The 60,948-nt window shown below is 39.6% G+C and overlaps 6 protein-coding genes, 1 long non-coding RNA gene and 3 pseudogenes across 9 annotated transcripts; 4 read left to right on the plus strand and 6 right to left on the minus strand.

Annotated features, from left to right (window-relative positions):
- Positions 1-16,362: 16,362 nt before the first annotated feature.
- LOC147522226 (uncharacterized) lies at positions 16,363-23,559 on the minus strand (annotated as a pseudogene).
- A 5,997-nt stretch (positions 23,560-29,556) lies between these two features.
- LOC147522227 (uncharacterized) lies at positions 29,557-31,656 on the minus strand. The gene is made up of 2 exons (XR_015195186.1): positions 30,895-31,656; positions 29,557-30,007 (listed from the first exon to the last, which is right to left on the minus strand). It is a non-coding gene; the product is annotated as an uncharacterized LOC147522227 (long non-coding RNA).
- Positions 31,657-33,786: 2,130 nt separating this feature from the next.
- On the plus strand, positions 33,787-36,067 carry LOC147522228 (xylan glycosyltransferase MUCI21 pseudogene; annotated as a pseudogene).
- A 1,900-nt stretch (positions 36,068-37,967) lies between these two features.
- On the plus strand, positions 37,968-40,853 carry LOC147522229 (xylan glycosyltransferase MUCI21-like). Its single transcript, XM_086592030.1, has 2 exons — positions 37,968-38,343; positions 39,578-40,853. Exons 1-2 carry the CDS (start codon positions 38,205-38,207, stop codon positions 40,783-40,785), a joined length of 1,347 nt encoding a protein of 448 aa, XP_086448156.1. The 5' UTR covers positions 37,968-38,204; the 3' UTR covers positions 40,786-40,853.
- Positions 40,854-41,940: 1,087 nt separating this feature from the next.
- Positions 41,941-44,850, minus strand: LOC147522230 (uncharacterized). 3 transcript variants are annotated; one of them, XR_015212656.1, is made up of 3 exons: positions 44,423-44,850; positions 44,027-44,172; positions 41,941-42,522 (listed from the first exon to the last, which is right to left on the minus strand). XR_015212656.1 is itself a non-coding variant. In XM_086592048.1 (3 exons), exons 1-3 carry the CDS (start codon positions 44,490-44,492, stop codon positions 42,147-42,149), a joined length of 519 nt encoding a protein of 172 aa, XP_086448174.1. In that variant the 5' UTR covers positions 44,493-44,844; the 3' UTR covers positions 41,941-42,146. The 3 variants fall into 3 exon arrangements, 2 of the variants coding, with proteins under 2 accessions (XP_086448174.1, XP_086448166.1); XM_086592048.1 differs by having other exon boundaries at positions 41,941-42,449; positions 44,423-44,844; XM_086592040.1 differs by having other exon boundaries at positions 41,941-42,452; positions 44,423-44,842.
- Positions 44,851-45,363: 513 nt separating this feature from the next.
- On the plus strand, positions 45,364-46,638 carry LOC147522231 (putative nucleoredoxin 1 pseudogene; annotated as a pseudogene).
- Positions 46,639-47,133: 495 nt separating this feature from the next.
- Positions 47,134-48,840, plus strand: LOC147522232 (putative nucleoredoxin 1). Its single transcript, XM_086567359.1, has 4 exons — positions 47,134-47,272; positions 47,531-48,379; positions 48,457-48,541; positions 48,696-48,840. The coding sequence occupies exons 1-4, from the start codon at positions 47,134-47,136 to the stop codon at positions 48,838-48,840; spliced, it is 1,218 nt and encodes a 405-aa protein (XP_086423485.1).
- Positions 48,841-49,281: 441 nt separating this feature from the next.
- On the minus strand, positions 49,282-51,480 carry LOC147522233 (uncharacterized). Its single transcript, XM_086592062.1, has 3 exons — positions 51,289-51,480; positions 50,620-50,756; positions 49,282-50,042 (listed from the first exon to the last, which is right to left on the minus strand). Exons 1-3 carry the CDS (start codon positions 51,359-51,361, stop codon positions 49,617-49,619), a joined length of 636 nt encoding a protein of 211 aa, XP_086448188.1. The 5' UTR covers positions 51,362-51,480; the 3' UTR covers positions 49,282-49,616.
- A 1,565-nt stretch (positions 51,481-53,045) lies between these two features.
- Positions 53,046-56,102, minus strand: LOC147522234 (uncharacterized). The gene is made up of 3 exons (XM_086560027.1): positions 55,912-56,102; positions 55,665-55,822; positions 53,046-54,543 (listed from the first exon to the last, which is right to left on the minus strand). The coding sequence occupies exons 1-3, from the start codon at positions 55,967-55,969 to the stop codon at positions 53,338-53,340; spliced, it is 1,422 nt and encodes a 473-aa protein (XP_086416153.1). The 5' UTR covers positions 55,970-56,102; the 3' UTR covers positions 53,046-53,337.
- A 290-nt stretch (positions 56,103-56,392) lies between these two features.
- Positions 56,393-60,270, minus strand: LOC147522235 (uncharacterized). The gene is made up of 3 exons (XM_086592073.1): positions 59,453-60,270; positions 58,952-59,062; positions 56,393-57,786 (listed from the first exon to the last, which is right to left on the minus strand). Exons 1-3 carry the CDS (start codon positions 59,495-59,497, stop codon positions 56,749-56,751), a joined length of 1,194 nt encoding a protein of 397 aa, XP_086448199.1. The 5' UTR covers positions 59,498-60,270; the 3' UTR covers positions 56,393-56,748.
- Positions 60,271-60,948: the final 678 nt, after the last annotated feature.

Raw genomic sequence — 60,948 nt, forward strand, 5'->3', positions numbered from 1 at the left:
GTGGTTGTAAGTGAATGTGGTTGGTTGGAGTTATAGATATAAATGAGTGTAAGTTAATATAGTTGGTTGGAGTTATGGATACAAATGAGTGTAAAAAAGTAACAAGTGATAAGTGAATGTGAGTCTCCTCTGTGATAAATGATAAGTGATAAGTGATAAGTGAATGTGAGTGTAAAAAATGAGTGGAATGTAACAAATGAGTGTAAAAAATTAACATCACATTCTTAAAAAATTTGCAGAGTCTCCTCTGTATTTTTGACATTCTCATATACACAAATCTTGTCATAACCTGAAACAAACATCTCATGCTACATATTCTAAAATGTTACCAAACTAACATACATCTCATTTCTCAAAAGTTACATATGCTTATACATTACAAACCAACATCATCTCTGAGCTCTCTTCTTACGCCCCTTACAAGTCAATGACTCTCCTCTGCCCACTTGGAGGCTCTGAACCTGTCACTCTAAGATATCAACCTGAGTAGTAAGATCTTCTTTGTATGTACGAATGTTAACTACCTCAGCCTGAAATTCCTCATATGCCTGATGTTGTTGAGTGTACATCTACTGAGTCTCCTCATATGATTCACGAGTCTCCTTATATGCACGTTGAGATTGCTGATATGTCTGAGAATATGCGTCCTCTCTCTATTTGCTGTAGTGATACACGCCAGTCCTCATCCCATCAAGCATACGAAGATTGTACTCGTATTTTTGCCGCAATACATCCTAAAAATCCAAAAATATACAATGTGAGTACATATTATATTAATAGAGCAGATAAATAAAACCACTAAGATAAATAAAATAACTAAACACACCAGGGTAAATTGATCAATTTGCTGCTCTAACTCATATACACGAGTATCTAGTACCTCCGGAATGGGAATGTAAGTAGGCTCCCCATTAGGTCCATACATGGCATATATCATCAAATCAGTAGCAGACACAGGAGCTGGATGATATACATTAAGAGGTTGTGGGTTGTAAATAGGCTGTGGTGGGTAAGGAATATGTAGCCCACGTCTCATCCTATGTAGACCCACAAACTTGAAGTTGCTACCCCGACCAACAGGGGGCAACAATAGACCCATAGAAACACACTGCCACCATCTAAAATACTGATCATCAGTTTGCTCAACAACAAATTGAGACGCATCTAGCCAAAGACCACCACTAGCATGAACTTCATGAACTTTTGCTAATCTTCACGACTTAGCATCACTAACATCTGGTAGGGGAGAAGATGGAACTCCAAAACGTCCAGTCAACTGTCTCTAACATCTCTCGCTACAGTACCAAACCTTACAGTCACGTGCAACAAAAATAACTCTGTGACGTGACAAAATACAAGTATGTCGTACAGCTAGATCGCTAAAGGTAGTATACGATCGCCAAGGTCTCCACTCAATAGATGACAGCGATCTAATATCAATCTGACCACGATCCATACACACATTATTTTTAATCTGCCTTCTGTTACGAGTCAAGTAAGGCCCTGGCCAACTTGCAAATCTAGGGCGAGTGTCAGCAATCATGTCTATGTTAGGACAAAGACAACGAAAGTACTCGTAAAACCAAACCTCCAAAAGTCCTGTGAATCCTACAATCTGTGGATTTTTACTTTTAAATGTCTGTGAAAATTTGTCTAATGCCGCTATATACAGAACTACCAAGGTCATAATCTTTCATACGATGCAAATTAGACACGTACGCATAATACCTAAGTCGTATAGTAGAATGACCATTTGGAAAAAGAACATGACCAAAGAAAAACATAAAATAAAAATCTTGACACACATCAGCACTCTCACTACTGGGTAGAACAATCAAAGCTAAATCCGCTCGTGTATGAACATCCAATAGAGGATCTATGTATGCAGTTTTAATGTGAGAAAGCTTAATCCCAAAAAAACATATGCATTCGAGGCAAAAGAGGAAAACATGTCATCATCTATGGAATGTTCTCGTAGTTTGTACTAACGGTTGGGCTATACCAATACTCAACCCAAAAATTATGGTAAAGTCTAGTGGTGCAAACCCCAACTCCGCACAAGAAAAATGAAATGTATGAGTTGTATTCCACCATCTTTCTACTAAAGCAATCACTACTGCCCAATCAGCTCTTTCATAATCTACATCTACCAAGGGATCCAAAGGTGCATGCAAAATATTATCTCTAACATGTACAAACTCATCCAAGTTCTTAAGAAGGTTCCACCACTCTCTTACACCATGTAAAGCTGATCTAACCCGGTAGTCTACTACTCTCTGGTGTTATAAAAAAAATGTATATAAGATAAATAATTAATTTAAACTTAAATATTTAAATTAATACGTAATATTCAAAATATTTAATCCAAACTAATTACTTACCTGAGAATTAGTCACTACACTCAACATGTGTTTTGGATCATGTGTAGAAGACACTACTTGCATATCCACCATTTCATTCATATAAAATTGCCAATCGAAGTTGTGCATTTGGTAGTCAACGACATATGGATGTAAATCAGTCGGCTCTGCTTCCTCATTTTCTTCTCCCTCATTGTCTTATGCTTCCTCATTTTCTTCTTCCTATACATCATTTTGTTATATATATATCATCGCCAATATCATTTGTGTAATGCCAATATTCATTATCACCGTCGAAAGGTTCAAAATCTAATGGATCCATAGAAAAAAATTCAAGAGTTTCGGTTTTTTATAATGGGGTAGTATTTTTTTTGCTAAGGAGATGAGTTTACTAGAGAAGAATGTGAGAAATGAGGAAAATCACGCGGTTTTCCTAACTTATAAGGTGATAGCACACGGTGTACCCAACACTGCGGGCGGTGTTCTGGAAGCCACGTGGGTTTGGGCCTGTTATTTGGACTTATATGACGTGGTTTTCTTAAAGCCGCGTGGGCTTTTCTCGCGGTGTATCCAAAGCAGCGAGATTTGATGTCGAATATTTGATGTCTGGGCGGAAGATGTTTGGTGTTTATTTGTTTAAAATATTTGGTGTTTTTTAAGTCTCACCATTAAAAATGCTCTAAGCAAATGATAATATACATTTCCATTTTACCCACAGAATCAGACATCACACTTATGTTCAAAATGATGAGACTTTATTATATTGCAGCGATGATGCAAAAGATAGCACGGTGGCACCACAATTTTATAAAGGGTTAGTTAGACTTATCCCCCTATTAATAGTTGTAATTAGTGTTATTCCCCATTTTCAAAATATTAATGATACCCCACCCACCCCCCTTGTAAAATCCAACGGTCAAATTTCTTAATCTGAAAAAATTAATTCATCGGATCTTGCAATTGAGGGTATTACTAATATTTTTGAAAATGGGGTGTAGGGGAGTGATATTCTCTAACCAGCACGCGCTTAACATGGTGGAAATAACACATCGATCTATGAACCGCAGTCGCGTTAAACCACCGAGAAACGCTTCTGAGGCGGATCGCAGTATAATGCGAACTACGCTAGGAAGTGACGCAGACCCCCTATCCATAAGCAATCATGACTAAAGATGTACTTGTACATATCGACCGTCGACCACCGGTCCCGCGACGCCAAGCTACTTGTGCAATTGCCAATCCACATCATTCACAAAGACCTATGAAAAAACAGTTCTCCGCGTGCAATCCTAATCTCCACCCCTCATTTAGGACATCCTTTACACGCGGGAGAGCAAGGATACACTCTCAATCTCTATAAATACCCTCCTATGAACTCGCCCGGACGATTCTACTCTCCCCTAAGAAACCCAGAGTAAGATACGTAGGCAGTTCGCTCTTAAGTCGAACTCGGTCTCATCCAAAAAACCTAATCCAGTCCTCTAAAGACTGTTTGTAAGGGAAAACCAAATCACACCTTTACATTGGCGCCGTCTGTGGTCTCGATTTCTTGAGAAACCACCTAGTAAATCCTAACTCCAGAAACCAAAAAGTCTCAAGCCCACGAAGCATGGCAAGCCTCGAAGCTCAACTCCATCATCTAGCAGGCCAACTAGGAACAGTGAACGAGCAAATAGCTGAGCTCCGACAAGAAAACATCACACTCCGTGCACAAGTGGACACACAGAACCCACTAGGAGTCACCACAGATGACGACGTCATCAACGTCAGTCAACAGATCACCGAGCTGAACCAAAGGCTCGACAAAAATGCGGTCAAGAAAGATTCCACTCAGATAGTGCAAAAGATGTTGAAAACATACCGCGCATCTCCGTTTGCTGCTGAAGTACTTCACAAAGTCTCTCCTCTAGACTTTGTCCAACCACGATTCGATGTCACGGCGGCCGCTTTTTGTCGAGCCCGGCACATAGCACGTTATGCTCAAAGTCTTGCACTTTACAGCGCACCAGAGTTCGACCATCTTCGTTGCAGACTGTTTTCGGCGAGTCTAAAAGATGGCCCACTCGATTGGTTCTTCTCCCTCGAGGCAGACTCCGTAAAAGCTTGAGCGACTCACCGACTGTTAGCAAAGCCCGATCATTACACAACCGGGCGTAAGAAGGGTGACCTCAACTCACTCTTCCAGCTCGCTCTTGGCAAGGAAGAAACCTCACGACTCCTTCCTAAGCGGTTCAAAACGAACTCCCGGACATGGAGAGCGGCCTCAAGGAATCATTACGCCGCGGTGGCTTTCACAACCGCCGCCACCCGCCCGAAAGACCGACCTAACCAGATCGCTCACGAAGACCCCGGCCCGAAAGCGGCGGTATCGCTTCGAGTTGATAAATACATCAAAGCCGCAAAGGCTATATGCAACCGCAGAACCAAGAAGAGGAAGAAGCAGAAGAAGGAGAGGTTTACGAGGTAGCATCATCCTCTAGGAAACGACCCCGACAACAAGGGCAACCCTCTAGACCCAAACCAAGAAATGATCGAATTGCGTGCTCACCGGATCTCCTAGTTACATACTAGAGAAGATCAAAGCGAGCTGCTTTCTACCGACACGAGATAAAGCTGACCCGCCAGACGTCGCCCGGACCCACCTTACTTCGCTGCGTTCCATCGAGCCAATTGCCATGAAACGGCGTATCTGGGGGCTCAAGCATTACTTGCAAGACCTGGTCGAAGCTGGGCACATCAAGCAATACACCAATATACCTGACGGCGACCTGCGCCACAAACTCATGGCCCGCAGAATACGAAGCAGGTCCCCACCCCGACGGAGCGATCTGAGGTCTCAAAGTCGCCCTCACAGCAGAGGACGTTCCAGAGAACGCGTCCGCCAAGATCGCCGTCAGCCATCAAGAGGTCGCGACCACGACAGAACCATCCACATGATCACACTCCAGGATGATCCCGTCTCGAGTTCGCGGGAAAAAAGAAGACGCGTAGGTGCCCTCCATGAAGTTTACAACTTCTCATCACAAGCTGCACCCGCGCCACGCAGTTCAGGGCGTGGAATAGGAGACATCACCTTCTCAGAGGCCGACCTCAACAAGGTTTGCCTCCCGCATAACGACGCACTCGTGGTCCACGTCAAAATCAGTGACTGGACCGTCAAGCGAGTTTTGATCGATCCCGGCAGCTCTTGTGATATTTTGTTCTACCACACGATCCAAGAGATGAGCTTGCCAAAATCGGTCTTCATAGACCCCATCGCACCCCTCTTCGGATTCAATGGCTCCAGGGCCGATCCAATAGGAGACATCATACTCCCCGTCTCAGTGGGTTCCAGGGAAGACAAGGTCAGCTTCAACACGCGTTTCAGCGTTCTAGATACCAAGTCGTCCTGGCGCCATTCTAGGGCGGCGGTGGATACATCGGATCGCGGCCGTCGCCGATCCACCACATTGCACCAAGTCATCCGTTTTCCTGCCCAAGGGGACCGATGGAACCGAAGCAACCATTTCGAGGCCCATCATTGTAACCGGATCATCGCGAAAGAAACAAGACCGCTTGAACCTCCCATCGCCCGTCGACAACGAGCCCACCAGCTATACAATGGCCAAAGACTTAGTAGCTGAGGTGAGAGCCAATGCACCCGACGACGGCGGGGGCTCCAACAAGAACTTCCGCTTCCCGGCCCGATCCCACCACTACCAAAGCAGGCCGGGACGTACCCGGCGCAAACCCATGAGGTTAAGCCCGATGGCGAAGGCCGCGTGCAAACAAAAGTATCGAATTCGCACCACCGGATCCCATACAACCCGGTAGTCGCGCGAACTACCCGGTTTACGTTGTCCGCGGCAACAATGATCATTCGACAATCTTGTTGTCATAACCACAGAAGACGTTCCAGTTCCTACGACCACTCCAACCAGCTATCAGACCAGCCCAGCATTGCCAAAGTGCAATCATCCAGCAAGCACTCAGAACGCACAGAACCAAGCACCGACCCCAAAAAAGCAGCAAGTGAATCTGGGAACCGAAGACGACCCTAAGCTCATCTATGTGGGAGCCAACCTCGACCCCACACTTAAGGCTCATCTTGTAAATTTTCTGTCCATGAATAAAGATGTGTTCGCTTGGTCGTATATCGACGTACCTGGTATCGACCCTAGCATTGCATGTCACCGATTAAATGTCAACCCTGGTGCTAAACCAGTTCGACAACGACCTAGAAGATTGTCGTTACGCTTTCAAAAAGCAGTCAACGATGAGGTAGATAAGCTCAAACAAGTAGGTTTCATCCGGAAGGTCGATTACCCAGAGTGGGTCGCAAACATAGTAGCAGTTCCCAAAAAGAATGGTACAGTCCATTTGTGCGTCGACTTCACCAACGTCAACCAAGAAACTCCAAAGGACAGCTTCCCACTACCCAGAATCGACCAACTAGTCGACCAGACTTGTGGACACGAGCTGCTCTCATTCATGGATGCATATAGTGGGTACAACCAAATACCACTTGCTGAAGAAGATCAGGAGAAAACCTCATTCATCACCGAGCAAGGAATTTATTGTTACAATGTTCTCCCGTTCGGGCTGAAAAATGCATGTCGCGACATATCAACGACTTATGGCGACATGTTCCAAGACATGTTAGGAGATACCATGGAGGTCTACATCGACGATATGGTGGTTAAAAGCAAAAAGCGGCGACCACCTCACTCGAGCAAAGCGTTCTCCGACTTCTGACGACGAACGGAATGAAGTTGAACCCGAGAAAGTGCCTTTTGGGCGTCCTCGGGAAAAATTTTTCGGTTATCGGGTCTCGCGGCGAGGTATCGAAGCAAATCCGGACCAAATCCGGGCGTTCCTCGACATGCCCGACCATAAAACAAAAAAGAAACGGATACAAAAGTTGTCGGGTATGGTGTTTGCCGCGACTCAACCGATTCATATCAAGAGCATCGGACAAATGCCGACCCGTTCTTACAAATACTAAAGAAAGGCGGCGGTTTTCATGGGATCGATCAATGCCACCACCAAGCATTCTCCACTCTTAAGGAATACGACAACACCCCGTCTTAGCTAAGCCCGACCAGGAGAAAACTCTGGGGCTTTATTTGGCGATGTCGGACTTCGCCATCGGTTCGGTCCTATTCAAAGAGGAACCTGATTCAGAAAAGCCGATCTACTTCACAAGCAAGACACTCACTCCAGCCAGAGAAAATTACTCCTACATAGAGAGCATTCCTTGCTTTATTATACTTTCGGCAAGAAAATTCAGACCTTACTTCCAAGCCCATCCAATCAAAGTACTTTCGGCGATCTCCGTTGAAGAGGATCCTTCACAAGGAAAATAAGACCACCGGGATGGCAATATGGGCGAAGAGTTGGCGAGCACCACATGGAATTAGTCCCCGCGCGTCGCGAAAAGGTCGGTCGTCGCAGATTTCCTAGCAGATTTTCCGGTCGGCGACCCCCAACCGGGAGTCGAAGCGAGGTCGCACCCTCAAAAGCAAACATAAAAGCGATTAATGGTCCCTCTAAAATCGATGGTTCCGTAACCCGGGAGGCGGCGGTATCGAGTCGTTCTAGTATCCCACGAGGGAGCTATGGTAGAAAGCGATCCGTATAGACTTCTCCGACTTCAACAACGAAGCGAGTCTGAAGCACTAATAATGGGAATCGCGTAGCGGCAATCCATTTCGGAATAAAGGAGATCAAATCTTTAGTGACTTCATGGCCCGGTGGATTCGCCCGGGTTGCAAAAAGAGTACTACCGGCCGAAGATAACCTTTCCAAAGTACCTTCAAGTTGTTAACGATTTGCTTCCTTCATTTAGCGAGCTCACGATACACCATTTTTTGTGGCGAGAACCGTCCACGCGGATAAACTAGCATATTTAGCAACTTCGGACACGAATTAAGCCCCTAGACAATAACCGACCATCGAAGTGAATCGATCGACCCGGCTTACCAAGCGGACCATGTCTTGGCAATCGGCGACTGTGCCCACTCTCTAAAGATCGGATGTGTCAAACATGGATGCGACCTATTATACAATACATCGGCCGGCACACTTCCGGAGGAAGCGAACCAAAGCGAAAAAGGTCCCACGCCGGCGCGTAGCTATTGTTTGTTGAATAACGGGTTATTCCGCAAATCCAGCGGGAGGACCTCATCGAGGTGCATCGATCGAGGCGAGTCGATTAATCTTATTGAAATCCATGAAGGAGAATGTGGAAACCATCTTTGGAGGTAAACTCATTGGCCCACAAAGCGATCTCCCAAGGATACTTCGGCCCGTTATGCAGATTGATGCCAAGTCATATGTCCTCGAGTGTGTCAAATGTCAAACATTTGGTCACAACATTATCTGACCGACCCAGCGAATTGATCAACATCGCGAGTCCTTGGCCGTTCCACATGTGGGGCATGGACATCATGGGACCATTCATCCCTCAGAAGAGCACCGGCTTCCGCTTCGTCCTTGCTGCCACAGACTATTTCACTAAGTGGGTCGAAGCAATTCCATTGGCACACGTCAAAGAGTCACATGTCAGGAATTTCATTTGGACTCATATCATCACCGGGTTCGACACCACACACATTAGTGATGGACAACGGCTCCCAGTTCAAAGGCAAAACGGTTAGAGAGTTCCTGGCCAAGTGGAAGATAGTTCACGCATTTTCCACTCCCGATGCGCCAAAGCAATGGTCGGGAGGCCGGCAACAAAGCTATTCTAGAGAATTTGAAGAAAAAAGATTGAAAGAACAAAGCCAATGGCCAAACCATTTCGAAAACATACTATGGGCTCACGCACCACGGCTTTCGCTCTAGCGCGGCGAATCGCCATTTTCCACATGCTATGGCACGCGAAGTCGTCATCCCCACCGTGGCTGATCCGCCGACAACCCGATCTGAGCTTGTCGAGTCGGGGCTTTAACGACTTCGATGTTAGCTCGAGAGGTCGACCTCCTCGAAGAAACGGCGATCTAGCGGCTATCGAGTAGCATCCTACCAACAAGTCCTAAAGCGATCCTACAACAAACGAGTACACCCCGATCTTTTCAACGGAGATCTAGTTTTGAAGAAAACTCAAGATGACTCAAAGCTAAGCCCCTCGTTAGGAAGGCCCCTACATTGTAGAACGGCGTCGTTGGCAATGGAGCATATTGGATTAAAACCGGGGAGGGGAAGTTCTTTGCCGCGACCTTGGAACACATACTTACTAAAACAATTTTACCCGATGGCGGCATTATCTATTTAATTCATCTCCACATGTATTACAAGTTCAAGTGTAAGCTCTCGAAGATTGTCATCATCATAAACTGCGGTTTTGTTTACTCAAGTCTCCAAGCTAAAGCCAATCGCACCCTGAAGCATCGGGATACACGCTCTCATACGAGCGAGCGGCTCGAGGGGAGCTTACGGGCTCATCGCCTCTCGAGTCTCTTCGGTTAAGAACCTATAATCCTAGGATCAACTTCGGTGAAGCGGCTCCGGGAACCTGGCGCCCTCCTCGGGGGCTATTTACGCTCTCATGCGGCGAGCGGCTCTCGGGAGCTTACGGGCTCATCGCCTCTCCGAAGTCTCTTCGGTTGAGAACCTATAATCCTAGGATCAACTTCGGTGAGAACGCTACCGAGAACCTCCCCTCGGGGGGGCTATTTACGCTCTCGGGGAGCTTACGGGCTCATCGCCTCTCCGAGTCTCTCGGTTGAGAACCTATAATCCTAGGATCAACTTCGGTGAGAACGGCTTCCGAGAACCTGGCGCCCCGGGGGCTATTTACGGCTCTCATCGCGGCGAGGGGGAGCTTCTGGGGCTCATCGCCTCTCGAGGTCTCTTCGGTTGAGAACCTATAATCCTAGGATCAACTCGGTGAAGCGGCTCACCGAGAACCCACACGCCCTCGGGGGCTATTTACGCTCTCATGCGGCGAGCGGCTCGGGGAGCTTACGGGCTCATCGCCTCTCGAGTCTCGCGGTTGAGAACCTATAGTCCTAGGATCAACTCGGTGAGAACGCTCCGAGAAAACCTGGCGCCCTCGGGGGGGCTATTTACTCTCATGCGGGCGAGCGGCTCTCGGGGAGCTTACGGGCTCATCGCCTCTCGAGTCTCGCTTCGGTTGAGAACATATAGTCCTAGGATCAACTTCGGTGAAACGCTTCCGAGAACCTGGCGCCCTCGGGGGCTATTTACGCTCTCATCTGGCGAGCGGCTCGGGGAGCTTACGGGCTTATCGCCTCCCGAATCCTGCTAAATTGAAATTATACTCCTAACGTCAACTTGGCAAAAGCGGCTCTCCGGTTGAAGCGGCACACCCTCGAGGAAGTCACAAGGCCGTGAGCCCCTAAATCTACACTAGGCGAACATCTATACCTCCTAGATGCGGCTCTTCCGAACAAGAGTAAACAAATTATAGCGGCAATGAGAACACATCTCGGTGACAAGCCCGATAAATTAAATACACGAGCAATAAGCCGCGATCGATCAAGCAAAAGGAAACCGTTAAGCATACAATTACCATGGAAATATCTGGCGGTGTCGGACAACCGGTTCAACCCACCGATCTGGGGTCTACCCGGAAATCCAGTCGGGCACAGAACAAAGTCACAAAATTAACGAATTTGCCACTTTCGTGAAAACCGGTTCGATTATCAAGTTAAAGCGAGCTGCTTTCGGGGCAAACCCGAAAGCCGCGGTTCTAGTGTTTAACCCTCGTAGGGCAAAAGAACAAAGCGAGTCGTTACAAACACATACAAAACTTACCAAGAAGCGGAATCAACATCATGCGGCATCAACCACATGTTTGTCCTCGGTAGCGGCTAGTCGTCGAAGGAACATGCCTCGCGACTCATGAACAACGCAGCGCATACCCGTCCGCTTGAGCCCCATCTGCCTTAGTCGGTGACAATACTTCTCATCCGACAGGCATATTCACTCTGGGGCCGTAGTATCATCGGCGCTTTGAGCTTTGCGAGCAACCCGCTGACATCGCTTAGCATACTCAGTGACTTCCGCCACTTCCATCTGCAGCTCAGCCACCGCAGCGACCAGTCTAGCGTTCTCATCCTCCGCAGCTCGGTGTTTCACAATCATCGCTTCCAGTTTCTTCTTGTCGGCCCCCCAGGCAGCTCGCATGCATCCCAGCTCGACCCGGGAGTTGACGTCAGTATCAGTACGTTGCACAGCGTCCTTGAGTTTATCGTACCCAGCCAGAAACTACAAGGCCAAAGTCATAGTCAGAATCACTTAAGGCCTTAAAGCGACAAAGCGATAGAGATGCTTACCAAACAACTCGCCATATCCATAGTCCCCAGCAGCGTGTCCATATCTTCATCTTCGACCTCAGCTCGATCCCCATCTAACACAATCCCCTTCAGCAAACTAGTCGCTATGGGCGCCGAGTGGAAGCTGCAGTCAGAACGTTTCACAGCACGCTTCTTCCCCGTCCTCCCAACGTAGTAGAATTCACTCCCTACGTCCCGGCCCAGGGCGAGCTCTTACTAGCGGCGGGGCGGCGTCGCCTCGGTCGTCGTCTCCATCGGCGTATGCGATGGGGACATTCCGCTTCGGCTCGCGGCGACCTGAAACAAACGCCGCCCGTCGGCGACCCGACCCGCGGATCGTTTGCTCGTCTTACCATCGGAACCGACAAACAACCTTCCTTTTCCCTTGGTCCCCACGCGTGAGGATGGAACTCCATCTCTTCCATGAGCGGAGGGAACTTCGCTCTTTACTCCGCTTCTCCTCGGCGTCGGCGGCACATACCGAGCCATAGCGAAAAGCTACAAGCGATAAACAAAATAGAGGCGCTTTCGAGCAAACCCGGCGGTTTTCTATGGCACAATCTAAGCGGAAGCGGAAAAAAAAAAAAAAAAAAAACCTAAGTAAAGGGGAAAGAAACGAGAAAAAGGCGGGTAGGGAAGAAGAAGCGGCAACAAAAGAAGAACAAGAAAAAGCAAATGCCGCCGTTGTTCTCCATAGGCCGGTCGTATTTAAACCCGCGAAGCGTCTCTTCCCAAGGCACACCATTATGACATCGAGACGCCAAAGCGCCCGACCACTGGCGCAGCCATCATTCACACCCCCGACGCCCGATTATTCCGACCCGTGCCCGCGCCGCGCAATGCGGCTTCGGACCGCGCAAAGTCTGAGCGTCCGGTCCTCCTCATGATCTGAGGCGACTGCACCATTTAGTTCACAAAAGCGGACCTGCGGCTTGCGAATATAAACATTCTTCTCATACCTGAAGGCAAGTCATCAAAGCGAAAGAAGCGACAAGATACACATTCAAATAGGGAGCGACCTAAAACAATGAGGACACCCGGTTCCGCAGTTATCCGTCTTTGCTGAGAATACTTTCGGGGAAATCCGGCCTGATTAAAGCGTCAAGTATCATAATCAATAGCAAAAGAAAAGCGAGCTGCCCGGTCAACCTAGGAAACCGGCTCTATTGTTTTACGACGAGGCCCACTACAACAACCGATATGCAAAGATAGTGATCCTAAACATTTTTATAACAACCGCCAAGAACAACATCAAAAGCGGACATGGAGCTTGCACCACCGGGAGGCGCATACGGCATGCATCGGCACCGGCCTTCTGAGGGGGAGAACGGCGGGCCCCGAAGCCGCTCACTAATCAAATCAGCTAGAGGGTGGCACAACTCACTGAGAAGCAGGCGGCCTCTTCGGGCAGGCCACTTTCGAGCTCGCCCGAAGCCCGGCGTTCCCGCTCCTCTTGCAGGTCGTCCATCTTCCTTTCCAGCTCCTCCACCTCAGCACGGATGGCGAGATAGGCCTCTTTGGCTTGCCGAGTGGAAGTCTTACGGCGTTGACATAAAGTTTAAGTTTTGCGGCTAGTTAATTCCTTCAGCGCCTCTACCTCATGCTTCAACTTCGGTCGACTCATTCACGCGGAAGGTCTTCTCGAGTCGGCCACGGTGGTGAGGCCTCGGTAGCATCGATTCGGTCTTTTCTGCCTCTTGCCGCGGCCCGCGATTTGACGGCTCGTCAAGTAGCGACTCAGCGTCCGCCTTTTCGGTTCACATCTGCTTGCGGCCGTTTTCAACCGGTAACCCGGCGATCGGTACGTGACGGATCGCATCTTATTTTAGATCATTATCAAGCGGCGGCGTTTATCATCGAATACCACAATAAAGAATAAGCGCCAAAAGACACATACCGAACCGGCGCCTTGTCCATCCCCTCGGGTTTCGACTCCGGCTCCTTAGCATCCAAGTCTTTCCTATCACCGTCCGGGGTCATCCCTCTAGCGAATAGCGGCTATAGGGGGCGCACTTGTAGCTGCAGTCGGACCTCCTCACATAGCGTTTCTTCCCAGAGACCTCATCAACGTACATCAAGTTGCGCTCCAGCTCGTCCTTCCCGATCTTTGGGCGGACCCCCTACCGATCTCTCTCGCACCAGCTTTTCCCTTCATCTTGCTAGAGGGATCCCCAACAACCTTGGGTCGAGCGACCTCCGGGGCAACCTCAGCCACGTCCTCACCTAGGACGCTGAAGTCGGGCATCGGCCTCGTCCTCGGGTTGCGAGCCGCCCTCCCCGATTCGCGCACTTCACCACCCGGTCGCGGTCTCGATACCCGAGCCACCTTCCCAGGTCGATACTGGGACGTCAAAGAGGTCGTCATCCAGTTCGAAAGGAGCGTCCTCTCGACCCCTCCCGACTCGGACCACGAAGCCCGGCCTTCCTGGCGGTTCTTCCCCCGGACCGACCCGTGACTGTCCTCCCGCGTCACCAGGTCGCTCTTCCGCTTCTCCATCACAGCTTTCTTCGACGTATTCCCACTCAAGTTACCCCGCTTCGGGCGTACGATTTCTACTCTCCTCTCGAATGGCGGGTCCTCCAGCTCTTCAAAGAAATCGCCAACTTCGGTAGCTTAGCCTGTTTTCCTCCCGCGACAAGCAAGCAAACTTCTCGATCACCTGTCGACTTGACTCCTTTTTCAGGCGGATATCTGCATAATCAACAAGACAACAGATTCATTATACGTTCTACAAAATCAAGATAACCTAAGCAGACAGCGCGCTGCCACCCACCAGTAAAGTTGCATACTTTATTGTTCACACTGAACCCGCTAGCGGTGGCGTCCTACAAGGAACAGCGGTCGTTTGTCCCACGCGACTTCGTTACTCTTTACCGTCGAGCGCCGGCAAGGCAAGCTTCGTGTTTGCAGGCTAAAGTTCAGCGACCTAGATCGCTTTACGAGGTAGTGTTCGATCACATCAGCGACCTCGATTCGATACTCACCACTGGCGTTTAAAAGGTCGAAAACCTTAAACAATCGCCAAGTGTTCCCCACAAACGAGCGAGCGCCTTGCCCAACGGTTCGAAAACTCACACACACCGGCTTGGAGAGCGGTATTGTCGTAATGCTTTTTCGGTGCCCCTCCGCGGATAATCACCCCATGATTGGGTGGGATGTACCTCGCCAAAAACCGGTAGCCTTCTGATCGGGCTCGTGGATCTCGAATTAAACTACGGTTATCCCATATTTCTTTTCGCGGATATGGGAATGCCCTCAAAGCATGTTTATCCACGATACAGAAGCGTACGCCGTTTCGAAGCAACGACCCTCACGCGACACGAAGTGCTAGCCCGGCTTCTGACGCAGATCGAGCCACATCTTCCTCATCTGCCGCCCGCCCCTTGCCGCCCCTTCATCATCACTCTCCCATCCCACCGCAGTTAGTCTTTCTCATCACCTTCGTCATCCCATCCAAGACACTTCCACGAACTTCATTAGATCGAGTGTCATCGAGAATCGAACATTTTCCCTTCTAAACCTAACAAATCTAACTACTAGTACCTAACGGTATCCTAACAACTCTAGTACAAGGGTTTAGCACCAAACAAGAAGAAGAGGTTCAAAATGGCGGAGAGAACTAACTTTGAAGGATGATCGCGATAATGAAGTTCTCTTTACCGGGAAAGCGACCAAATGAATGAAGTCTCAACGGGGCAAAGTAAAATTTTTGAGCAACCGCCCCTCCGGTTTCAAAGGCATCATGATTACACCTAGCCCTAGCTGCCCACGACTTCCAACCAAAATCGTCTTTTTTTTTCACATCCCGAAAATGGGGCTAAACCCGCGTTATCTTAAGCTGCAAATGCTTTCGGATCATCGCGTCTTTGCACCGCGTCAACCTTTCACACCCAGCTAGCTCACATGGTTGACCGCGAGCCGTTTCTCACCGATCGTTGGAAATTTCCACCTCTCACATAGTTCCGCAGCGCTACCAATCTCTCCGGTAGGTCGTTTCACAACCTACGGAGAGGGGTAATAGGGGAGTGATATTCTCTAACCGGCCGCGCGCTTAACATGGTGGAAATAACACATCGACCTATGAACCGCGAATTCGCGTTTGCGAACCGATGAAACGCTTCTGAACGGTCGCGCGATATAATCACGAACTTCACGCTAGGAAGTGGCCTTGACCCCTATCCATAAGCAATCATGACTAAAGATGTACTTGTACATATCGACCGTCGACCAGCGGTCCGCGACGCAAAGCTACTTGTCTGGCGCCAATCCACATCATTCTGGCCGGACCTATGAAAGCAGTTCTCCGCGTGCAATCCTAATCTCCACCCCTCATTTAGGACATCCTTTACACGCGTGGAGAGCAAGGATACACTCTCAATCTCTATAAATACCCTCCTATGAACTCGCCCGGACGATTCTACTCTCCCCTAAGAAACCCGAGTAAGATCGTGGGGTTAAAGCTCTTAAGTCGAACTCGGTCTCATCCAAAAAACCTAATCCAGTCCTCTAAAGACTGTTTGTAAGGGAAAACCAAATCACACCTTTACATGGGGGTAACACTAATTGCACCTATTAATAGGGGGGTAAGTCTAACATCAATTTGCACCTATCAAACATCAATTTGCACACTGAAAACAAATCAGGTGCTTTGTGGATATATAAGTAGAATACTCCATTCATATATTTGAAGGTTATACGTACTTATACAAGTATGCTGGAGTGCTTAAGAACAAAGAAAACTACATACACATGAGATCAATAGATAAGAGCACGCAAGGCATTAGAGATTTAGAGATATGAACATTCTGTCAAGTGTTAGTGTGGCATCTCCCTTTACAACTTAGGCATCATAGTAACTTAATTATTAGTAAGTACAATCAATCTAAGGTATGAACTTTGTTCCTTCTGGCTTTTTAAAGCAGTCCCAAATCTAGTTCTCTTTAACATTTTAAGCATTATTACATGGCCTTTTTTTGTCCCATAAGCCCCAATATTTCTTCCCATAGCCCTACGCTTCCAATACTATGCAACCCAATTACACTTGGCTACAAGCTGCAACTGTCCAATAACCAGTTCTAATCTCCTCTTTCAGTTGATCTTTCTCCCACCCACAATATCCATCAAAGAACCTAAAATCCCTTGCGTAGACAACATTCCTTTTAACCATTTCAGCTGCACACCCTACACTTCCCTTAGTACTATAGTACAACTCTTTCATAACTTCCTCAAACACTCCACTCCATCATCACCCTCAGGACTCAGTAAAAACAATCCTTCTTCCAAGGGTCCCCCAAAAAATAAGAGGCTATCTGAGAATGTCCCAGCAACATCAAGAGCTTTGATCTTATCTCCTTGATGGACATTAAGTACGGTCTATTAAGTATGATGCCGGTAGGACCAATTGGACCGGTAGAAAGAATGACGATTACCGTCCTTTCAAAAATGTGTACTCCGTCTAGCTTCTCCGTGGCTATAAGCAAGCAACCTCTCTCTGGCTCATGGAGGGGGTGCGCCCACTTTTCGCCAATTTTAATAACTGGTGGATGATCTTCAACTGTATCAGGATCAACCCAATTTGAAACTTTTTCTGGTCTTGATAAAGGTTCTTAAGCTACTAACCTCGCTCTGAATGATCGCCAGTCAGCATTAATTGATGGTGTGGAATCGTCTTGTGATGACGACGATCCAAGACGACAACCTGTTATTTTCAATCAGCAAAAAAATAGAATCATCATGTACGTTGAACAAATATGAAATTACAGAATCTAAGGGACAGTACTCTAGCCAGTCAAGTTAGAACAGCAATCATCGCTTGGTGCTTTTGCATTTCGTACACATTCTAAAGTACTATGAATTCGATAACTGGCAGGTGCTAATAGTCTACGAAACACTTCATGTAACAATTCATTCCATATTATTTGCGAAAGAACACCATTTCATGAGACCAAAAAATGAGTGTCCAACACATTAATCTAATATAAAAGCAAGTGACGTGTACAAAAGTAGTACTTCAAAACTCAAAACAACAAAGCCAAGATCAGACATCATCATATATATGCTTACTTTAAAATCACTTTGAAACGAAAGAAAAAAGTTCAGGTGGTTACATGCTTAGTACAAAATATCGTGATAAATATCGAGATTTCAATAAAAAATACATAAATATCACGATATGTTTACAGATATATAAGACTGCAAATATCAATGATATTTGTGATATTTAGAGATATTTGCGATATTTTTGTGTAGATATCAATTTTATTAAATATTTAACATTATATTTTTAATAAATATAAATTATATATCATGACATATCAAGAAATATCCACAATATCCATGATATTTATCGATATTTTGGATATATTCATGATATTTGCATATGAAACAATGTCAAATATCTCTAAAAAGGGAATATATCCACGATACATATCCATAAATCAGAGGACGATATTTTGCCATATCCGTATATATATCGGATAGGTTCCGTTTACAACACTTTTTATACAACGTTTTATACAATACCCCCCACCGGACCGTTCAAGATGTTTTAAGGACTAATTTTTTGTGGATAAGATGTTCTCACCATGGATATGACCTCCATAAAAAATCGGATCCTTTGAACATTTCTAAGTTTGCCAAAAATGGGTTACAAAATCTATATTTCTGGACCGTTGATAAAAATTCATAGGTTGAGTGCAATTTTTCTCATGGTTAGGAGTTTTCAAATGAGTTGAATTTTTGTGGAGATGATCTCCATGGTGTGAAGATCATATCTACAAATAATCAAGGCTTAATTCATATTTTCAAAGGGTATTGTATAAAACGTTGTATAAAAAGTGTTGTAAACGGAACCTACCCCTATATATATATATATATATACCCCAGTTACTTAATCGTCAAGCTCTATTAAAATTCCACATCATCATCTCCTATTAAACAGGAATTCTTCTCCTATTGAAAAAAATAATTTTAGACTCTTCTAATTAAAACGGGAATCATTTTCCTATTAAAATGGGAATTCCTCCTTTATTATAAAAGAGAAATTCTAACACTTCTGATTAAAACAAGAATCATTCTCCTATTAAAACGGGAATTCCTTCCCTATTGAAAAGGAAAAATCTAGCATATCTAATAAAAATGGGATTTTTTCTCCTATAGTCCTATTAAAATGGAATCACACTTTTAAATTAAATCAACTGTTAAAACAGGATCCCTTTCCCATTAAAAATGGGGTTTTAAACTTAATTAAAACAATTTGTTAGGAAATTAAAACAGGTTATTGACAAAAACAGAAATCACGATTTGTTAGAAAATTTATATATGTATAGTTATGATTGTTGAACAAGTTATTTTTAAAATAGTCGTTGTGTATGCACGGGCCTAGCTACATCAATATCTATCTATATATTAATATTAAAACTCCTACAAAGGGTATTTGTCTAGCTCTCTTAAAATTTCACATCATCAACTCCTATTAAAGCAGGAATTCTTCTCCTATTGAAAAGAAAAATTCTAGCACTTCTAATTAATCATTCTCTTATTATAATGAGAATTTCTCTTCTATTGAAAAAGAAAAAATCTAGCACTTCTAATTAAAACGGGAATCACACTTCTAAATTAAAACGGGATCCCTCCCCCAATTAAAAAATGGGAATCATTCTCTTATTATAATGGGATTTATCTCCTATTGAAAAAGAAAAATCTAGCATTTCTAATTGAAACAGGAATCTTTCTCCTATTAAAAACGGAAATCACACTTCTAAATTAAAATGAGATCCCTCCTCCAATTAAAAATCGGGAATCATTCTCCTATTATAATGGGAATTCCTCTCCTATTGAAAAAGAAAAATCTAGCACTTAATTTTTATTTTTATTTTTTGCACGCAAGTAGGGACTTATAAAAAGAATGTTACATCGAGTGGAGAGAGCTTGCAACTGTATTATGACTTGGTACAAACATCCAGTCCTAGTTAAAACAATAATAAAACCTGTAAAGGATTTCTAAAGGCTTAATATAACTTACTCTGGTCGGGCTCCAAAGACCCTCCCCGGTTCATAGATGAACCTCTCTTCGCAACAACATCAGCTCCAAAATTTGCTTCATGGTAGATGTGTGACAATCTCCAGTGAACAAGTTTTTGGGTTGCTCGTAGCCAACGAGCTTTAAGAACCGAAGGCATTCTATCCCCACTGAAAGCTTTGATTGCTGCAGTCAAGTCACTTTCAATCCATAAATGCAACCAACCATTGAGCACTGCTAATTCCGCTGCCAATACAATTGCAAAGCACTCCGTGTCGAAATTAGTGGTGACCCCTAGGCCATATATATGCTTGAACTCCTATTACTTAGGCAGCATGATCCCTAAAGATAATTCCAGCACCACTAATCCCTCTTGTAATTAAAATGGGAATCATTCTCCTATTAAAAATGGGAATCACACTTCTAATTAAATTAAAAAGAGGTCCCTCCTCAAATTAAAAAACATGAATTATTCTCCTATTATAATGTGAATTCATCTCCTATTGAAAAAGAAAAATCTAGCATTTCTAATTAAAACGGGAATCCTTCTCCTATTAAAAACCAGAATCACACTTCTAAATTAAAACGAGATCTCTCTTCCAATTAAAAAAATGAGTTTTTAAAACTTAATTAAAACTATTTGTTGAGAAATTAAAACGGGTTTTAAAGACTTGATTAAAACAATTTGTTAGGAAATTAAAACGGGTTAGCGAGAAAAACAAGAATCACGATTTGTTAGAAAATATTTGTATGTATAGTTATGATTGTTGAGCAAGTTTTTAAAAGAGCCAAATTGGTACTTAATTAGTTGGGGAAGATGAACACAAGGGTTCAAAAGTCATTTCTTTGGTAATTATTTCAAGAAACAAGGGTACGTAGTTTGGTTAAAATTTAGGGTATGTTACAACATGTTTTAGGGCAATGCAATTGTAACTGTCGATTAGAATCAACCGGATGTTAACACGTGTCATGTACTCCATAAACATGAAACTGTGTCTTGCAAAGTCAAGGGGCTATTTACGTAATTTTACAGTTGAAAAAATAGTTGGGGCATTTCAGCAGGAGATGATGGTCACGATGCAACTTTGTCTGAGATGGCGAGTTAGTCTGGGGGCAATGCAAGTCTAATTTCCTTGAGGGGACAAATCTAATTTCATTTTCAAATGGGGAGGTAAGTCTAATATTTTAGCTGTAATATTTGTTTCGTAAATTTTTATTGGTATTTGATGTGAATGCAATTACAATGAGTATTTTTTTAGCTCTCTTAAAATTTCACGTCATCAATTCTCATTATAATGAGAATTCTTCCCCTATTGAAAAATAAATAAAATCTAGCACTTCTAATTAAAACGGGAATTTTTCTCCTATTTAAAACGGGAATTTTTCCCTTATTGAAAATAATCGCATTTCTAAATTAAACGGTAATTTTTTTCCTATTGAAAATGGAAATCACTATTCTATTTAAACGGACCGGAAAAAATGGGTTATTAAAGCTCCCATTTAATGGGATTTAATCAAGATAAATATCGAAATAGTCTATGCATATGCACGAGAATTCATCACCTATTAAATCACACTTCTAAATTAAGTACAAATCTTTACCCTTACAAACGGGTAATTTAAACTTCCAGTTAACAAGTTTTAAAAATGATTTTAAAACTTAATTAAAATAATTTGCTAATAAATTAAAACGAGTTTTTAAGACTTAATTAAAATAATTTGTTATGAAATTAAAACGGGTTAGTGACAAAAATAAGAATCACAATTTGTTAGAAAAATTTTATATGTATAGTTATGATTGTTGATCAAATTTTTAAAAGAGCCGTTACGTATGCACGGGTCTACTTTCTAGTATATATATATATATATATATATATATATATATATATATATATATCAGCGCCCTGCTCTCGAATTTAACGTCTTTACTTTTACTTAAAACCGAAATTTTAAAATACGAAATATACTCTCACGAAGGGTTTTCTCATGACTCGCTCCTTCTCTCTCCGAAGTCCAAACTTACCGTGACTATTTCCCTCCCTCCTCCTTGTATTCTCTTTCTCTCTCTCATGGGGATCTTCAATCCATTAGGGAAGAACTCAGCTTCAGCAGAAATGTTACGATCTTTGGATCACTAAAACCAAGATGCATGTTGTCATTTGATCTCCCATCAGCAGTGATAGTGTTTTTCTAATTGGGATTAGGCTCCCTCAAAATGATATGACTATCTTGGATCAGTGCGCGTCCCTCACCAAATATGAAATCAATTGTGCCGGAGATTTTACAATTTTTGTAGAACTAACGGCAAGTATGATAGTATAGAGTGTCTTGATACCCTTGCATTCTGCAGTTGTACAAAGCGGAAAAATCTGATTTGGAGTGGAAAGCAACAAAATTGTTCACCTTCGTGGACCAAAGAACGCTTTGAAACCCATTGAACTCACTATGAAACCGTCTCCGACAACCGCTACAACAAAATGTGATAAGAGCATTTAGTAATTGAAAAGAAAAAAGGACGGAAAAACCTTACTCAAGGGATACCCATTCAGAATTGTATATCAGTTCAATTCACAGAAAGTGGCAGTCCTCCAAGTTTGGGTGTTATTGATTTTTTTGTTGTCACTCACTATCACAACTGTTTCACTAGGACCATGTGTTGTATGTGAAAAAAGAAAACAATAAAGAGACAAGGACAGCAGTAATAAGGAACAACCAAGGCGCGTATTAGGCTGTCCTTAAGAAAAGATTTTGCTCCTTCCAGTGGTGCAGAAAGGCAGCAGTGGCGTCTTCCTCACATGATTCAATGGTGTACAGTAGCTTGACTTTGTACTAAAACAAACTACTCTCTAAAATAACAATATAATACTCTCTGGTGGCTTAGTAAGAAGAGAAGAAGAAGAAGTGGGATGCGAGTTTTCTGTTTCTCTGAGATAGTGTGTTTCTCTGTTGAAGAAGACGAAGAAGACTTTTAATTGGTTAATCCACTACCCACTAGATACAACAATAAGCCCAAGCCCAAGCCCGAACCCAACCGACGCGGCTCGGTGTGGTGCGGGCGGGCGTGCGTATGTGGCTTTGGGTGAGTCCTCCCTCCTAACACAAAAGCATTTGTACCCTAAGGGCACACCCTTATGGTAGAGGAATGTTTCATATACTTCACTTGCTAGTGGTGGATAACCAATGTGGGACTATCTATTATGCACTAAAGTGGAGAGAACACACTTTGTTTCATCTCCTCCACTTTGCACACACACACACTAGTATTTAGAAATACTCAAGAGATCGATTCCAACACCATGCATCTTCATAAATGAAGATATTAATCGCTGTTTCAAGAATTGTTACTTTCTCATGATACTGCCCAGCCTTAACATAGATTATGAATCTTCCTTCAGTGTTCTTTGGGTAAGCGGAGATAGCCTCAGTAATAGTCTCAAATTGCCCACTTCCATCCTTGGCTACAACTACATTCGGTGTCAAGTGTGTGTTTTTGAATGCCAAAAGCCTACGGTCTGCTGTTGAGAACCAAGCAGGGTACCCATCCTTGTCGACCTCAACATTAAGAAGTCACCTAGAATTCTGGTTTATCTTAACTGGAAACTCAATACTATTGACTTTGCTAAGGATTTGAGAAATCTCATCGACGATGGCGAGTGCATTAAATGTTATTTGAGTAGCATTCATGAGCTCGTCTTGCATAGTTTTCTGCAGCCCTGGTTTTTCTAGCAGGTCATCCAAGCACGTTGTTTTGAGTGCAATAACAACACTCGACCAAGTCTTAAGATCATCAACACGGTCGCTCATCATGTCAAAATTACTATGTTCAACTACAGATATTGCCGCTTGAAGTCTGTAGGTGGTGTATAGTAACAATTCACTGCAACCATCAAGTAACATTTTAGCAAAGGAGGTGGTAGTGTCTTTCCCCAGTGCACCTCTAAGACCCCAAATTATTTTTATATTATTTTGTAACAATATTTAGTATTTTGGAATTTGATATTTATTTCCTGGTCAACGTGCTAGTAAATTAAATGTGGGTTTGACTTTTTGATAGAAAAAGAAAAGAGAGAAAACAAGTATTTTGAATTTTGAATGTTGTGTAGAGATTTTTAATATTCGGAAAGTTTCCAAGTAAAGATGAAACAAGATATTAATACAAGGTATATAATAGATATACTATTTTTAATAGAGAATAATATTCTATAGTTATGAATAGATATATTTGGTAAAATAGAAAGTTTCTAAAAAGTTAAGCATAATATATGGTAGATAATTTTTGGAATGGAATGGCTTATCATAAATTCAAGGTTTTCTTAAGAATTAAACAATTTTAACTAAAAGAAAGAAGAAGGAGAAGGGGCGGATTCGTGCGTCTTCGATCTAGCTAGCTTGGGATCGGTTTTCTTTTATATGCTAAATACTCTTTTTCCTGATACTAGAGGTGAGTAGTTATATTTTTAAATCTATTTCACCGAACCTACGAGAAGAAAAAAAAAAGCTTTACTGTCAGAGTTTCGTTTCCGCTCAGTATATATTTTGTTCTGCTTACTGTCGATATTTTCATCCCGTCGAATTGTTTTAAAAGTTAGCATATTGTTTTGCCGACTGTGAAACTCTGGAATTTTTATTTGTTGAAGCTTATGGGCTGTTAATGGCGGCTAAAGCCCAAAGAAAGAATCGCCATGTAAATGATTTGAACTTGTATATAGTTTGTTTTGGTTGATTGCATGGGTTGTTGGTTGATGTCGGGGGATTAAGGGATTGATGTTTGGTTGTTAGTTGGAGAGTGGGGGTTGTTGGGAGCTTGAAGAAGTTGTTACTAGCGGCGCAATCCAGTTTGGGGGAAGAGTGTTGGATGTAATGAAATCGAGTTTTGTGTTGATTAAAGTTGTAGGGTTTTTTGTTTGGATTAAAATCGATGGGTTTATGGTGGCCAGAGTTGGGTGTTTGATGGTGGCTGATTGGTGGAAACTCCACTAGGGCAGTAATGGAGTCAAACTCGGTTTTGGGATGTGAGGGGAATCGAGTTTTGGTTATGTCTACAGGTTGGGTTTTTCTGGTGGTTCAAATCCGAACTGTTCCGTTTAGTTTTGGGAGTGTCGGAGGGTGGAACTCGTGGTGGCTGGTGGTGGAGGAGAGCTGCTAGTGAGGAAGACGACCTCTTAGTTTAGTTGGGCCTTAGTTTGTTTCTTTGGGCCGAAACAAAATTAGTTTGTTTCTTTGGGCCGGTTTCTATTTTTGTTTTGGGCTGGTCCATATGACTTAAAATGGGTCCAATTGAGTCTTTAAGTTGTTTAGACTTTTGGGCCTTGTTTCGGTTAGTTAGATTAGGACCATGGGTTAAAGTGTTTTACATATGGGTTTGTGTCAGGACCTGTTTGGTGAACATCGGTTTGGGACTGTTGACTGTTGGGCTTGACCTGTTGACCCGTCAACCATTTGACTGTTGACCGTTGACTGTTGACTTTGTTTACTTTTATATATATATATATATATTAAATTTTATGGACTAATCAAATGGTAGCATGTTGTTGTGGAAGCATCTATAAACTGTTTTGACATTATCTAAGAAAGATTTGATGTTGATATTGTGAAATTGTTGACACGTGACAAGAGTGAGATTTTAAGAGACATGATATTCTTAAAATGCTATAAAAAATATATTATGCGGTACATTTGGAGCAATTGTGATATTTTATGGTATGTTGAAATTGTTATTCTGTTAAATGATATGATATGTTAGGATATATATTAAATGCAATATTTTTGATAAATAAATATAAACGCTCCGTCCTTTATCTCTGAGAGCTGCTGCTATGAGGTATTATAGTATTTGTGGATATTTCCAAAAGGATTGTGGTTTAGTGCAATATATTTTATTTGACACGTGAAAGAATGAAAATAAAAGGTATTGTGATATTTCCAAATATGGTGGCTTAGTGCAATAATTTTATTGGCACCTGATAGAGTGTGGAATGATTATGAGATATATATGTATGATACCTGAATAAATTATGTAATGAAAATCCTAGAACCTAGCTACCACAACTCATGTGATTTGGCATTTGTGTAGGGCGGATGTGATATGATTGGCCCTTGTGTAGGGTGTATGTGATGTTGATTGACCATTGTGTAAGGCAATCGTAGCCGAATAGTGGATTGATTTTCTCATTCGCAAAATTATAACGAAACGCACGATATTTTATGCCAAATAATGGCAGTACCCACATAATGGCATTCGTGTGGGGGGTTACCTGGTATGCGATATCCCGTTTAGGGTAACTATACACGGAATAGTTCATTATGTGAGGGGAGGCATGTAGATGTACATGTTCGGGATTGGAAAGCGATTGTGGTAGTCATAAAAATTAGGTAAAACATAGAGACGACGTGATTTTATAGACACTTGAAGAAACTTTAAACAATAATTGTGATGATATATCAAAGTGTACGTTAAATTTATAATAAATGATTGATTGTAGTTGTGAAATTGGTTTAATGGGACGATTGGGATTAGGTATATGATATGTTTATTTTATTGTAAATTATTTTGCATTCACAAAGGTTTTGCAGAAGGGTGGGTTGAATTGATTATTTATGCGGGTGTGACGCATTCTGTGATCAGGCCTACACCCATGTAGGTATAGAGTAAGTTTTAGTTTTGTTATTTTATTATTAGATGTAGTTAATATAGTACGGTTGGAAGCTAAGGCTCCTATGTGGAGAAACTGAATGTCTTATTATTATTGAATTAGAAGTTAAGGCGCCTCAGTGGAGGAACTACCTGCCTTAATTATTGTAATTAAGAATATTGTATTAGTCGTTAGAAGTTAAGGTGCCTCGGTGGAGGAACTAACTGCCTTATGGATTGTGTATATATATGTATAAGTACATTTTGTATTTTAGGGCTACTCATACCAGCGTTGTTTATAATGCTGACCCAATTTGCATGTTTGCTTAACGGGTGTGTTCATAAAATGAACACAGTTGATAATTAAGTCTTGACAGGATTAGTGGAAGAAGGTTGATTGCTACTTGTGGTTCGCGTTAGCGTCTTATTACAGGATATGTTTTGTTTTCCCTTGAGGTGCAATAGATTTTTAATTGAGACAATATTTTTGTATTTTCAGTTGTAATTATAATTAAAGAGTTGTTGAAAAGAAATTTATAAGTTAATCATATTTGTGAATTTTTGTAATGAAGATGACTTTTGTTTATTGGGTTAGTTAGACTTTACCCCCCCATTACTAGTTGCAATTAGTGTTATCTCCCCAATTGAGGTGATCTAACGGCCGATTTCTTCATCCGAAAAAAAAAAAAAAAAAAAAAAAAATCATCTCGTAACCGTTGGATCTTGCAATTGGGGGGGTATCACTAATATAAAACCGGGTAAGTCTAACTAACCCTTGTTTATTTTAAATTTTTTTATGGGTTGTTTGAAAGTTGAGAGTGCATCACATCTCGAAAATTGAAGAGTCGAGAACAAATATTGTTTTTCTAATTTTGTCGAAATTCGGGGTGTGACAGCACCAAACTTCTCCCAAGCCTTGGTTACCTCTTCTTAAGCAGCTTGAAAGGTAGCTTTCATGAGGTCCTTTAATTTAGGGTGATGTTGGACTAAGTGTATTCAAGAAAGTTTCTTTGTAATCCATTGGATCACAAAGAGTTTCAACAGCTTTCATTCCAGTTGATAAACCACCATTGCTTTGATGAGAGGTCTTGCCACTGCCATGATTTATAGTGACAACAATGCTTACAATAACACCAACAACAAAGATGATTGAGATACCAGCAGCAAGCACCCTGCCCATGATTTCTCCTCCTTATACTGCAGATCCTCCTCCAACTTTTCTGTTTTGAGGTGGAAGCGAGAAATCGAGAGGAGAGGGATTGTGGTTATGACTTCTCTTTGGAAAAGAGAATGTAGTGGTGTTGTTTATAAGGTGCGAAAACACACCATTTTTAGGTGCAAGCGATCCTAGTTTAAATTTAGATTGTTGATATATGTTTGCGCCTTTGTCTATAGTTGTGTTGCTCAAACGTGAGTTGGTATGTCATTAGAGAGAATGAAAGAGTCTGTACTTTTGAGTCTTGACATATCTATAATTATATTCCCCAAGAGAGAGAGAAAGAGAGTACCAGGAGGGAGGGAAATAGTTACGGTAAGTTTGGACTTCGGAGAGAGAAGGAGCGAGTCATGAGAAAACCCTTCGTGAGAGTCTATTTCGTATTTTGAAATTTCCGTTTTTAAGTAAAGTCCGTAAACGGACGTCTGTCATAACCTGGAAATCATAAAAGTATATATATATATATAGGGGTAGGTTCCGTTTACAACACTTTTTATACAATACCCCTTGAAAATATGAATTAAGCCTTGATTCCTTGTAGATATGATCTTCACAAGGTTTTGCACTTCACACCGCCCATTTGAAATCTGGTAGTATGTAGTATGATACTTATTGGTTGTAAGTTTTGTACCTTATGGCTTATATCATTACAAACTCAAAGTGAAATTGAATATGGATTAAAACTATCCAGATTAGAGGATAAGAAGAACTCGCTTGTGAAAATCTACGCGATAGCAAGTTCTTCGCAGTAATCACTAAAACAATTGAAAAGCTTGGGCTTCAATTTTGATTTTTTTTTTCTTCTGTTTTGTTGGAAATAATAATAATAAAATAAAAGCATGATAGAGATGGAGTGAGAAAAGACGGGAGAGGAGTTTGCTTCATCTGGTAGGTAGGACATGTTCATCTCTTCTTCTAAGTGAGAGAGAAATAAAAAGGATAAAAATAGGATTTCGTATGAGAGAGAGAGAGAAGAATATGAAGAATTGACGACCAACATTTTCAACAAAAACATTCAAGAGTGGGAAAGAGAGAGGCACGCCAGCGTGAGAGAGGAGAATATTAGAGATGGAGAGAGAGAGAGGAGAGTTACAAAGAAGAGAGAATATTATAGGTTTTTCTTATTGGTTGGTTTTTTATTTGGAGTGCGAGTGGGGTTTTTACTTTCCTTTCTCACATGAGATCCCTCTGATTTTTGCTAAGTCCGTATAGACGTCCGCATGAAGTAGTCCGCTTAAGAGCCAACCTATATTTCTGGACCGTTGATAAAAATTCATAGGTTGAGTGCAATTTTTCTCATGGTTAGGAGTTTTCAAATGAGTTGAATTTTTGTGGAGATGATCTCCATGGTGTGAAGATCATATCTACAAATAATCAAGGCTTAATTCATATTTTCAAAGGGTATTGTATAAAACGTTGTATAAAAAGTGTTGTAAACGGAACCTACCCCATATATATATATATATATATTTACCCCAGTTACTTAATCGTCTCGGCGAATGCCATAACAGTTAAATAACCCTCACGTCTCGAGACAAGTTAGTTCCTTCCCTCGGAAGGCATTAGTCAGTACCATTTCAACACAAATAACATTGCATGGTCCCAATTTATTTTCAACAAAAGACATTAATGTTATTTAACTACTCAAGTGCATCAAGACGTGTAGTTCCTCTTACCTTTCGAGACTCTCTAGATAGTTTTTCGCTTAAGTAGAGGTACATAGTTTTTTGCCACGAAAGTAAAACACAAAAATCATATATGGATATGACAACCATCACACATATACTAGTCGCAAAAACTAAAAACATAATATATATTGTAGCGGCTACACCTTCAACTAAGGCTGCCTACGTATCTAATCCTTCAAGATTAGAATAAAGTCTTACGTAGCTCTTACACTTTTATGCCTCGCATAAATATCATATATCCAAAATCCCAATATACCAACATCACATTTCATTATCATTCACAAAAGATAAAATAAAACCATAAAAAAGGTTTCAAGAAACTCTCACTACATTACTACAAAACAATTCCCAAAATAGACTTGTGCACCTTAAAAAGAGATTTTTTTTTTTTTTTTTTTTGCTAAAGATAATTGTATTGGTAAAGAAAAGGTTACTAGTTACAAAAAAGAGTTAAAATTGATACAGGTATTGTGTCTTCATTCCGACAGATAGCTCATTTATAAATCTATAGTAGGTCATGTTATTGTAGAAAATTAGGAGTACCGACCCACCATTTTTTTTCCCCTTTTGCCAAAGTGACAGCAGTTTTAGAGCAAATGTCTGCTCCAAAGTTTACCTCTCGCCATGTGTTGGTGATTAGTACCCAATCGGCTAGATGCTTAAGTTTTTCCCATGCCGCTCGCACTTGACAATGCACTTGGTTGTTATTAAATGACTTCACTGTAGTAGTGGAATCCGACTCCACCCATATATGCTTCCATCCCAGTTCCACTGCCTTGCTAATGCCCTCCACAATCACTACGCTCTCGGCTATGAAAAGAGAAAAAGCGTGGCTATCTAGTCACCTTGTCGATGCTATAACTTTTCTTATGATCGCCCAAAAGACACACGACTTGATTATTTAAAAACTAGGATATACACACTTGCTTTTTCATGTACAACCCGAAGTCCCAATATCATTCCATCTAGAAGTAAATATAGCTCAAAATTGGTAGAAATCCTAATTTCTAGAAAACTAGAAATCTGACGCGCTATTCTCCGACTGGCACAACGCTTTCCACAAGTATCCAAAAATAACAAGGTTTTTTGCTTTGAAAAGCTAACACATAGAACTTACTTTCTTCTGTTTTATAAAAATTCTCAACCTCACTCTAAATATATAAAAACTGTGTTCGAACACTACACAGAAGCTATTTTCTGACGCACTATTTTTTGTCATCCAAACTTCTAGACGTCATATCTTTCTCTTCCGGCTTTGGAATGCTACGGGGCCAATTGGTATGGAAAGAAGACTTATAAACCTTACTTTTTCATGTTTTAATGAAAGCCTAAATCAACATTTAACCATATGAAAAGGTGACCCCAATCCAGTGCATTGAAGCTGTTTTCTGTAGTCAGAAAACTCTGACAACCTAAGTTGTTGAAACCATAACTTTCTCCCCACACACCCAAATGAGTTGGGGCTTTTGGCGTTGGACAAAGGACTCTTTGAACTTCCATTCAGAGTTGGATTCAATTACAAATGTCAAAGGTTCAATTTTATATGTAATATCAAAGTAGGAGGCAGAAGCATGAAATTTCCAGTTCATCCTTAACACTTTGCAGCCAATTTAAATTCAACAACCACACCACACAATCAATCTGATCTTAGACATGTTCAAATAATATAAAAGCAAAGTTAAAAGACGATTACTCACCTTAGGAATGAAATCCAATAGTAGTAACTTGAAAACTTAAGTTGTTAATAGCTAAGAGATGACCGAAATTCAAGGTTAAAAACTCAAGATGTAGGATCCAAAATATCTAGTCACACATTTATTTTGAAACACACAAGCATGTACACCACTAGACAGAGAATATATCATAAAGCAATCCCATGGTAGACACATCTACAGATTGTAATTTACACTCTTCATCAGTTAGCATTCTACCTAACTAAATAGACAATTATGCATGAGACGAAATAAAATAAAGCAAAAACATGGAATAAGCAAAAAATGACAACAAGTTAATTTACCAGTAAAGAAACCAAATTCATAACCCAATCAAAAGCATGCCAACTACATTACTAACACAAGCGACAAAAAAAATAGCTTTATACCAAAAACAACTACAATAAATCCAAATATGATGACTTACCCAATTACTTATTAAATTGAACAAAAAGGCAGAAAACATTATTTGGGCATTCAATATTTGACTTTAGATACTTCTAATTTGGTGAGAGTTCTGTATTGAAATCCCACCTTGAGAGCATGAAAACTAGCTGAATTTTCAAACTTACTTGAATGAGCATGAAATCAGTTTTGAGAATAACACAATTTAGTCAAACAGCTTCCAATTTATTAATCAATTATAAAATAATTTAAAAAAAAAAAAACCTAAAAGATGTTAAACTAATGATCTAAAAAATAGAAAATTAAAGAAAAATAATAGTCAAAGAATGAGAGATGAACATACATTAGATTAACTTTTCCAAATCAATCAAAGAGATGTAGAATTATGGAGAGAAGAAGAGAAAGGAAGATTCCAAACCTATTGATGATATGTTTAATCCATTTTTTTTTAGACAAATTTTTGTCGCGGCAAAATTTACATAGCTCTTGGCCAATACTGTCAATGGAGCACAAAATGTGACTGAGCAAAGTACATGTTGGAACTTGGAATATTTTGATTTGGTTTTGGATATCCATTTTATGTGTGGATTTTCAATATTAGAATGAGTTCCAATTCATGTTCAGGGAATTCATTAGATTATTTTATACCAGATGCTATAATAGACAACTAGGAAGATCAATTGATGAATGTTTAACTTAGTTCTGATAAAAAAAAACGAAAAGTGATGAATGTGACTAGTATTTCCATATGAGAAGTGATGTAAAATAACAATTCCTTTATAACAATTTAATCAAGTAAGCGTATGCGAACGTTTCGAGTTGGTTTTTTTTTAGAAGGTGTAAAATGTGTCTTGGCTGCTCTTCTCATCTCCTGCTCTTCTCATCTCCTAATCTTCTCTTCATCTCCCTCCTTCATATTCCTCCTCTCATCTCCTGCTCTTCTCTTCATCTTCCCTCCTCTCATCTCATCTTCCTCCTCTCATCTCCTGCTCTTCTTTTCATCTTCCTCCTCTCATCTCATCCCTTGTTACGCTCACACCCCCACTGCTATGCAGTTATTCTAGTAATACTTGTCTACTTGAGTTGAATCATGTGCTTGAGGTGAAATTAACTTTATACTTTTGGATGACTAGCTGATTGCCTGTACCTTTAAGGCCCAAAGCCCCAATATAAACACTGGGCACCCACAATCTTGACTCTTGGGTGATAAATCTGGGCCCATGGACTGCAATCTACGAAAACAATTTTAACTTTTTTTTTGGTAATTAAAAACAATTTGAACTCCATGAGCTATTTTGCTCATTATTATTATTATTATTATTATTATTATTTTTCAGATTGCATATTAGAGTGTTTCACAAAATTTTCTATCATCTACATAGTTTTTTCTCCAATACACCCTTTGTAGTTTGCATTGAAGTCTGAAGCCTCTCATTATTTGATGTTTAATGCTGAGAATAGCCGAATCCAAGGCAGTAAGGAACTAAAATGTCAATGCTCCAATATTCTCAACATTTAAGTTCGAATTTCAATTTTAATTTTTCTCGGAAACTTTCCTTAGCTTAACCAGTTGATTGAAAAATAAAATTCCCACTCAATTTTATATGATCATCACATAATCATCGCGATTTGTGATATGTCCAAATTGTAATATGTCCCTATGCAAGAACTATAGAAGCCAAATCCATATTTTAACTTTTCCCTCCGTATACCCGGTAATACCCCTGCCTTCAAATACTCCCTCACGCTCACGCCACCCTTTGAAATTCCTCCTCGTTTCTCTCACTTCTCTCATTCTCACCTTTTTCCCATTTTATTAAATAAGAACTTCGTGAACATTTGATCATCTCAAATCCTACATTTTCAATCCCAAGCTAAAAACACAGAGGTTTCTGTATCGAAACTCATTAGAGTTGGGAAAGGAAGAGTTAAAAACATCAAGAAATGAAGAAAAGAACTACTACTACTACTACCACTAGTAGTACTAGTACAACAAAAAAAACCGTTGCGATATTCGTAGCTCTGTTCATCTTTTTCTTGATTGACCAGATTACTCTCTTGTCGATTTCATTGTGGTCACCAATAAAAGAATCAAAAACTAGTCAAGGTACATTTGCATAAAATCTGGTTCGTTTTTGCTTTGTGTTCTAGGAATTTGGTTTGTCTTCTTTTCCTCGTTTTTACCTTTTTCTGATTCTTGACAGCTTAAAAGGCTATATTTATTAGGAATAAAGATTGCTTCAAGGGGGGAGTCAAATAAACGTGCTTTTTTTTTACCCGATAATTAGTCAAATAAACGTGCTGGGTTGTGCTGTTTGATTGAATTAAATGACATTGCGAATTAGATAGGATTTTATTTAATTCTACCATTAAGACTGGTTCATTTTTAGTAACAGATATTTATTACTCACTAATGCACCATCCCTTAGGGACATGCATCACCACAGAAATGAGCTCTAGGCAAATATAGTCATGCAACATCACAGAAAGCTCCAGGCAAATATTTGTGCTCGAGTGAAAATGTCCATGGGCATATGTTAGCGTCTGTCACTGTAATCCACCAATAACTTTGCTTAAAATGTAGAATGTGGCTTACAATTTATAGTCCATATTAACTCACTTCCCATTTTGTCAATCTATCGCTGAAAGGGGCGAAAATAGAAGTGAAGGAAATTCGAATTACAATGTAAAAGGAAGATTTTGCTTGAATTTGTATATTTGCCTATTTAGTAAAGATTTTGATAGTGGACCTACCGCATTGACAGCCAAAGTGCCAAACCATGAATGCGTATGAGAATTTTCATGACTAATGATCTATTTACAGCATAGCTAGAATTTTCATTGTCTAGGTTTTTTTTTTTTGGTAAAATAATTATCTAGGTGTTACCGTGTTACGAACAAGGAACTCTACGACTTTCATTAGTAGGTGGGCACACAAAAAACAACTGAGCTAGCGTGCATTTTACTCCACAGTAATACGAAGTATAATGTTCACTTGCAATTGCCATGAAAACAGGGCGGATCTAGGATGGCCACTCAAGAAAACTACTGCTACTAACATATATTACAAAAAAAAATTTTGTGGAGTGAATTATGTACTATTATATTATTATTTTTTCGACAAAAAAGTTGGACATCCGCCCCCTGCATGAAAAGATCATTTACCATCAAACTTTTGCTATATTTGCAAGTAGGCAGAGTGGCAGACTATGTTCTAAAATCAAGGATATTCTTTTTAATTCACTGGTAGTAGTGTAAAACTATAGATTATTTCTAATCGCAAATTTTGAAAGTGTCGCCTAGAATTCCGAAATTTCAACCAAATCTGCATTTTGTAGTGCTTGCACTTTCCTTCTGTTTGCACGTCTGCAGTTAACAGTACTCAAATTCCATTCCCGTTCTTGTGCAGGGAATCACATTGAAGAACTGAAACCAAAGCAAAACAAGGCCCCACCAAAAACAGACTTCTCAGCAAAATTTCAACCAATCAAATGCGACAACTCTCACTTCCGTTACAACATCTGCTTTCTAAACAGTACAACTGTCCTGAAACCAACAGTCTCCACTCTCTTTCTAGTAGAGCCCACAGAATCAAGTCCAACTCAGATAGTAAAAGTTCGTCCTTACCCTCGTAAATGGGAAACTAACATCATGTCCAGAATCAAAGAGCTCACTCTCACAACAGCCCCTTTTGACACCCAATGTGAAGTGCACCATAACTCCCCAGCACTTGTATTCAGCACTGGTGGGTATACGGGAAATGTATTCCATGACTTCAATGAAGGATTCATTCCTTTATTCATCACCATTCAATCAACATTTCCTGATCAAAATCCAATCCTTGTTATAGCCAATTGCCAAGAATGGTGGCTTAATAGGTACGCAGAATTAATTCGTCAGTTCACCCCCTATCCCATTATTAACCTTGATACGGAAAATACCACTCATTGTTTCACATTTGCGACTGTTGGTCTAATATCTCACGGTTACATGACCATAGACCCCAAATTAATACCTCAATCAGATACATTCTATACATTCCGTACTCTACTTGGTAATTCTTATTTACCCACCAAGTACCACATTTCGCAATCTATAAAACCCCGTCTAGTACTTGTTAGTCGAAAGGGAGGTGTGGGTCGTGTGATTAGAAACCAAGCTGAAGTTGTCGAAGTAGCAGAGCAATCAGGTTTTGAGGTGGTACTATTTGAACCAAATAAGCACACTTGTATGAGTAATGCCTATGGATTGATTAACTCAAGTCATGCAATGTTTGGAGTGCATGGAGCTGCACTAACACATTTGTTATTTCTTAGGCCAGGGTCAGTGTTTATACAAGTGGTACCTATTGGCACTGTTTGGCTTTCAGAAACATGTTACGCAAATCCAGCAAAGGATATGGGGTTAGAGTATATGGAATACAAGATTAGAGTGCAAGAAAGTAGCTTGGTAGAGAAGTATGGAACTGATCACTTGGTATTGAAGGACCCAAAAGCTGTTGCCAATAAAGAATTTGCAAATACTAAGAATATATATCTCAAGGGTCAAGATGTTATCTTGGACTTGGGCAGGGTTGAAAAGTATTTGAGAAAGGCTTATAAGAAGGTCCAGAGATTTATGGATAAAGAGGGGCAGAGTACAAAATAATCGAGATTAATTACTACCTTGTGTCCTTGTGACATTGATCTGTGAAAATATTTCATTGTAGAATTTTGATGGAAGATATACTGTAGTTGTTTTGACCTCTAGTCAGGAGTTCAGGACAACATTCCCTTGATTTTGTTGACAATCTGACAAGTTTATATGAACTATCAGAACAAGTACAATGCTCGCGCTAATGATTTTCAGTCGGTACGGCGAATGGTAAGCTGTAAGCAGTATGCAACCTTATACTTTTGGTTGTGCATTCTTTTTGACTTCTTAATTATCTATGTTCAACTGAAATCCGGGCTATATTTAAGCATTTATGGTGGATAGAAACACAATGGATCATGTTAATTTTTCTACTTTGAAAACTTCAATGAGGTACCAAATATATAAAATGGTGTATCAATTTTATGGGTGTTGTTGTGCGGTTGTGCCCAATTATAATAGATTGGTCTTTTGAAGAGTCAGAACTCTAAACATGTACAGTCAAGCAATAACTGCAATATGGCCCATATTTTTTCAGAAAATCGCTCTCAAAATTGAATTTAATAATTTCATAGACCGCACACATTGAAAAAAACCATAACGCTTACTTCTTGGATAAAAAATCTTCTATAGGTTAAGGGCAAAAAATGGGATTTCATTGGGCGAAGATACTGACAGCTCATGGTAGCCGAAATTTGAGGTAGCATAACATGTGTCGCAAATTCATGGATTGTTAGAAGAGATAGAGAGATGGACTTCATCATCAAGATTGAAGACCCAAAAAATTAAACAAATAAATAAAATACCAAAGATAATCTTAATCACACCCAAATAAACTGTCCCATAGCCCAAATGTTTTACAAACTGCCATTTCTATTCTTTCTATTTTGTTATGTGCCAAAAAAAAAAGAGCCAACAACTACATACTATCTATGTTCTCAAACTTTCTTCATCTTTTGCTCCTCTTCCCCACCAATTCCATTTTTATCCCCCCCTCGAATCAATTATATTATTTACAAGTTGATTTCATTCAATTTCAGTCTAATACAACTAAGTTTAACTCTATTCAATCAAAATTCTCACTCAATCTAATTTGTATAAACTTGGAAGAAAAACACTTAAAAGTTAATTTGTTGGGCTATAGATGGGAATTGAAAAGAATAATATTCTTTTGTGGAATTTAAAAACCCTAGTTTGATATCTATATTAAAAAGAAGAAAAAATTTAGAATGAAAAAAATAAAAAGGGATATTAGTGTCTTCGTCGAAATTGGTTTGGTAGGACAAGAAGCAGATGCAATTGAAAATTGTAGATGTGATAATGAGAAAATATTTGGTGGAGAAATGAATAAATAAAGGAAAAAAAAAACAATTTAGTATTTTTATTTTTGGCCATACCCCAAAGAAATAGAGGATAATACTGGCAGTTGGGCTATGTAGTTTATTTGGGTTTGGGTGTGACTAGGATTACCCATACCAAAACGCTCATTTTGGCAACCATTATGATAATTCATTTTGTAATAAATAATCGATTATAAGTCTCATAATTTATTTTGTATATAAAAAAAGTTATTTAGTAAAAATTTTAAAAAAAAACATTATTTCATTCTTAAAATAGCTTAAAGAATGAGAAACAAAAATTATAGAATTTTCTCTTGAAATGACATACCATATTTTAATTCTTTTTGGTTTTGGTAATTTTTCTTTCTATTTTTAGCTTGGTCAGTAAATCTAAAATTAATTTGTATTTAGTTATTTGGTATTGTACGTTTTTATCATAATGGTTTATCTCAAAACTATTTATGTTAGAACTGGTTTTAACCCTTTTGTGTGACTCAATCCGACGGTCCACAAGAGACACTAGACAATATTCGTATGACTAAGATATTTAAGGTCCCAAAATTGCCATGTGCCAATATGCATACAGTATACCATACCCCACGGAATCAAATTGGAATTTTCATACATTTCTCATCCGTGTACCCCGCCTTTAAATATTCTCGCCCCACGCCGATATTTGAAACTCCAAGTTCACGGTCTCTTTGTCTCATTCTTCTATGTTTCAGTTCTAAGGAAAACGGGTAGCAGTCACAACAAGCAGATGCATGTGTTGATCTTATACAATCCTAGAATTTCAATCTGAAGCTACAGATCAAGACGTGCCTACACTTCAAGAAAGTTATTTCAAAACTACACTATATGAAACTCTAGCTAGAGACTTTTTCATCTAGTAAAGCTGGGAAAGCGAATCTGGAAAAGATGAAGAAAAGATCAGTTTCAACAACCACCACCACCATGACTATACTATTGGTGGGCTTATTCATCTTTTTAATCATTTATCAGATCAAGCTATCGTCAATCTCGTCTTCATCTTCGGCAGATTCTAGAACAGGTCCAGGTAAGATTGATAAAACCTTTCGTTTTTCTCTTTGATTTTCAAAAGAACTTTCTATCCCTTGTTGTTTCCTTCCCCTTAATTTCCTTTTTCCCTCTTGCTGTTAAGTTGTTGCAAAATCTAGTCAATCCCCGATTCTTGTCCACCAAGAAGAGTATATTATAGAATTGAATATGCTGCCTTCAAGGTCAAATAAATGTGCAGTATTGAAAATGAAATATGGAAAGCATAAAAACCAGACGTGCACTGTAGTCTCGTACCAATAATACTCAAATTGTTTTTATTTCCTAACAAGTATGTGAACGACTTTGGTGCAATTTTGTAGTGTAAATATTCACGTACTTGCATTGTGAATTGCGATATCTGTAGAGATGGTGTATATTCAGTACAGTTTAAGCGTTAATTGGCAACAAATCGCCCCAAGAGAATTAGAATTAATATGGGATTAGTTTTAATTTTAATTTAATTTATTTACCATATTATTTGATGACCACTTGATTAATTTTTTTTTCCGCTAACAACCACTTGATTAAATAGAAAATACAATAAACATTTTTTTGATATATATTAAATTTATAAACATGAATAATAGAAAATAAAAGAAAATAAGTAGTCAACTTAAAAGTTTACAAGCATGGACAGGTCGCTTAACCATATTATTTATTTCCAAACACGTTTAGGGGGTATTCTGGATATGTTATTTTGTGTTCCACGGCAATTATGCAACGACTTACAAGCAGTCCATTTCGCATAGGGGGAAAAAAACGGGATTCTCGACAAGTTGACCCTGTTCGCTCAGCTAGAACATATATTTTCTATTGTATCACTATCTATCTTATAGTGTAGAGATTTTATTTTATTTTTTATTTTTTTAAAAGTTATGGAGTTAAGGCAGAGTGGCAGACCCCAACCTGTTTTATTAAAAGTTGAAACTTACAAGCCTCCTTAAGAAAAGTACACAAACTCACAAAGACTTACAAGATCGATCTACTGACATCAAGCCTGACATGCATGAGAATACTCACTGCATATACCACAAAGGGTTCTCACTGAAAAAAGTGTTAGGAATGCTCTCTGATCTCCTGTTTTCGATCTGGCCATAAATTGCTTCACTATATCTCAGGATGATCCTTCCAAAGATGAGATCGTGCATTCTCAGTGTAGAGATATGATAATGGTTCTTTGGACGTTTGTCATTAACACTGTTACACAACTCACCAGATTCACATTCTTGCAGGAAAACAAGTCGAACAACGGGAACGGGATATTATTAAGGAGGTCCAAGTCAGTTCTCAAGCAATCAAATGCGACCGCACTCACAACCGTTACGATATCTGCTTCCTCAATGGTTCAACTGTCCTCGACCCAATAATCTCAACTCTCTTTCTAGTAGAGCCCACAGTATCAAAACCACAGATGCTTAAAGTCCGGCCATACCCTCGTAAATGGGAAAATGACATTATGTCCATGATCAAAGAGCTCACTCTCACCACAGCCCCACCCAACACCCACTGTGAAGTGCACCACAATTCACCAGCACTTGTAATCAGCACTGGTGGGTATACTGGAAATGTATTCCATGATTTTACTGATGGATTCGTACCTTTATTTGTTACCATTCGATCGATTTACCCCAATCAAAATCCAGTCCTCGTCATTGCCAATTGTCGTAATTGGTGGCTCACTAGGTACGCTGAATTAATTCGAAAATTTACTCCATTTCCCATTATCAACCTAGATACCGAAAAAACCACTCATTGTTTCACATCTGCGACAATTGGATTTATATCTCATGGTTATATGACAATAGACCCGAAATTAATTCCTCATTCAGATACATTCTTAACATTCCGTTCTCTTCTTGGAAATGCCTACTTACACAACAATTACCACATTTCTCAGTCTCTAAAACCTAGGCTAGTACTAGTTAGTCGAACAGGAGATGTCGGTCGGGTGATCAGAAACCAAGCTGAAGTTATGAAAGTTGCAGAACAAACAGGATTTGAAGTGGTACTATTTGAACCAACACCGTACACTTCAATGAGTGATGCATATGGGTTGGTTAACTCAAGTCATGCTATGCTTGGGGTGCATGGAGCTGCACTAACACATTTCCTGTTCCTTAGGCCTGGATCAGTGTTTGTACAAGTGGTGCCTATTGGCATAGATTGGCTTGCAGAGACATGTTTTGGAAATCCAGCAAGGCATATGGGGATAGAATATATAGAATATAAGATAAGAGTGCAAGAGAGTAGCCTAGTAGAGAAGTATGGAATTGATCACTTGGTGTTGAGGGATCCAAAAGCTGTTGTGAATAAAGAATTTGCAAATACTAAGAACATATATCTCAAGGGTCAAGATGTTATACTGGACTTGGATAGGGTTAGAAAATATTTGAGGAAGACTTATACCAAGGCAAAGAAATTTATGGTTAAAGAGGACTAAAATAGAAATGGAGACCTTGACATTGTTTGATTACGAGTGAATTAGTTCTATTTAACTCAATTTTTTTAGGCCATGGCATCATAATATTTGATACAATTGTTTTAGGCAGTTTTTTTTCGTTAAACAACAAGGTATAAACCATAGCGACCATTCTAACATGTTCCCATGGTTTATTGCCGGAAAAGTAACCCATAGCGCCAATTCTAACATAGTCACATGGTTTATTGGGCGGAAAAGAATTGTTACCTGGAACTGATTTAAGTTGTTACATGGCAAAAATGATCTCAATACCCATAGTTCACTGCAAACAATTTATGGATTTCATTTGCACGGAAACATGATATTTTAAATTTATGAGAAATTTTAACTCATTCCCCCAATTGAGAAAATCCAAGAAAACTCAAATTTTACTGAAGTTTCATTCTTTCTTTTGAAAGGCCCAAAAACCACTCTACTTTAGTTTCCTCCAAGATTTCATTTAAAAAAACAGTCCCCAGTCCCCTCCAACAGGTTCACCTCTGAATGGGTAAATATAATAAACTGTAATTTACTGCAGCAGAATGATAATACATGAACCCTTACAATGAATATAACGAAAAAAGATGTATTAAGGAGATTGCGAGGTGTGCCCAAGCAAATTAAATGAAAGCAAACCATCTCTCTCATATATAACAGTAGAACTAGTTCTATAAACTGTGTGATCGTACTTGGACGGTTAATTTAGTGTGATATGTCATAAATATATCATACCCCAAAGAAAATGTTGAATGTGTGAAAATACAAAAGAACTTGAACAGCATATGTTTCTATTATATCGGACAGGATGAAATAAATTCCATGAATGGAAGCGAATTTGGGCAAGGGTACTGACCTATTCAATTTTTGCCAGGCAAAAAATAAAATAATTGTTAGTATATATAGATAAAAGTTTATACCACAAAACCTCATTGCACAGAGTTTGCAAGAAAACAAGATGCCCTATGGGATTTCAATAGAGGACCGACAATTGGAGAAGATGATTCCTCAGAGTGAAGATCAAGCGAGAATGAACAGAAGCCACAGATCACAACTTATGTTTTTAACACTGTTCAGTACAAGATTCAGTACAGTGAACAACATTACAAGAGTCAGTAAGTGGCCAGCAACATTCAAAGGTTTGCATCATACTAAATATATACGCATTCTAGAACTTCCAAAAACTATTATGCTAGTATCTTAAGTTTAAAACAGGTGGTAATATTTACAATGTATGACTCAACGACAATCATCATACCTATTAGTTGTTGAAAACTACCTAGCCCAAAAAACCAAGAAGATGATCAGCAGAACATGTCTGCAACACTTACAAAATATACTGGCTTTCAAACAACCATTTCCCACTCCAATTCAGCCCACTTGACTTCAGCTTCGTTCTCAGCTCTTTTTTTGGATCTCTTTGCAGCCTCAACACAGGCAGCATGTTTTTTTCCAGCAAGATGCTGCTTGAGAGATATCGTACCTTGGCAGGGAACGCTGCAGACTTTGCAGTATATGACCTCTGATTGATTTTGAAGGGGTTTTAACCCGTAAACTAGTGATTTTCTGTTTGGCATGACCCCAACATTGTTTGATGATGATTTTCTCTTCTTTCCCAGTACACTTGAACCTAAAACTGAAGGAGGCCCCTGCTTTAAACGGAAATGCCACTGGCGCTTAATGCAAGGACAAGTACGTAGAAGAGAAATGCCCATAGAACACCTTAGTTCATAATAAATAATCCATTATTAAAGTTTCGACTCCAATACAAAGTAATATAAAAGTTGACCAAAAAAAAAAAAATTACAGTTTTCCCATGGTACCTGAATGTCTCTGCCTCCTGTTGGGCACATCCTTTATTTTATTCCATCACATTTCAATCGTATAAGTCACTACTAAACAGATTACCAAGAAGATCCAACAAAATTGCATAGTTTGTGTAAAGATAGGACCCACACAAGGAGTGCCGGCTCGCCCATAAGGCGAGTTAGGCAATTGCCTAAGGCCTCGAGTAAGTGAAGGCCTCAAATGTCAAACAAAATTGCAAAAAATCCCTTATAAAGTGGTAAGAAAATCTCTCTCATGGAAAAAAAAGGAATCTCCTATAAAAGAGGTGATAAATCTCATAAAAGCCTCCTTAAACATAGGCAATAATTTCTCTTATGTTAAAAAACACTGCTAAAAAACCTCAAGCTTATTGGAACGTTTGCTTATGTCGAATTTCCAGTAAAGCAATAAATATCTAAACTACCAAATCTTCTCACTTCCTTTTTTTACTTATTAGAGAGTTATCAAAATCTCAAGCACAAAAGAAAATTCTATTAAGCAATTGTACGTATATATAAGAAAATTTTCAAAATATTGAAGAAAATGCCTCAACTTAGAGCTTCCGCCTAAGGCCTCGCCTTGGGTTGAGCTGGCCTTGACACAAGCTCTAATTCAACAATATTGGTCATGTTTAATTCCTAAAACTTTATTCTTCTTGTGTTTATTGAGCCATGATTAACTGCAGATGCTATTCAATAACTTAATCTGAGCCCAAAGTTCATATTCTTAGGCTTGATCAATGCGACAGCCAGTGCATTAGACTTTAAGAAAAAAAATCATCTCTATCAATGCAAAATAGGTTTATCTAAAAATCAAAAACTTCGTAGGGGAAACTATCAGTATCACTCCAACATAAATCAAAAACTTCGTAGCAAGCTCGCTCCAACATAAATCAGAGTAAAAACCTTAACAAAATAAGGTTGAATTCCATGTGCAGAAAATTATTAGACAGAATCTAATGTAGTTCTGACTGGCGGAAGCTTCAGTTTAATAGAATCTACACTTTAATGGAAACACAATTTAAAGAAGACCTAAAATCACTCTTTTATTGAATCTCTCAATCACATAAACTTCAACACTGAGGAACCCTAATTACAAACCCTTATTTAAACTAAACCTAGAAAGCATAAACCAATAATAACACGACATGTGTCACAACTAACTAATGGACTCGAACTATGGGCTTGGACTCAACTAAGGGGCTCACGCCCATAACATGTGGAGGGAACATAGGCGCACGCCTATGACACTCACAGACTCGACTAATGTTCTACATCAAAATCACTAAGCATAAGTAGTGTAGCTATACATTGCTCTGAATTAGAAGTAATTCAGCATATCCAATCAAGTAAACATAAACCAAAATGTTTACATTCATGAAAGAGGCATCGGTATTCACCTGGGAGCGTTCAGGAGTGTGTCTAAAGTCATTGTGAGGATTCCCTTGTAACTTCTCCATCTTCATTTGATATGCTATCTCTCTTTTCATCGCGAGCTCAAGTGGCATAACGTTCTCCCCCAATCTCTCATTAACCATAACATTCCCTATCAAAGTAAGTAAAAATGTAGCATTGCTATTTTCTTAAAAAATTGAGGTTGAATCAGTAGTCAAGAGGTAAATGTCACAAGTAAAAACAACTACAACAAAAATAAATACATAAATAAATAAAAATATATGTTTTGTGTTATTTTTTATATCATCAATAAAAACATTTGGTTTTCCGAGAAGATAACTTTTTATGTGAAATTAAAGAATGAGGCTTTGTACTAAAACAACCCCAAACTAAAAGATTACCTTGTTCCATGCACAATGACGAACTACCGCTACCTCTATCTCCATAATCGCTTCTCCAATCCATAGCCATCACCAAGTGAAGCTCTGGTTGTTGAAAAGTTTATTCGACCCCTAGTCAAAATCTCTAAATTTAGTAGAGACTAACTTACTTTCTGCAACAGATATGGCATGTCTAGATTGTGTTCGATTACCAAACAAAAAGTTTTCACTCATGGATTTATTTGGTTGGGAGCCTGGACCACTCACTACAGTACTCTAGAGTTTTTCTACTTTCCAATACGGTTTGACACAAAAGTGTCGTCCAAGGGTGCTTATATCAGACATACATATCGTTTATTTTATGATGATTTTGGTGAAGATGATCTCATCGTTATGAAGATCAATTACTTACTAATTCAGCTCTAACCTCGTCAATTCTACCATTTTCGATTTCGGAATTTGGCCCACCCGCTATATACATACTCACAAAAGGCCTAGAAGTACCTTAAAGCCCAAGTATTCAAAAGGCTTTTCTTAGGCAAAGGATCTTTTCAGAGGAAACTTGCATCCAAAGAGAAGTCTCGGCTTCTAGTATTGGGAAGGAAGATGTGTATCTGAGGAACCTGACCTTGTGTGGCAGTTTCTGGACTAATCCTATTCTGGGTTTTAATAAGACAGGTGCCATATTAATTAGCCGGCTGGGTTTTGGATGTGCATTTTTTGTTCTGTTGCATGCATTAGCTTATAAACCTTAAAAAAAAAAAAAAAAACAGATGATAGTGGAGGTATGCTATGCTTCTTTTAAGATAAGAAAAACTCTACAAGGAAATGACAGTTTGGATGGTTTTGCTTATCATTACTTGTAGAGACGAAAATGAGTGTGCATATTTAACCAACAGAAACAATGCAAACCAAATTTCTCAAGTAGTGAAGGTTGTTCTCTATTAATAACAGTAGGGACAATGATTAAGAGTGACGGTGTTGGGGATCCAGATAATCTGGTAGAACTGCTTCTCTCTGAGGGAGAAGATTTTCTTTTGCGTAACAACGGCAATCAAATCCCAGTATCAGAACTTCAAGGGAAGATTGCATGTATGTATTTCATACATAGTAAATTCAGGTCATGCCACGAAATCAGTCCCATTCTCGCAGATATCTATCACACCTTGAAAGAAAGAGGAGAGGGCTTTGAGATCGTTTCAATACCGTTCCAAGAATCACTCAATATTGATCCCACGAACATGCCTTGGTTTGCTTTGCCATACAATACAAAGACCCTGAAGAAGCTATCAAGAAAGCTTAAAATATCTGCTATCCCAACATTGGTTGTAATTGGTTCGGATGGAAAAACTCTGCATCTCAACGCCAGGCGTTATATCAATCTTTATGGAATTGAAGCTTATCCGTTCTCCATGGAAAAATTGGCAGAGCTAGACGAGATTGACAAGAAGCGACTAGAATCACTGACATTGGAGTCACTTCTGGTGTGTGATGGACTAGACTTTGTTGAGGGAAAAGGTGGCGTCAAGGTACCAGTATCTGAACTGAATGGGAAAACTGTTCTCTTCTACTTATCTAAAAAAGAATGTGATCCTTGTAAGAAGTTTACGCCCAAGTTGGAAAAGGCCTACTCTGAGATCAAAGAGAAGCACGACGACTTGGAAGTGATCTATGTTTGTCTTGACAATGACCGCAAGACCTTTGAAGAACACTCTTCTAGTATGCCGTGGTTGCTAATACCCTATGGGGATGAGAGGGAAAGATTTGTGAAAAACATTTTTGATTTTGGTCGTCGTATACCCTACCTTGTGGCTGTTGGACCAAGTGGTGGAGTCCTAGCAGAAGGAGCAAGGGAGCTTGTTATTTTTTTTGGGTCAGATGCATATCCATTTGATAAACATCGAGTGGATGAAATGGAATCAAAGCTTGAGGAAATGGCGAAGGGATGGCCTGAGAAGGTGAAGAATACGTTACATCCACCACATGAGCTGGTGTGGTTAAGTTCTGGCATATACACGTGTGATGGGTGCGGGGAGATGGGGCATGAATGGATTTTTGGATGCCGTGAGTACCATTATGGTCTCCATCCTGGTTGTGCGTTGAAGGATAATGGCATAAAAGGGATCGACAAGTCTCATGATGATCGAAACTATGATAATTGCAAAGGTTCAGGAACTCATGATAGTCCTGGTATATATGAAGTCTTTCCCTCTTCCCTTGAATCAGTAAAATTATGACAGAGTTGAACTTGTGATGACAGTCATATTTCTCATTTGAACATCTTTCTCTGTGGTATGCCTAAAGACCAAAGAACACTGAACACTTTATGGTTGAAACTTTCAGCTGTGCAGTTGCTATGTTGGAAAGCAACTATTAGCCAATGAAAGTACATGATGCAGGTGTTCTAGCTTAGGGAGATAATCCAATGTTAAGATCAAATTTTTTGGCTTTCAATTTTAACATAACACCGTTTCCCTTCTTTCTTTGCCACGGTTGAAACTTTCAAACCAACTGATTTTCGGTATAAAGATAGAAAAGAAAAGATATCTGAACATTTCCTAAACATGGAAAGTGTTCCATATCTTTAGGTGATAATAATCTGTACGCCTGAGTATTTGGAAGGTTAAAATGAAGGTTTAATTAAGGAATGCAAATCTAGCCATATATAACTGCAAACACATTTCAGACCAATTTTCCAAATCAAAAGAAAGTGTAGATTGCTCTCAAGAACAATGGAGAAAATGGTTAATGGCGATGCTGTTGGTAATCCAAACAATCTGAAGGAACTACTTATCCTCGAAGGGGGAGATTTTCTTTTACGTAACAACGGTGATCATGTCCCAGTATCAGAACTTCAAGGAAAGATTGTGTGTTTGTATTTTATGAATAGTAGTTTCAGGTCATGCCACCTATTCACTCCCATTCTCACAGATATTTACCATACTTTAAAGGATAGAGGAAAGGGTTTTGAGATCGTTTCAATATCATTACACGATGAAGAAGAATCATTCAAAAATTATTCCAAAAACATACCTTGGTTATCATTGCCATTCAATGACAAGAATCAAGAGAGACTGTAAGAAAAATTCAACATCTCTGCTATCCCAACCCTGGGTGTAATTGGTGCAGATGGAAACATACTGCATCTCAATGCCAGGCGTTACGTGAATCTTTATGGAATTGAAGCTTATCCATTCTCAGCAGATAAACTTGCAGAGCTAGATGAGATTGACAAGAAACGACTTGAATCAATGACGTTGGAGTCACTTCTGGTGCATGAGGGACTAGATTTTGTTGACGGAAAAGGTGGCATAAAGGTTCCAGTTTCTGAACTGAATGGTAAAACTGTTCTCTTCTACTTCTCTAAAAAAGAATGTGGTCCTTGTCAAAAGTTTACACCAATGTTGGCGAAGGCCTACAATGAGATAAAAGCCAAACACGACGACTTGGAAGTGATCTACGTTTGTTGTGACAATGACCGCAAAAGCTTTGAAGATTACACTTCTAGTATGCCATGGTTAGTAATTCCCTATGGGGATGAGAGGGAGAGATTTGTGAAGAACATATTTGATTTTAGTGGTATGCCTTACGTAGGTGTTATTGGACCAAGTGGTGGGATCCTAACAGAAGGAGCAGGGGAGCTTGTCATTTTTTCGGGGGCTGATGCGTATCCATTTGTTAGACATCGAATAGCTGAAATGAAATCAAAACTTGAGGAGATGGCTAGTGGGTGGCCGGAGAAAGTGAAGCATTCTTCACATCCACATGACCTGGTGCGATCTCGTACTGGGATAATAGACACGTGTGATGGGTGCAGAGAGTTGGGTCATGGATGGTTTTTCAGATGTGATGAGTGTGATTATGGTCTCCATCCTGGATGCGCTTTGAAGGATAATGACATAAAAGCTCATGATGATCAAACTGTGGGTCAAGGTGACAGTCATAATCAAGTCTCAAATGGTGGATGGATATGTGATGGTACAACTTGCTATAGAGGTTAAGTTTGCGTGTGTGTGTGTGTGTGTTTTTCGTCTTTTATTGAATCATGTACTCAGGAAGTGGGCCTAGGAGGTCATTTCTGTTTCAAGAACTGAAAGCTATTGAGGTGGGTCTAACCCTATGTCTAGAGAATGATCTTAAGTACATTCAAGTATGCTCAGACTCTGTTCGAGCCATCCAGATTCTAAAGGGAAAAGAAACCACACCATGGTACTGTATGAACTATGAACCTAGTAGAAGCCATAACTAAGATAGTTGCTATTCTTGTTGATGTTAAACTTTGTCATGTATATAGAGAAGTTAATAGGAGTGCAGACTATCTAGCTAGTTTGTCAAACTCAACCGATGATCAGTATGTCTGTAATTGTCCACCTCTTGATTCTGTATTAGCAGAGATTACTACTGCAGATGTCAGAGGAACGGTTTATGTTAGAATCTAATGCAGGTCCAAGGGTCAGCCAAACCCTTTTATCTTCTTCAAAAAATATGTAGTCAGATCTCCATTTGAACTTGAACCTATTAGTCTATTACCATCAATAAAATTAATTTCTTGTTATTATTATTATCTCTATTATTGAAAGGAATGAAGTTGGTATTTGGCAGTTTAGCAGTATAGTATCTGATATTCTGACGGGGACAGAGACTGAGACGTGATAATATGGTCTGTTCTGAATGAAGATCGTTATCCCTAAAATCAACCATAGCTAGATTTGTGACCTATAGTTAACTAGAGCATGAATGTGTCGATCTTGGCTACCTAATATATTAGCATGTCACAAATCTCTAATATAATTGAACTTGTGCGGGCTTTAGGTGGAAAAGGGAGTATGAACAGAAGATGCAAGATAAAACTATAATCCTAATGTAAAAAGACGAAACAGTTTACAATCTCAAACCTTTATTCTCTAGATAAGATACAGAGTTGTCAAAGAAATTCAGTGCATTAGGAGTTACAGTAGAGTACTATAACACACTTCAAGGTCTCAGCCTTGCTTACAATTTCTTTTCCGTTTTTTGGTAATACCTTGCTTACAATTTAACTATGATAAAGATTCACATACTTAGAAAATCTTTCTACCTAAGATTTCTACCTACGATACAATGGGGACAGACCAAGACAGCCATTACAGGGAGAGTGTTATTATCCACATACACAACTATTGAGTCGATTACTCCTCAAATCTTCCATAACCCATTCCCTTCCCCCTTTGTTATTTCAAGCAACTGTATCCCATTCCAGTTCATCCCATTTAACTTTAAATACTTCTTTTTCAGCATCTTCCTTGATTGACTTGGCAGCCTCAATTGCATGGACTGAAGCAGCATGCTTCTTTCCAGCAAGATGCTGTGTGAATGCCCTTTCGTCTGAGCAAGAAATCCTACATAACTTGCACCACTGTGGCTTGTTCTTGCCCTGTTTGCTCTTTTTATGATTTTCCGCCAACTTGGCCTTGTGTTTACTATCTAGTCTGTGCTGCCTGAGAGCAGACTTGCTCGAGAAAGCCACTTGGCAGAGTGTGCACAATAGTGGTGAGGAACCGTTAGATGACCTTGGTTGTTGTGTTGAAAAGGATCTGAGATTGCTCGACATTGTTCTTCTCTTCCTTCCCACTATACTTGGACCAGGAACTGGGGGTGGTCCCTGGAACAAAAAAATTGGTACTTACACAAAATCATCTGATTCTATTCAATGGTTTGAATCAAGAGTCAAGACCCATAAACTAGGAAAGGAACAAAAGATGCGTGATTCATTAGACACAAAAATCAAGTTTTCTACTTATCAATCACAAAAAGGTAAGAGTTTGTTTGGAATTGTTTTCCAAAACTAGCTCACTGAAGTCTGGAAAACATCTTCCTAGAGACCTAGACTTTTTAAACAGTTAGCTTTCTACTCTATACGATGTACTTCATAAAGAAATGAAGTTTTTCAGTCTCTCAGTTCTCAGTGCTCTTCCAAAGAGCTCTACCGCGAGTTGTTTATTTGATGTCTTTTAACTCTCTCTTATAAATAGAGCAACTGTAATTAGTACACTATGTACAGTTAAAGTAACAAGATTACAATAGCCAACCTATTGAGAAAACAGTAAAACCAAAGTTGGATCCCCTGTGATGTAGATGTAAGTTACAAAATCACCGAACAAAAAATAAACTTCAACTACCATTGCAGAGACTAAGAATGTAATAAGAGATATTCAATCAATAGACGCTACATTTCTCACCTGTGAAAGTAAAGAAGCTTCAACATTGATTTTTCCTTGTAAACTCTCTACCCTCATTCGATAGTCTAGCTCTCTTTTGATTGCGAGCTCCAGTGGCATAACATTCTCCCTCAATCTTTCATTAATTATAATATTCTCTGCAACAGGGAGATAGATGTATTGGAACCATAAATTTCTAACATTAAAGACATATACAAAGAAGTCTAATTAACAAGCAGCTCCAACTATCTAATCGACTCAAAGGGACTTTTAACAGTTTTAACTGATCCAAACTTAACAAAAAGAATTATACCCTACAAATAGCAGAGATTGGTACTGAAGACAGAAGACACTAATACACCAAAACAGACTTAGCAAATTTTGGCTCAACAGAAAGCCTAATTCCAAAAAAACAACAAAGTAGCGCATTGAATTGCTCTTTATTAGCTCAGCTTTTATCTATTCAATGAATTTCTACTAGCATTGTAAAGAAATTAAGAAAATGTGAATGTGACAGCTAAATTACATAAACTATGATCACCCACGCAAACTTGATGCCAAACTAAGATGCTCAACATATAAAATTTACAGAAATTGGAATTTCATCCTAAAATACTGAAAATTCTACCAAAATTAAGTGAATTAGAATGAAAATAGATCAAATTGAGAGTAAATTGAGCAATTAGGTACCTTGTTCAGTAGAAAATGTGGAGGCAGAAGCACTAGCATCACCAAAATTAGCTCGGAAACACTCAAAAGCCATATGTACAAGCTCAAAAAGAAGTTAGAAACCCTAATTATAGATGAAGAAATAATAATTTGTTTTTTAATTAGTAGTTACCGGGAAACCCGTTTTCTTGTTTGTTTTATTAAAAATAAAGTTACGTAGTTTTCTACATTTGTTTTTTTTGAGAAAATCTGCTGTACGCATGCAAGAGGTGTGCGGGAGAATCGAGGCCACTCATCATGGCAAGAGGTGCGTGTGTATTGCATCACCAAATACTTTGCAGGGCCAGATTCTCATGCGTACCTGTCTAGAACTGCTATTGGTTTTTTTAGGATAAAGTGTAACTTTATTATTATTTTTTTTTTTTTTTTTTTTTTTTTTTTTATAGTGCGGCAAAACACCAAATATCACCTAAATTGTGATGTAATGGTGCACCAAAACGCTAATATGCCAACGCTATCGGTATAAGTTTCCTTATCTATACTCCCAATTTTAACGATATAACATATGTTCTGCACGCCAGAACGAATAGCGGCTAAAAAAATAAATCAAAATAAATTGAGATGGGAGGGGTAAAATTGGCAGGGTGTTAAAAAACAAAATTCTACATACTAAGGGCATCTCCAATGGGGGGTGTAAAATTACACCTCCACCTAGGCTCCACATAGGTGTAGGATTTTACACATTTAATTGTATAATATTATATAGCTTATAAATATCCACACTCTATACTCTCCAATGGAAGAGTGTAAAAATAAATAAATTTTACTTTAGAATTAGAAAGGGACGTTACTCCAAGTGACGTCCGAAAATTATTTCACTTAGACGTCAGTTCAAGTGTCGCCCGGGTTTTTTATTAACTAATAGTGAGAGGGAGAATTTCCCACCCTCTTTATTAGCTAATGCACTATTATCTACGGTATAGCATCCCCATTAGAGAGAGTTTTTTTATATTTGGGGTGTAAAATTTTCACTCTATACGGTTTACACCCCCTTTGGAGATGCCCTAATAGGAGTCTATTTGGTGGATGGCCGATGGTGGGGCTAATTTTTTCCTATACTAGGATGAGTTGACTTGTTTGGGCTTTTTTTTGCTGGCTGCCTATGCCACTGGGGCGGGTAAAAAAACAACCTATTGGGTCTATAAACTCTATTGCGCTTACCCTATCAACTGTGCTATTGGTGTTTCGCCGCACCAAACCTTTACACTTAGCCTAACATCATTCATTCACAGTCACAGTTGCCGGTTGCTTTTAACCTGGGTGGCCAAGAAGCCGATGAAAAGCGTTTTTCATGTTTTGGGCCCCACATGAACCAACCAAATTCTTCAACGGGCTCGAGTGACACTCGTCTGTAATTTTGTGTCAGGTTGTTGGACAAGTGTTTATATGCAAACTCTTTTTTCGAAAGATTGCATAATGCAAACCTTTACAACCCTTCTAGTCAAGATAAATTATATTTGGAAATTACATCAAAGGGCATATGGCTTGCCAAACCTGACAGAACCGGTGTGGAACTCAGCAATTTGGCTTACACTAATCATGCACACATATCAGAAACCCAGACTATGGTTTAAGCAGAGATACTCACATTATTAGTTTAAGCAAAAAAGGGTGCCTCCTGTGATTCCTGTCCTGTAATATATATCAATCAATTTCAGGGACTTGAACACCTTGTCTTCTTATCAAAATAATATATACCAGGAAATTTAAGACAGACATTGAGCTATGTAACACCAAAATCATTTCAACAACTTCACCAAATTACTCTTCATGTCTTCCTTAGTTCCTTTTCAAAGTAAACTTTACCAAAAAAACATACACCTGGGAAATTGTACACAGACAATTTGTGTTATGTGATAATCATTTGAGGGACCCCATAGCGATGCCCGAAGTTCTATACTTCTATATGATGAAGCATATATATAAGGAAATAAAAAGATTTGATAGACAAGGCAATAGAATTACGCCGTTAGGGAATAGCAAAGCATCCAAGGTCCTCCCACTTCAAAGCTACCCTGTTTCACCCACTTCGCCTGTAACTGCTAATGCATTCTCGATTGCTTGAACACAAGTAGCATGCTGCTTTCCATTGAGATGTTGCCAAAGGTTGAATTCATTCATGCATGAAATCTTACAGATATCACACCACAATTGCTTGTTCTCTATGCCCCCAACAATCTTTTGGCTGCTCAACTGTTGTATCCTGGAACGGTGTTTCCTCCCTCTGTAGTGCTGCTTGAGAGTTAAAGCACTTGAGCAAACCAACTGGCACTCCTTACAGACTAGGCTGACTGGTTGAAATTGATGAGGTTTCTTTGCGCAAGATTTCCGTGGCTGAGGGGGTGGTATGCGTGAGAGGATCTCTGACGATTGAATATGAACAATTTGTTTGGAATAAGAATGTTGCAGCTGTTGTGTTGGTAAGCACGAGGGGTGGTTTGATGATTGAATTTGGGGAGCTTGGTTAAGGGAAGATTGTTGCAGCTGTGGTGATGGTAAGCTTGAGAAGTTCCTTGATGGTTGAAATTGAAGACCTTGAGCAGCATTAGATTGCTGCAGCTGTGGTGACGATAAACTTGAGAAGTTCCTTGATGGTTGAAATTCAAGAGCTTGCACAGCATCAGATTGATGCAGCTGTGGTGGTGGTAAGCTTGACAAATTCTTTGATGGTTGGAATTGGAGAGCTTGCTTCGCATACAGCTGTTGTGTTGGTACATATGATACAATTTTTGATGGTTGAATGTGGAGAGTTTGGTTAGCATGCAGCTGTGGTGGAGGTAAGTTTGAGATGTTCTCTGATTGTTGAATTTGGAGAGCTTGCATGGTGCAAGGTTGCTGCAACTGATGTGGTCGTAAGCACGAGCGGTTCTCTGATGGTCGACTTGGGAGAGGTTGCTTGACGCAAGACTGCCGCACCTGTGGTGGAGGCATGTTTGAGATGTTCTCTGATGGTTGAATTTGGAGAGTCTGCCTGGCACAAGGTTGCTGCAACTGTTGTGGTCGCAAGCATGAGCGGTTCTCTGATGGTTCACTTGGGAGAGATTGCTTGGCGTAAGACTGCCGTGGTGGTACTGGTAAGCGTGAGAGATTTCCTGATGGTTGAATTTGGACAGTTTGCTTAGCATAAGGTTGTGGCACCTGGGGCGATGGCAAGCATGTGGAGTTCTCTGACATTGACAATCCATCCACTGCGAGTTTTAGATCCGAAGGTTGCACCTGGAAGAAGAAAGCATAAATATAACATGAGAAAAGAGTCAAAAACTCTACTGTCCATTCCTGCGATTCTCTGGATAGTCATCATTATGAAAATTGGCGAAAAGAGCTTTTGGCATAGAACTCGTTCCATTGCACAGAAAAGCTTTACTTATCCTTCATCATTTTTAGTACAAAGAAGTAGATAGCATAAGTAGGAATTGAAGCAGTGGACGTTGGGTAGGAACACGGAAGCGTGGATTCTTACCACCACCTTCACCCATTCCAAACGCCTCATATCTATGTTCCAACAACACTTGATATAAGATGATATGATAAACCCAATCACTTCTTCAGTTGAAGCTACACCCACTAGCCTAACAAAAAGGTAAATCAAATCCACTTGCAATAACCAGAGTACTTGTGGCTGTTCAGCACACAAGAGCTTAAATTCTTTTCCGTAAATATGAAAGGGTTAGCATATCAGATACAACGTATAAGATCAGCTAACTAAGGGGCTAGTTCTAGCAACGGATGCTTATGAAGTCTAGCTGAGACCAAGAGTGGTAGTCTTTCGAGAGGCATTAAGCAAGAAAGACCTAGGTGACCAGCGACGCAGAACAAGTGGCAGCAAAAATAAAAATAAGACGGGATTTTTAACATCATTATGGCTCAAACTCACGAAATAGCAAAAAGCAGGTTCTTCAGAATACCACTCAAACTAAAATAATTCACTTCATGACGTGAACAAGATCCAATCAATGTCATGAACCAAGCATCTTACTTTCAGCTAATTTGGTTAGTGTGGACTCAAAACATATATTACAGTAAACCATATGATTAAATACAGAACAGCATAATTATTCTAACATATTGAGGATGCAATCAATAGTTTTGCTTAAAAAACCCCCACCCAAAAGACAACCTAGATGGGAACCTTTCTTCTAACATACAATAAGAACAGATTTACACATTACACCTAAGAACTCTGTCAACATAATATCACTACTACAAATTTCAGTTGCCCAAATAAAATGTAGTGCAATCAATATCTTAATAACCACCCCAAGGGCCAAGGACACCATATCAGCCTTTCATATTCCTAAAATCTATAGCTTTTTATATACAGCAAAATTTCACGTTACCTCGAGCGACAAAGGGGACTCCTCAACGTCACTAGGATTATTAGGACATTGTTGTAGCTTTGCGATTTTCCCCCGATAAGCAAACTCCCTCTGCAAAGCAAGCTCTACAGACATAACTTTCCTCTCATTATCAACTTCATCCTCCTCCTCAACAAAGTCTACAATAAACCCAAAACTCAACAAGTAATATATTTCAAGAAATATCGACGAAAAATGAAACATGAAAAATGGGAGTTTGTTTGTTTACCTTGTCCAGTCAAAGAACTTGAAGCAGGAAAATCGGCTCCGAAACTTACAAAAGCCATAAATTTCAGCTCGGGGAAGTTGAAAACACTAGACTAATAGTAATAAGTGAAGCCCTAGCTTGAACAAGTAAATGATAAATGCGAGAGAGAGGTGGCGGAGTTTGTTACTAGTAATGGAATAGTGGGAGAGTAATGCTAGTTATGTGTGTACTGTGTAGTACTATTTTTTATCAAGAACTATTTTTAGCGGGTACTTTTTAGGGTCAATCTCGTCATTTACAGTTGGCAAATTTTGGCTGTATTATACGGGGTATTATAATAAAAACAATATTGGTTTAACATTTTTTTTTTTCCTGAAAAATGAAATGTTTTTAACAAGTTAAGTGAGCATAGAATGGTGAGAGGATTAGTATAATATGAATCTTACAATTTATTTGAAATGCAGACATGTCTATAATAGCTTGAGCAAACAAACCCACACCATCCTCAGAAGCGTACAAGAATATTGCACCTTATAAAGGTACCTTATGTCTTCCCAATTAACATGTACAAGAGAAATTGTAGGATGGGGCCTTCTTTCCTTTAAGGTTACCCCAGAGTACTATAGGATGTAGCATACTTAGATACAAAAAAACTAAGGAACACTTTGATGATCAAAGCAACAGAATTGCGCATTATGAAATAGCATTTACAGTCATATTCATCTCTTAAAACGTTACATTATCCTTTTCACTTCTTTTGCTTTATCCATTGCTTAGACACGAGCAGCATGGTTCTTTCCTTTGAGATGCAGACTGCAGACAAGAGCAGAGTACATCATACATGAAATCTTACTGACATCAGTTGAACCCTATATTTTCAGCAAGCTTTTGCCTCTCCAATTCTCTTACCCTGGCACGGTGCTTCCTCCCTCTGTAGTGTTCACTGAGAGTTATTTCTTTGTGGAACTTCTTTTGGCACTCCTTGCACATTAGCCTGGGTGGGTTATATTGGAAAGGTAGCTTACCAGTGCAAGCTTTCTGAAGACGAGGTGGTTGTTTGCATGAGATATCATCTGATGATTGATTTTGGATAGATTGCTTAGAAGAAGATTGCTTCAGCTCTGGTGCTGGTGAGCATGGGAGACTTGATGATGCCTGAGCATGAAGATCTTGCTTGGCATAAGATTGTGGCTGCTGTGACATTGGTATGCCTGGCAGGGTCGCGGATAATTGAGTTTGGCTAGCATGCTTACTGTGAGATTGCTGCATCTGTGATGGTGGTAAGCACGAGACACTCTCGGATGTTTGTTGCAAGTATGAAAGGCTCGATGGTGCTTGAATTTGAAAATTTTGCCTAGCGCAAGATTGCTGCAGATCTGGTGGTAAGCATGAGAGGTTCTTGGATGCTTGGATTGGCAGAGGTGGATTAGTATAAGACTGCCTCATCTGTGCTTGTGGTAAGCATGCAAGGTTCTCGGATGGTTGAATGTGGAAAGTTTGTCTGGGATAAGATTGACCCAGCTGTTGTGGTAATAAGCATGAGAGGTTCTGTGATGGCTGAATTTGGAAATTTATTTTGTAAGGTTGCAGCAGCTGTGGGGGTGGTAAACATGAGAGGCTTAATGATGCTTGAGATTGAAGATTTTGTTTGGTGTAAGACTGCCAAAGCTGTGGTGGTGGTAAGCATGAGAGGTTGTCAGAAGGTTGAACCTGGAGACATTGTCTAGCATATGACTGCCTCAGCGACGTCGGTGGCAAGCATGAGAGATTCTCTGATGGTTGAATTTGGAGAGTCTGCTTATCATAAGGATGCCGCAAGTGTGGCGATGGAAAGCACGAGAAGTTCTCTGATTTTGTCGCTCTGTCCACTTCAAGGTTTAGATTCACAGATGACACCTGCAATATAAAATATAAATATAACAAGAGAACATTAGAAGAGATTCTGCTGTCCCCTCCTACTCTTCTCTAGACAAATCACCTAATCTCATAATCGCGAATGAGTAATGAAATTTGGAAAGGGGGAGATTCTATAAAATTAATTAGGGTCAGCGCATAAACAACAACAGTTATCCTTTATCATTTTTGTGTAAAGAAGAAAAAAATAGGTGGCATTTCCAACCAGCATGGAAGCATGTATTCTTGCCTTCAACTTCAGGGCAATTATGAGGCCTCATTTCTATAAAATTAATTAGGGTCAGTGCATAAACAACAACAGGTAATCATTATCATTTTTACGTACAAAAGAAAAGGGAAGCAGTAACAACGCCAACCAGAATGGGATAGAGCATGTACCCTTCAACTTCATTGCACTTATGAGGCCTCATTTCTAAGTACTCTAAGCGAAGAACCTCTACCCAAACATTTCTTGAGTTAAAGTTATAGATTGCCCTGTGAGTACTCTAAGCTACTTATGCTAACTTATATATATATGAAGTGTTTATGTGACATGTGGTATCACAGATCACGATGTGGCATGTAACTTGACCTACAATGGCATAAACAAAGAACAGAATGTGGCATTGTCGGGGTGAACGAATCTAGAAGCGAAAGTCCGAGAATACTGGATGAGGCCAACAAGGTGGATATCTATCGACGAGGCAATATGCAAGATTTACTTGTCCAGGGGTAAAAATCAATCCAACACAAGTGGCACACACATATATAAGGAACAAGAGTGGATTTTTTCACATCGTCATGGTTCGTTCAAACGCGTAAACAGAGAACCTAATATCTTCTTATAAACAAGATCCAACCAACGCAAGGAACAAACATTCTAGTTTCAGCTAAACATTCTAGAGCACAGAAAGTTGGGTCATGTGGCTCAATAACAAACTACAAGTTCATCATAATAAAATACAGAACAATTCATTTAACATGATAGATTTTCTAAAACACCAAGGATGCAATAAATAGTGTATTAACATATCAAGATAATGATGGGATCTCCTTCTTCTTCTTTTTTTTCTTTAAAGTGAAAGTCAGGCTTTATGTTTGCACTTAATTTTTTACAGACTGGAATACAACAATGTACAATGTACAAGAAGTAGAAACATAACCTCACCTGGACCCGTGCAGACGAACTCCATGCTGCTGTTGCAAAGCTCACCAGATAAGATTTTCCACTTAATTGCTTCATACGACCTCTCATCAACAATTTCTTCCTCAAAGTAATCTGCAATATCACAACTGAATAATTAACACAATGATTAAAAATTGGATAGAAAGCCACAATTAAGATCAAGAAATTTAAGTCTACAAACAAGAAAACCTAAAGAAATACCAATATAAAAAAAACTCAAGATATCTTTCAATTTTCCATCCCAGATTTCACCTTTTTGCAGATTCAAGCATAATGTTAAAGCTAATAAACGAGAATTCACTAAATAATGGAACGATGATGCACCAGAAAAACTTCAATTTCAAGAACAGTAGGAAAATAGCAGATGAAGAAAAGTAACTAATCAGAGACTAAACATAATAATGATCTTTAAAATAATGCAAAACAAAAGAAAGAACACTTGGAAAAAATTAGAGTTTAGGGTATGTCAAATTGTGTTGTTACCATATTCGGTTGATGAACTGGAGTCTGTACCGCTTTGATCTCCATAATTGGGTTTAAAATTCACATACGCCATGAAGAATCGCCAGTTTTTCTTGATCGAGAAGACAGTGGCGTGAGTTGCAAGTTATAGAATAATTGAGTGTCTATTGTAGAGAATTTTCGCGGGTATTATGGGTTCAAGGGACATATAAACTCAGTCAGGACAACAACCACACGATCTTAGAAGATTGATGACTGAAATGATGCCACGTAGTGAGCCAAAAGGGTCCATTTTGCTTTGGTACTCGAGTCATCTTCTTCTCCTCTCCTCTCTTCTCTTCTGTTATTTACAATTTAACATTCTGAGATTTCATAGACCCAAATTGAACAACCAAGACTCAGGTGTGTAAATACAAATTACAAAACTCTCATTTTACAGTAGTTCCTTAAATAGATGAGTAGATTACCCATTCTCTTCTTGACTTCTATTTTTTTTTCTTTTAATGCTTTTGACGTTCCATGAGATTGTCATTAAGGGTTGATTTGAAAATATGCTTGACAAAAAATATGTGGGAACCCAATTTCAGTGTATGTAAAAAGATAAACTGTTTTCCGAATCTGATGAATTTTCTGTAATATCTAGAGAGTAGTATTGTAGTAATAATGATGAATTCATGAAGCTTCTATGCGTTTTACGAGTTGGGAGTTGACGGACATGGGGTGGGGAGAAGATGACTCGACATGTGTGCTTTTGGCTTGGCTAGAGCTGAACTAGAAAGGGCTCCCTACGTGGCAATCTTTCAGTCGTTAATCGTTAGAGATCATGTGGTTGTTGCCCTGAGTGAATTTATATGTCAAAACGTATATGTCCCTTGAACCCCGACTAGGGGTGGGCAATGGGCTGGGTCGGGCTAGCCCGGCCCTAAACATTTAAAAGTCCTTTAGATATTAAAGGTTTCGATATAGGGTTGGGTCGGGTCACAAGTCTAAATCTCTTTTTCCCTCGACCCTACCCTAAGCCCTTGATTTTGGGGCCTGATTTAGGGTAGGGCCCCTATATATTTTCTTCGTTTTACAAATGTCATTTTTCGGAGGTTGTTTTTTGGTTTTACATACTTTTAGCTATGTATTTCGTTTTAATGGTGTGGGAAAACCTTTAGTTATAAACTTGGCTTGGATGAGAATAAAAATATAATTTATAAGTAAGTGGGAAAATAAATTGAGAATAATAAGTTCTAGACTTTGATTTGATGATCAAAGGAATAAAAGTCTTATTTTTTTTATTAGGCTAGTGCTTTCGTTGTTCTTCATGGCCAAATAGGTTAACAAGTTTTTGTTATATAAGACAAGTTATTGAAAGTACTTTCTTGGGTGTAAGTGATAAATTCATGAAAACAATGTTATTTTAATTTAAAATATTTAACAAAGAGTTGAATGATTATAATGCGATGTATTTATAGTGAAAATGTGAAACTATAACTAGGGGGTTTGTTAGTTTGAATTAGGGTCCGGGCCTA

The sequence above is a fragment of the Coptis chinensis genome, chromosome 1, assembly GCF_015680905.1.
Source record: "Coptis chinensis isolate HL-2020 chromosome 1, ASM1568090v1, whole genome shotgun sequence".
NCBI lineage: Eukaryota > Viridiplantae > Streptophyta > Magnoliopsida > Ranunculales > Ranunculaceae > Coptis > Coptis chinensis.

Excerpts from the sequence above, each read along its gene's own strand:
- LOC147522233 (XM_086592062.1), bottom strand. The coding sequence starts at position 51,361 with ATGGCTTTTGAGTGTTTCCGAGCTAATTTTGGTGATGCTAGTGCTTCT. Across the intron at positions 50,757-51,288 it reads CACATTTTCTACTGAACAAG|AGAATATTATAATTAATGAA; the intron begins GTACCTAATTGC and ends TCCCTGTTGCAG. Across the intron at positions 50,043-50,619 it reads AAGCTTCTTTACTTTCACAG|GGACCACCCCCAGTTCCTGG; the intron begins GTGAGAAATGTA and ends TTTTTGTTCCAG.
- LOC147522229 (XM_086592030.1), top strand. The coding sequence starts at position 38,205 with ATGAAGAAAAGATCAGTTTCAACAACCACCACCACCATGACTATACTA. Across the intron at positions 38,344-39,577 it reads AGATTCTAGAACAGGTCCAG|GAAAACAAGTCGAACAACGG; the intron begins GTAAGATTGATA and ends ACATTCTTGCAG.
- LOC147522230 (XM_086592040.1), bottom strand. The coding sequence starts at position 44,492 with ATGGCTATGGATTGGAGAAGCGATTATGGAGATAGAGGTAGCGGTAGT. Across the intron at positions 44,173-44,422 it reads GTCATTGTGCATGGAACAAG|GGAATGTTATGGTTAATGAG; the intron begins GTAATCTTTTAG and ends TTACTTTGATAG. Across the intron at positions 42,453-44,026 it reads ACACTCCTGAACGCTCCCAG|CAGGGGCCTCCTTCAGTTTT; the intron begins GTGAATACCGAT and ends TTCCGTTTAAAG.
- LOC147522235 (XM_086592073.1), bottom strand. The coding sequence starts at position 59,497 with ATGGAGATCAAAGCGGTACAGACTCCAGTTCATCAACCGAATATG. Across the intron at positions 59,063-59,452 it reads CAGTTCATCAACCGAATATG|ATTACTTTGAGGAAGAAATT; the intron begins GTAACAACACAA and ends GTGATATTGCAG. Across the intron at positions 57,787-58,951 it reads GTTCGTCTGCACGGGTCCAG|GTGTCATCTGTGAATCTAAA; the intron begins GTGAGGTTATGT and ends TTTATATTGCAG.
- LOC147522232 (XM_086567359.1), top strand. The coding sequence starts at position 47,134 with ATGGAGAAAATGGTTAATGGCGATGCTGTTGGTAATCCAAACAATCTG. Across the intron at positions 47,273-47,530 it reads ACTTCAAGGAAAGATTGTGT|ATGGAAACATACTGCATCTC; the intron begins GTTTGTATTTTA and ends TAATTGGTGCAG. Across the intron at positions 48,380-48,456 it reads TGGTGGATGGATATGTGATG|GAAGTGGGCCTAGGAGGTCA; the intron begins GTACAACTTGCT and ends TCATGTACTCAG.
- LOC147522234 (XM_086560027.1), bottom strand. The coding sequence starts at position 55,969 with ATGGCTTTTGTAAGTTTCGGAGCCGATTTTCCTGCTTCAAGTTCTTTG. Across the intron at positions 55,823-55,911 it reads AAGTTCTTTGACTGGACAAG|ACTTTGTTGAGGAGGAGGAT; the intron begins GTAAACAAACAA and ends GGTTTATTGTAG. Across the intron at positions 54,544-55,664 it reads AGTCCCCTTTGTCGCTCGAG|GTGCAACCTTCGGATCTAAA; the intron begins GTAACGTGAAAT and ends TTCTTCTTCCAG.